Raw genomic sequence first — 71,623 nt, 5'->3', positions numbered from 1 at the left:
GTCATTTTCTTGTTCGTACAAATCACTATAGCCTCAAGTTCCTGCTAGACCAACGTCTCTTAACTATACCCCAACACCAGTGGATCAGCAAGTTGTTTGGCTTCGATTTTGCTATGGAGTATCGCCCTGGCCGCCTGAACATCGTGGCGGATGCGTTGTCCCACCACAACATGGAGGAGGGTATAGTTCCTGGACCTACTGCTCATGCCCTCTTTGGGCCAACGTTCGCCCTCTTTGATGACATTCGCCGGGCTACAACAGCAGCTGCGAACGCCCAGCAGCTCCTCCATCGCTTGCAGGCTGGTGAACTGTCGGCACCATGGCACTTCAACAACGGTCTCCTTCTCCATGGGTCTCGCATCTTCGTCCCTAACCATGAGGACCTGCGCCACCAAGTCCTCCTCTTGGCTCATTCGGCGGGCCATGAGGGAGTCCAGAAGACTCTATACCACCTTCGCTCCGACTTCTACATTCCAGGAGACCGCGCCCATGTTCAGGATTGGGTGCGGGCATGCAGCATGTGCCAACGGAACAAGACGGGGTCACTACAGCCCGTCGGCCTGCTATAGCCCCTCGAAGTACCGTCCCAGGTGTGGGCGGATATCTCCATGGACTTCATCGAGGGGCTGCCCAAGGTCAGCGGCAAATCCGTCATTCTCACGGTGGTTGACCGCTTCTCCAAGTATGCGCATTTCATCGCCCTGGGTCACCCCTACACCGCCGCCTCCGTCGCCCGTGCTTTCTTCGACGGCATCTTTCGACTGCATGGGTTCCCTTCTTCCATCATCAGCGACAGGGACCCCGTGTTCACCGGTCACGTGTGGCGCGACCTCTTCAAGATGGCAGGCGTCACCTTGCGCATGAGCACGGCCTTCCACCCTCAGACGGACGGCCAGTCTAAGGTGGTCAACAAGGTGATTGCGATGTATTTACGTTGTGTTACAGGTGATCGGCCGCGAACGTGGGTGGACTGGTTGCCATGGGCGGAGTATTGCTACAACACCTCCTTTCATACTGCCTTGTGTGCCACCCCGTTCGAAGTGGTCTACGGCCGGCCTCCTCCGCTGATACTCCCATACAAGCCGGGGTCGGTGCGGACTGACACGGCTGACGCCTTACTCCGCAGCCGCGATGAGGTGCTGGCTGAGGTCCGGCAGCGCCTCCTTCAGGCCCAGCAGCTATAGGGGCTAAGAGCCCATATTATTATTACTAGCTATTTATGGTATTTGTTCCTTAATTATAGGATCCTAGAGAGGATAAAGACTCTGTAAACAATTGAGATTAGAATTAAGCAGAAGCAACCTAATTGTTGTCGGCTTCCCTTGGGAGTTCTAGCCGCACCTTCTCTTCTTCCTTGCGCTGTGATCACCATAGCGCCAACCCGCCACCGCTGCCCTAAGCCTCGCCCGCCGCTCTTCCATCCCTACAACCTTCGCAGCAACTTCGGTAGGGCATCTAGTCCTATCAATATCATATTGTCATTTCAGTCTGTTCGCCTTCCCTTCGTTAGCTAAATACTTTCACGACTAGTCCTTACTCCAAGATCAGATGAATGTTTGAGGGAACCGACCATTGATCACCTCCTGATTACTGAAAACGGCACAGTAAGGACCTGTTCCTGGTTCTCACCATGGTTGTGACTTGCAAATTCAAAGGTATTCTGTTATTCTGTATGAACAAGAAAGATTTCAGTCCTAATGACCATTTTTTATTTGTGGGTAAAAAGATTCTTTCTGGTTTGTTTGTTTGTTTTCTTTCTTTTTCTGAAGTGAAAACAATCACTCTGTTTATCTGACCAATGTTAATGTGTTGTTGGGTTGACAGGATGGCAGAAAGTGGCATATGTTCAACTCTCAAAGAAGCAGTGAAGTGGCCGTCAAGTAGATATACTAATAATTACATCCAAATGCTCACCTGGACTGCAGAAAGCCCAAAAAAAAAATCTTACCATCTTTTCAATCTATGGCCTTTCCTTTGTTAGTGAACCAATCAATATTCAGTAAAGCCTAAAAGTAGAGCTAAGCATTTTCACGATTAGTGCTTTCTGAAAGATCAACTGGATGTTTTTTTGACTTGTTCATGTTTCCCTGTACACAACTGAATGTTCAACCTATTGTGCTTGCCTGCTTGGTAACTTTTGTCCATTTGGGCCCCTCTTTTACAAAAGCTAACCATTTTCACGACTAGTGCTTGCTGAAAGATCAACTGCATGTTTTTTGACTTGTTCATGTTTCCCTGTACACAACTGAATGTTTAACCTATTGTGCTCGCCTGCTTGGTAACTTTTGGTCCATTTGGGGCCCCTCTTTTACAAAATTGACGACACAGCTTTGACAAAAAAACGTCAACTGGATGTTCCTTCCTTATTTCCTCAATTCTCCCCATGGTTGTGACTTGAAAATTCAAAGGCATTCTCTTTGAACATGGATTGGTTTAGTGAACTGCCTATTTCTTTGTTTATGCAATGACATTTAATTGTCGTGTGTTTGAGGAAAAAATCGGTTCATTTATTTTCGTTTTTTCCTCCTTTCCCCCAAAAAGGAAGCAGACGTTGCTCCCTCTTTGTGGAAAAAAAAACAAAATGTTCAGCTCTGAAAAATGCAGTTAAACGACCATCGAGTTGATATACTAGTTATTAGATCCAACAATGCAAATACTCAATAGGACTATAGAAAAGCTTAAAATATTCTACAAATGACTTATTTTCTCTTTCAGATGGCAAATGGCTTACTCTTACAAGTTAACACTGCATCTGGGATGAGATTACTTACAGGATGTGCAGTATAAGATGAGATTACACTGCATCAGGCACAGAGAATACACAATCCAATTTAGCAAAATGGAGGCACTAGCGCCCGCAGCGCGTTCGGGCGCAACTCCAAGTCCCAGCGAACCAAACCGTGGCCCAGCTCCCAGGCCTACCATAGCCCGCTCCCCATCCGCCTTCGCCCCGCCCCACGCGCGCACTCCGCCCCCGCCTCTGCACCCGCCAGTCGCCCGTGACCCCCTCCTCTCTCTCTGCATGGGCGGCACCAAGGAACCGGGAGGAGCAGTTGAGGATAAGCACGCCCCCAACATGCCCCGACCGCAGCAACCCCGTCCGCCGGCCCGCAGCGCCCCCGCACGCTAGCCCCCGGCGCGCCACGTGCCCCGTCCGCCGGCCCCCAGCTCACCCCCCGCCGAACCACATAAAACATTTGTAACATGAATGCAACATAAGACTAAAAACAGGTGAAACATTTGGAAACATGCTTTTGCAACATGTGTGTGAAACACATGAAACATACAAAATAAAACACTTGCAACTTGGAACATGAAACCACTTGCTGCAACATAAGACTGAAACAACTAAAATATTTGGAACATATGGAACATCCAGATGAAAAACGATTGCAACATACGTCTGGATTTATATGAAACATTTTGAACAAACACTTGCAACATGCCTCTGAAACACTTGCAACATGTGCAACATCCCCTCGATCTACTGTTACAACATCAAGATGAAACAATTACAACACACGTCTGAAACACTGGAAACATACATATGCAACATAGGGGAGGGGAAAGTCGAGCTGGTCGATTCCGCCCATCGAGGTCGGAGCCGGCAGGCGCGAGCACCACCAGCACCACCCGCGCCCGTGGGTGCCCTTGGCTCGGCCGGGGAAGACCTGAGGCGCCACGGCACATGCGCCCTAGCGGCAGTGGACGAGCGCGCGGCGGGGGAAGGGGCGCGGACAATGAACGGCCACGCTGCTTCTGGGCCTTGTGGATAAGCACGAGGGAGTGGGGGATTTTGTGTTTTGTTTGGGGCTCGTTCCTGGGGAGCCGCGTCCGGACGGGAGTCACAGACAAACGCCTGAGTTGGATAATTTCCGTTAGTAAAAAAATGTGTATGGCGTAAAAGATGATTTGTGAACCTTTCAAATCTACAGAATTATTGTCAGTTTCAGTCTCTACATCCACCCTTTGTTAGAATTGTCAGTGGACTAATCATGGTATAACAATATTCAGTAAAAGATCATTTTTCAGAATGCCAGTGACCAACCCCGGTGCATCCTGCACAGTAAACAGGAGTACTGGACTTCTCATGTGCTACTTTAATAGTACTTTTCAACGAACCAACAGTATTTTTCTCTCACAGCATTTTAGCATAAGCATCAGCATAAGCCAAATTTCACCGAAATGAACAGAGCCATAATGTTTTAACACTTTTAATCATCTCTTTTTAAGATAACCGAACAAAGTTCGAGTTTTACATCAACGTTTTAAGGGTCTAGCCCAGCTGAGGCCACAAAACAGCGCACATTTGCATAAAGTCTGAATGCGAAATGATCAGCAGCCTCCCGCTCATTTTGGCTGAAACGATCGTGGATTATTACTGCTGGCTGGTTTGATATGAGAGAAAAATATTATTCTGACTTATAATCCACGATCGTTTACAGCCAAACGGATAGGTGGGGGATTCTCTCACCTCCACGCCACGTTGACACTTCTGCACATAGGAGTAGTACTGCCACAGAAGCACGCATGTGTTCAGTCCCTTTGGGCAATTATTTTAGCTTCTAATTCCGAAGTGGAAACAGTCCGCTTCATGTGAGGAAGAGCAATATCTCTTGTTTGGGTGATAATAAAGTCGAGGGATAATTGTCTATTGGACATTCAAAGTGATGGTTCTTTGCTGGCAGATATCCACTTTGGAGCATTTTACCAGAAGACACTCTGGTTCGGTGAAATTAGGCCATAGGACACCGCGGACCGGTTGCAATCGGTTGAGGAGAGGGAAATTTTTGTTTTGGACATCCGGTGCCCCTGAGCCACAGTTCGGTCCGCCCCTCTCACTCTCACTGACGCGCGGGCCCCACCTGTCATCTTCTTCCTCCTCATCTTCTCTTCTTCCATTGGTTGAGCTCCCCTCCCCACTTGTCGTGCTAATGCCGCCCCCACTTCTCTCAATGTGCCAGGACCACCACTGTCAAGCTCCCATCGCCTGTGCCATCACGGCCCGCTGCCGGTACGCCCTGCGGACCCACGTGCCACCGCAGCCTGTTGCCGCCCGCACCCTGCTGCCTCACGCGCCGTCGTAGCCTCCTCATGCCCCGCAGTCGCCGCGACCTGCGGCCCCACAACACAGCCGAAGCGTGCTTGCGCCTTGGTCGCTTGCCGTGCGCGCACAGCCCCGCCCGCACGCCCGGCTCGGGTCCTCCAGGGCTGCCGACTCTCGCAGCGGGGGCCGCGCGGGCCGACTTTGGCGCGGTCGTGACTACCAAGCTGTGCGCCCGGGCCTCCTACCTTCAGCGTCGTGTCTCCATTGCTGCGTGCGCTGCTGCTGCTCACAGGCCAGGCACCGGCGAGCTCCAAGCTCGCGGCCCATGGCGGGGCTTGGCCTGAGTACGGCGACGACATGTGGGCGTGCAAAGCGGGCACTCGACCTGTGCGCGGACGAACGCGACCTGCCGCTGCGGACGCGAGCGACCTGCAGACCGGTGGGGGCGGCTGCGGACCTGCGCACGACCTGCGGGCGGACACAGGCGGCTGCAGACCGAGGCCGGAGGCAGACGCAGGAGGCGCAAGGCGTCGCCACCGGCAAGCTTCGAGCTCTGAACTCGCGGCCATGGTAGGGGCACCGGCGAGAAAGAATAGAAAGAGCCGGGGAAGAAGAAGAAAAGGGCGGGTGCGGGAGGCGGAGAGGGTGGCGGGGACAGAGAAAGGGAGAGAGGAAGAAGAAGCGGCAGGGGCAAGAATGTTATTTCACCGTTGTTCTCTTTCCTCAACCGGCTGCGACCGGTCCGCGGTGTCCTGTGGCCTAATTTCACCGAACCAGAATGTCATCTGGCAAAATGCTCCAAATTGAGTGTCCACCAATAAAGAACCATCACTTTGATCTCCGCAAAACCATTGTCCCTAAAATCAAAGATGTATTTCTCCTTTACAAGTTACTGGTACGACAAAACAGTTCTTACTAGTAGGCTAGTAGCTCAACGTTCTCACCAGAAATCCTCCCTGAAGATCAACGGTACATCCAAGAACTGGTCGCCTGTTGTTTTCTTTCTTGCCGAAAATGCAGCAAGGCGAAACTTGAAGCATGGTTCTGTTCTTGTGACGAACGTGATGTGTTGTTCCAGTGAAAGAAAAGGAGTAGCTGAAGCGGCAATTTGAGTGGATTTGTTTGTACTAGTGATCAATGTAAAACAAATTGATTAAACCAATGATACATTTATTGTTCTTTCTTACTAGTATGACACAGATCGATTCCAAAACTGTTCAAATTCTATGCAATCTTAACTTCTATACGCTGATCGTTACTACCGCCCGACCATCGAAGATCCGGAGGTGCCATAATCGGAGGGATCCCAGTCCAGCGTGGAGTTGTACACCGCCGAGAGCGAGACGAAGACCTCGTCCATGGCCGGCCGCGCGCGGGGCTCCGTCGCCACGCACCGCAGCGCCAGCGCAGCCATGGCGAGCGCGAGGGTCCATCGGGAAGTCCCCGTGCAGGCGCGGGTCCATGAACGCGCGCACCTTGGCGCGGTCCACGTCCTCGCCGCCGTCCGCCACCAGCGCCTCCTCCGCGGTCTCCCACAGCAGCGTCTCCTCGCCCGTGCCGGCATCCGCGAACGCGGCCTCCTTCCCGGACAGCAGCTCGAGCAGGACGACCCCCGAAGGCGAACACGTCGAGCTTGGGCGTGATGAGGCCGTGCTCGAGGTACTCGGGGGCGAGGTATCCCTGCGTGCCACGACGTGGCGCGTGAGCTGCGCGCCGCCGTCGGCCCGCGGTGACCGCGCGCGCCAGCCCGAAGCTCGACACCTTGGCAAGGAGGTCGGCGTCGAGGAGGACGTTGCTGCTCTTGAGGTTCTTGTGCACGCACGGCGGGTTCGTGTAGTTGTGGAGGTAGTTGAGCCCGTCGGCGACGTCGAACGCCACCTGCACGCGCTGCCTCCACCGGAGGGTGCTGCCGCCGACGCCGCCGTGGATCCAGTCGCTAGCGCCCCGTTCTCCGCGAACTCGAAGACGAGGTAGGTGTCGCCGCGGTGGACGCAGAGGCCGGAGAGGCGGACGAGGCAGGAGTGGTTGACGCGCATCAGGATGCCGACCTGGCCGCTCACGTCGCCGGCCACCCGCTTCACCGCCGCCGCGTCGCCGTTGATGACAGCCCGGTACACCGACGTGCCAGGCACCTGCCGCTCCTCCGCGAACCCCGCGGTGGCCTTCTCCAGCTCCGGGTATTTGTACACCGTCAGCGACTCCACGGCCCCGCGCACGTCGCTGGCCACCAGCGACCTCGTCCCGGAGGACGTCGAGGACGTGGTGGTATTAGTGGTCTGCTTCCCCGACGCCAGCGCGCCGTACTCCGCCGACGAGGACACGTCGATGACCACCTTGCTGCGTTGACGGACACTTTCCCCATCCGCGAGCCGCCGCCGCCGCCGCCGCCTGGCCCGTAAGCAGAGCAGGCCCAGAATTCCTGCCAACACAAGCGCGCCGCAGCCGAGGCCGACGCCAACGCCGACCCATTTCCCGCTCCCCGACCCGCCCGACGGCGCCGGCGTGGGCTGCGGCGGGGTCGGGGGCCGGCGGCGGAACCGGGGAAGCGAGCATGTCCGGCGTGGGCGCGGCCTTGAGCGGGATGAGCAGCGTGGTGAAGGGGAATATGGTGTCGTCAGCGGTGGAGGTTGTTGGCGTCGAGCACGTCCTGCGGGTCGGCGCGGAACCTGGCGGCGATGGAGGTCACGCCGTTCGCCCCACATGACGAGGTAGGAGAGCAGGTACCTGAACCCCTTGGCGGCCTGCGCGGGCGAGGGGCACGCGCAGCGGAGCGGCAACGGTGAGGCTGTTCCCGGCGACGAGGCCGCGGCTGTCGTGGAGCGGGTTCTGATCGATGAGCGCCTGGCAGGTGGTGAGGCCCTGGTAGGTGATATTGGCGATGATGAAGTAGGTCTCGCCGAGGGACTGGATGGTGTAGGAGGCGTTGTGCTGGTAGTAGCCGCCGGGTGTGCAGGCGCAGGGGACGGGGACCAGGACGAGCTGGAGGCCGCGAGCGGGGACACCGTCGGGACGGCGTTGACGGAGGCCGTGGCGGAGACGGAGGAGTTGAGGAGGTAGGAGATGGAGACCGGCGTGTCGTAGTAGGCCGGGGAGGAGCGGAAGATGAGGTAGGAGTCGCAGGCCGGAGTGGAGGCGGTGGTGGCGTTGCAGGTGTAACCGAGGACGGAGCTGGCGTTGGTGGCGTAGCAGGCGTTCTGCTTGTTGGCCTCGTACTCCTGCTGCGCGCGCGCCGGCACCGCTACCGCGGCGGCGAGGAGGAGGACGAGGAGCGCGAGCGCTGCCGCGGGGAGCACCGGCTGAGGCGGGGGAGCCATCGTCTGTTTGGGAAACGCGGCGACTCAGCGGCGGATTGGGTGGGTATGTGACGAGCGCGGCGGAGGGGCAGAGTCAACTGGTCTAAGGTTGCGGTTGCGTTGCGTGGCTGCTCTGTTTGGGTTCCGGCGCCTGAAGGCACTGGACTGGACTCCACCCAATGGAGGGCCCAGGCAAGTCAACACGGCACACAGAGTCAACCCTGTCGTGCTCCATTTGTGCTTCTTTAATGACTACTCATTCACTCGGGCAATGAATGGTTGTAGCTAACAGATGTTGACAAACAATTGTCTAGGGATGACGAGGTAATCGTCGTGTTCGCTGGTTGGTTTTCTAGGCTGGTTGGTGCTGGTTTGTTGTGAGAGGAAAACACTGTTGGCTGATTGAATAAGCCTGACTAAAACCAACAAGCGAATAGGGTAAATGAAAGGCATCATATTGGTGGATAGGAGTACTTGGCAAATCTATGACTATTTCAACTCCTAAAAACAAGCATATCTTGAATCATAAATAATTTGTTTTTAAAATTTCAAAACTAGGGCCTATTACTCTAACTCGGCCTCCTTCTGTACATCTTCCTTCGACCATTGCCGATCAATTGGCAAGTGGAACCTGCACCGATCAGCACCGTGTTAGCATCCACAGGTGCTAAAGCTTGGACCTAGGATTGAACTCTACCACTCATCGAGCGGCACATCTTTGTTCAACTATAGCCAATCAGATGCCAAAGTAGACTCTACCACTCACCGAGCGAAAGAGAAGGGGGGAGTGGTCACTGGGCATGCGATGGTGAAGTGAGTGGATGTCGAAAAGGATCAAAGGGACCCTAGAGGAGGTGAATAGGTCAAATCTGAATTAACAACACAAACTTACAGTGAAATGAGTACTGACTAGATGTCTAGTATTGCTCTGATAGAAATTGGATGCCCGATCTAAGAATGAAACTTCCTACACGATCTACAAATTTTACCAGCCAAATTTGAGTTGATTTGTTACCACAGCCTATAGAAATATGCTTAGAGAAGTTCTCATGAGATTCATGCACTCAAAGATACTTAGCAAAGATCCGGCAAATAAGGCACAAACAATAAGAACATGATGAACACAAGAAACACGAGATTTAACCCGAGGTTCTGTCAAACCACAAAGAAATGCCTCATTGTTGAGGAAACCACAAAGGCTTTGGTCTTTTTTCAACCCTACCCTTTTATCAAGCTAACCACAAATGTCAAGCTCGAGAGATCGCACTGGAATCAATGAGGTAATACAGACTTTCTAGAGCACACCAATGAATAGATGCTACACATACAACTCTTTGTCGGCTAGGATTCCTTGAATCCAAGAGTAGGGTCGGGTACTTGGACTTGTGCAAATCCTTGATAACATTTTGTGTACTCATTCTTATAAAAGCACTCTGGCTCCTTGAAATGAACTGATTTAGGCAGGCAGCAAGTCTGTTGGACAAAATCTTGAAAATTAGCTTGGCAACGTTGTGTTTCAGATTAATCGACCGGTAGTCATTTACTACTTTTGCGTCTGTCTTTTTTGGTATCAGGAGGCCTGCAACTTCTTCAGATGGTAAATCTTAAGATAGCGATGTGTATCTCTTCCTCTCTATAATTAATCTCCCCCTCTAGATGGGTCATAAGATTATAATTTTACACGTTAATGAGCTCCCAGCTTAACTGACAAGCGACGTATCCGTTGATAATGAGATGGATTTATTCTACTTCGTACGATTTAACGATGTTGCTTTTTTTAATGAGATCTACGTTTATAGACGGGAGCGTTGTACGAGACTACGCTAACAGTAAACCGATCCTGGAGGCAAGAGATCGCGACCCTGAACGGTACGTGCGGGTCATCGGTCAAATGCGACAAGGCTACGGCCCAAGCCTTTCTTTCGCCCCGTGACGCGGAATTACGCGACCGACCACCAATGTTTGTTCGCTACGAGCGACAGGAGTAGGGTCCAGTTGTGTCCGCTTGGCCTGGTTGGCCCGGTCAACTTCGGTCAGTTTAAACAATTGACCCATCCACCGCCTTGTTGTTCGGTTAGTTGGCTTAGCTGCCCCCGTGTTCTCTTGGGCATAGCTGCCAGGTGGGATCGATCGTTCAGCAAAATCATGTCTTAGCGAATTTTCGTAGGTTGACTTAGTGGCAGATCAGCTAACGTGCTCCTTGCTCTCTTTTGTTCGTAGGATCTCAAAAACCTGAGTTGATAGATCTTGGTTTTTAGATAAAAAAAGGTGTGACTACACGTACATCGATGTTGTCTCCTTCACAATTTGTACCTAAAATAAGTTTTAGAAAAATAGGAGCACATATTGCAAAGAACTTAAACTCGGATCTTAACGACGGACGTACTAAACTATATACTCAATTCATGTGCTTTCTGGTTTTAAGTCATTGTTGCTGACAATTTATAAAATTATAGAGCATCTTCGTCTATAAAGCACAACATTTTGCAACAGACGTAAAAGGTTGATTAGGGCTCCGAGCTCGGCATAGATAAAATTGTGTGCTGCTAAAAAGCTGATACCTAGGATTTTAAGGCTTTTAATTTTTTATGAAGATGCTAATTAGTGTGAGAGATGACTAGCTTACTTGGTTATGTTATTTTTGGTAGAACCTACCTTATCCAATTAAAGTCACAGGTTTGGCACATGTGTTTGTATTTTTTCCTTGTCCAGAAACTTGTTATGTTGTTCATCATTTAGTGTAAGAGATGTGCTAGATGAAAAAGTAACTCAACGCAACGGTGACATCAGTAATCTCAAAATATAACTACAATCTCCCAATGGGGCTCAACACCACATCTTCATTCACAAACTAGGAGCTAAAAATAATTATAAACATAAGTGATGAGCCATTTCACTAAAGTTTACTCAAAACCCAAACATTTGTGCATGTACATTGTTTAAAAAAACATGAGAGAAAATCCAGCTCGACTAGCGCCCGGATGTCCGGAAAGACGCTCGCCTCCGGACTCCCACGGCTGCTTTGTTTCCTGTGCTTAGCGAGTGGATGGCACAGACCTAGCTTGCTACGAGGCCACCACACGAGCATTGCGCCTGCCATCGGCCCACCGGGGGCCACCATCTCCACGCGCTCGTCGGGCACCACATCCGCGGGCATCACGCTCGTCGGGCATTTGCGTCATCGCGCTCGCCGAGCTCGAACTGTTGCGTCAAGATGGAGGTAAGCGAGGGGAGGGAGAGGAGAGGAGAGGGCGAGGTGCACCGCACAACAAAGGAGTCGAAGCCCTACGATAGGCCGCTGTCCACCAACCACCAACGTCATTGCAACATGTGCAACACCCGATCTACTTTTGAAACATCCAGATGCAACATTTGTAACATACGTTTGAAGACAGATGAAACACTTGAAAATGCACCTGAAACACTTGAAAAAAAACTGAAAACACTTGAAAAGCCATTACAAAAACATATGCAACATCCAGATAAAACACTTGCAACATATGTGTGAAACATACGCAACATCCAGATAAACACACTTGCAACATACGTTCTGGAAAAACAAATGAAACATTTGGAACAGACGCTTGCAACATACGTGTACAGCCATTGTAACACGTGCAACATCCCGATCTACTTTTGCAACATCCATATGAAACACTTTCAACATACCTCTGAAACATCTGAAACGCTTGAAATATACACTTGCAACATAGCAGACGGATGGGTGGGCAGAGCATTCGACGCTAGATCATGGTAGAGAAGGAGGATGGAGTCGCGGCACCACGGAGAAAGTGGGGCCCGGGACAAAGATGGCGAGGAGAGCGCTCAGGGCCTACCATGCGGGCGCGGGAGGAAGGAGGCATGGTGGGAGGAGAAGACGTTGTTCGTGCCGACACCCGGAGAGACAGCCGCAGCCGGAGAAGAAGACGCCACGGGTAAGGCCGATATCGAGGAAGGGGTGTTGTCATGCTGTGCGCCGCGAGCTTCTTCTAGGGGCTGCTGCTTAGCGGCAGTGTGACGATGCTGACGCCGTCGTCGAACGCGTCTTCAGGTCGCGGCTCCAGGATCCCTCTGTTCTCAGATGGCTGTGACTAGTGTGGCATGTAACTAACTAACTAATGAGTATGCACCAGGGAGCGAACCTTAAGGGCAGTTTGGAAACTCAAATCCGCTTAGAATCTAAGACTTTTTTCAGGTGGAAAATCCTTGGGATATTATTTGAATATTCTATTTAGTTATTTATGGAGGGTTTTTCATCTCTGGGTGTGTCTTCCCCTTCTTCCAAATTAGCCCTAAGAGTTTTAGATGGACCCTGGTCCGCAGGTCTATGGAGACGCATCCGAGCATATAGACACCCACACCGTATCATTATCAAAAATACAATGGGGAAACTAGGGAAGGGAGAACTCAGAGGGTGTTTGGATGCCGGCCACAGATTGCCTTGCCGCAGTTGTGGCACGCCACAGTTAATCTTGCTGCTGTTTGGTTCAGACTTAAGTGAAGGCCGCCACGAGGAGCACTACCCTCATTTGCCGCCACAGATTGTGGCGAAGTATTTGGCCGCCTAAGCTGCGGCGGCGCCGCACCTCGCGTCCTCGCCGCAGCATGTCCCGGAACCAAACATCCTCTCAATCCAACCGACCAACCCAGTCAGACTCAGCTTAAACAGGCTACAAGGCCCAGAGCATCATTGGAGCCCAACCTGTCCAATACTGTTGGGCCACAACCGTGTAATCCAGCCCAGCGACTCGCCGTCCACCCGTTCCTCGCCCGTCGCCCGCATCAAAGCTACCGACCAACCAAATCCCGCCGCTTCCTGAATCCTATCACGCCGGACGCACCGCAGCCGCGAAACCACATCCTCGCACGCCTCGCAACCCAACCCAAGCAGATAGCATTGCGTCGAACACATTATCGTCTGCAGCTGCAATGGCCACCACCACCACCACGGCGGCAGCGTCCCTCACCACCCTGTCCCCCGCCGCCGGCAAGCGGTTCGGCCTCTCGTACCCGTCCCTCTCATTCTCCTCTCACCGCCTGGCCACCACCACCCTCCGCACCGGCGCGTCGTCGAGGACGGCGAGGAGACGGGCGGCGACGGCGTCCCCGGTGGTGGCGACCATCGCGGTGGGCGACAAGCTCCCCGACGCGACGCTGTCCTACTTCGACCCGGCCGACGGGGAGCTGAAGACGGTGACGGTGGCGGAGCTGACGGCGGGCAAGAAGGCGATCCTGTTCGCGGTGCCCGGCGCGTTCACGCCCACGTGCTCGCAGAAGCACCTGCCGGGGTTCGTGGAGAAGGCGGGCGAGCTGAAGGCGAAGGGCGTGGCGACCGTGGCGTGCGTGTCGGTGAACGACGCGTTCGTGATGAAGGCGTGGAAGGAGTCGCTGGGGCTCGGCGACGACGTGCTGCTGCTGTCGGACGGCAACCTGGAGCTGACGCGGGCGCTGGGCGTGGAGATGGACCTCTCCGACAAGCCCGTCGGGCTCGGCGTGCGGTCCAGGAGGTACGCGCTCCTGGCCGAGGACGGCGTCGTCAAGGTGCTTAACCTTGAGGAGGGCGGCGCCTTCACTACCAGCAGCGCCGAGGAGATGCTCAAGGTGCTCGGCTGAGCAGCTTTGAGCAATTGATCTGCCTGCCTGCCGCGTCGTCTGCTCATTGCAGTTGTGCCGTCGCTGCAGCAGCAGCAGTAGTGAGTGAATAATAGTCGCGGGAGCCGTGCTGCGTTCTCCTGCGACACGAACCTATCGTGCCATGCCCGTGTAGCCATGTGATCGATGGAAATGTGAAATCCGAGTCGAGACTTGAGCTGAGTGCCTGTGTTTCCGTGGAAATGTGGAATGCAATTGCATACTGTATCTGTATGTGCCATTGCACAGCTTGAGAAAGGTATCCACCGAACATTTGGGGCGGCAACACTGTAACGAAGTAGTAGCGAGCAGGGGAGTATGCGGCCCAAGCTGACAAGCTGTGGTAGGCCTCGTTGGGAGGAATCGGGCCCGAGTACAGCCCAACGTCTAGTAGTCGATTTGGATGCTTACAGAATGCACCATCACTGAATACAGAATATGCCCCCTCCATGTCCTGTCAGTGGTCCAGGCGTGTGTTGGCTTAACTCAACGGTCAGATCGGGATACCATGGGGATGCGCCCCACGAGCACAATGGTTAAGTACAGACACGAGCTCTCAGGTCCTGGCACACGTGATTAGGCGAAGATGACACACCGGACAAGCATGTTTACGCTAGCTAATGCGGCGACGTGTGGCTCTTCCATTAGCGGCGTCGGCGTCGGCGTCGGCGGCGTATCGGCAACGCCGTATCGGCACATGTCCCCGGCCCGGTTAAATGCATGGCCGGCCAATCATCTACGGGCCCCGCCGCTGATCACGGACTCGGATCGGTGATTAAGCCCGAGCACCCGAGAGATCATGTGCTACAAAGCAGCAGGGGGCGCTCGCGCAGTCACAGGCGCGGCGCGGCGGGACGGGGACGGGGTAGAGGAGAGAGGCGGAGCGAGGCACATGAGAAGCTGATAAGTCATGGCTAAAAGTATTGTTGACTAATTTGTTATGAGAGAAAAATACTATCCGTTAGCTAAAAATATATGGCTTATAAGCCAAGCGAACAGGCGAAAATATGTGAGATGAGACGAGGCGAGACGAGCAATCTGCTCGAGAGCCGTGTAAAGAAAAGGGGGCAGACAGAGTTGCACAGCTTGTCCTCCTTTTCGGATGCCCTAGTGGCTTGTCACGGAAGGGAACACTTGTCATTTTGTCTAACAGCTAGTAGTACCCCTACTGGTGTAACTGGTGCACTCATGAGAAATTCCGAAGATTTGGGCCTGTTCGTAACAGCCACGCCCGGCTGCAGTTGCAGCTGCACGGTGAAGTGAACGGAGCTTTGCACCGGGTACTGGTCTAAGTGTAGTGGTATGATTCCTTTGTTTCGAGGTGAAACATAACTCTTTTCATCATTAAAGAAAAGAAGGGAGTAGTAATGCAAATAAATTTTTAAGGGTGCTTAACTCCACCAAATATGGTATCTTCTTCTTTTTATCCCTAAACATTTGCAATATAACAGATGCGCAAACCGTTCTAACTGGTCCATTAAATCCCTCATTCTCTCTCTTAAATATAGCTTCTCTCCACCGTCTCCTTCATGTCTTCATAGCCACCGCCATCAGTAGTCGTGCTGCCGGCCCGTCCATAGCTAAGTTGTCGTGGCACCACCGGTTGACCTATTGTCGCTCCAATGCCTAAGGTTGCATTTTGTTTAAGGACAATGAGGGACAAGATAAGATAGACCCATTCCAATTTTCAGGGACATGACCATTCCATGTCTGTGTTTGCTTGAGCGGACAAGGATGTCCTTGTTTTATGATTGGTACAAGGGATGGGAAGGAAGATGATAGACATAGACAATTGTTCGAGATCTGTTAAGAAACCGTCGAGTACGTGGAACCCATGCATCAGCCTCTGTGACCATCTTCGTTTCTCTCGAACGCCCAGATCTGCGTTCGACACCCCAGTCTCCGCTTGCTGCTTCCACCCTCGCCCGATGCCTCGGCCCCACACTCTCACCAACATCCCTGGACTCGTCCTTGACTACCATGGCCACCCCTGCTCTCACCCGCCATGGCTCCAACCCTGTCCACGACCGCACCCACTCCTGGCCTCGGGCCCGCATACCATGGTCGCCACTACCCCACCTACCATGGCTCTAGCACTGTCCTCTCCTAGCCTTGACTTCGCTCGCCATGGACTACTGCAACTCAAAGAAGAGGAGCAACAAACGGTTGGCACACAGCGCCGAAGAGAGACAGGGTAGTTTGCTCAAAATTTGGGGATGACATAGACCCAGTCATATAAAATATTTCTCTGAGGACGTCACTACTACACAAAATCTTTCGCGAGGCGTTTCCAAAATGGCCTCGGAGGCGGGCGGGCCGGCTGCTCACCTCGGTTATTCGTGGCAGGGCAGCCGGCCCAGCAACCGCCTCGGTTAATGTTTAATCGAGGCGGGCATTATAATATAACCGCCTTGGTTAATGCCTATTAACCGAGATGGGCATTATAACGTAACCGCCTCGGTAATTCATTAACCGAGGCGGGCATTATAACGCAACCACCACGGTAAATCAGGCCTAGCCCGCTAGCCCACTATCATCTCCAATATATAAACGAAACCCTAAAATCACTCCCTCCCTCATCCCTCCCCTCAGCCGCAGCCCACTCTCTCCCCGCGCTCCCTCAGCCGCAGCGCACTCTTCCCCGCGCTCCTCCCTCTCCCCGACTCGACCGCAACCCTCCCCTCTCCCCCACGCGACCGTGTCCCTCCCCTCATTCTCGGTAGCGCGTGCGGGGGCGGCGAGCACGGAGCCGCCCTACGGTGGCGCAGGGCGGGGCGCCTCCCAATGGACGATGCGGTGGCGGCGAGCTTAGGGCCGCCCGACAAAGGCGTGGGTCCTCCGTGTTGCGGATCTAGGCGGTGGGGGCTAGAGCTCGTGGATCTAGGGTGCCCCACCGCTCTCCCTCGTCCTCCACCTCCAGATACAGCGGTTGTGGTGGCGGGTGGCTGGATCTAGGCGGTGGGCCGCTTTCCCTCCCCCTTCAACTCCGACGGTGGCATGGAGGCTGGATCTAGTGACGTGGAGGCTGGATCCGTCCTTCCCATGGCGGCGCTCCCCCCTCCACCTCTACGTCAACTCCAGTGGCGTCGTGGGCCTCCCCGTGGCGGCGCTCCAACTCCGGCATCAGCTCCCTGGCGGCGGATCCAGCAAGCGACGGCTGCGGCGGCACGTGGATAGGCTCGGCGGGGCCGTGGATGTGCTCGCCGGGCTTATCCATGGGGTTTCTTATTTTTTTGTTTTTTTATTTGATTGACCGAGGCGGATGACAAACTATCTCGGTTCACGATTAACCGTGACCTATCGACCAAGGCGATTGGCTTACCCACCTCGATTAAATTTTGTGCAGTAGTGCGTTCTCGTCCCCCATTGTAACACCCTCGATGCTACACCCTAAATCATTTACTAAAACATGTCATGAGCATCCTATTTATATGTTAATGCATGTGATAGAATGTGTAGATAAATTTTTTGTAACTTAAAATGATCAATAAAAATATTAAATAAAAGTTGATTCAATAGCTCATGTATATCAAGTATGGTTGAAAACCAATTTTTATTAAACAAAAATACTATAGAAAATGTGTGTGATACTTAAATAAAGTTTAAAGTACAAACTTTGTAGATGACAGTGAAATACTTGTTGAAAAATGATATTTCTACTAGCCTAGAAATTACAAATTGAAATCAAGTTCAGCTCAAAACTTAGCAAAATTTTTAAGTTTGTCAACAGCTAGACATTGCTTTGTTTAGCAAATTTTTCTAAGAGATTGGATTAAGGGGTGGTGTAGTGTTATAGCTTGATTTGGTAGTCTCATATGCCATCTTGAGTATGGTGAAGATGGTTTAGGTCCAGAAGCAACCGTTTAGTTTTTATAGGCGCTTTAAAATTTGTGCACGACACGGTTTCAGGCTGGTGGGCCACGTGGGCGCAGTCACCACGCTCGGGCGTTCGGTGTCGCCATGCTGGCTGTCCCATGCGCACGCATGCTGCCGTGCGTGGCCGGCCACGGCTGCTCTGTCCTGGCTGCGGCCTGGCCGTCGCTGGCTCCTAGCGCGCGGAGCCGCCGCCGCTGCTTGCGTAGCCAGGCGGTGTTGCCGCCGGCCTAGCCGCGTTGCCGCACTACAACCCGCCCTGCGCTGCAACGCAGCCGCTGCTGGTGCCGTCGCCTCGCCATCATGTTCGTGTCCCACTATGCATCTCTGCGTCGCTGTTGGCCTAGTGTGTTGTCGCCTCCGCCGCGCGCACGTGGCTGGGCTCGCCATCGCCTTGTCATTGATGGCGCTACGGCGCGCGGGCCACGCCGGTCACGAATGCGCACGCCTGTTTGCTAGCGCCTGTGCGTGGGCCTCCACGATCACGCCGACCTTATCCTGCCAAGGCAAGGCCGAGCCGAGCCCACCTGCCGCGCCTCGTCTCCCTCTTTCTCTCTTTCTCCCTCTGCTGCCGTCGTCGAGCCGCGCCATCAAATTACCTAGCGAGCGATCACCTCCATTCAATTCATCACATCCATGGCTTCACCATCATGTCCTCCTGCTGCCCGACCCCATCCAGCCTTGATGCGTGCATGGCCAAGCTCCAATTTTGGAGTTCCCCCGCCGTACCGATAAGGCCGCATCCGGCCGTTGATGTGGGCAGCCCTCCTATCATCCCTCCTGAACTAATCACATGCACCACTAGCTTCGCCTTGTCTCCCTCTCCACCTTGCGTAGGTTAGTGGAACCGCTACTGCCTCCTCCTCGTCGCTAACATGACCGTGCCGCCTCGGTGCGCCGCCACACGGCTCGGCCGCACATGGCTAGCCCTCCTCCATCATCGTCCACCCCAACCATCACCTTGGCTAGGTCCACGGTAGTCTACTGATGCTCCCTCGCTAGCCAGTTAGGTTCTTAGATGCTCTAGATTATCGAGGCAGCTGTGCCGCCGTCACGGACGGTCGCGCATCGCTGCAGCTCGCTCCAGCGCGTCCCGCCACTCCTAGCCACCGCTTAGCGTAGCCACCAAGATCGGAGATGGTGATCGACCCATTTGGTGGGCCCGCGTAAGTCCCAGGTGGCCGACGTAGGCGCTCAGTGCCACCGCTCACTGCGCCGTCGTGCACTGATTTACCGGGGGTACGCACGGGGGAATTCTAGAAAAGTTAGGGGGTTAAGTGAGAAGATTTGAGAGAGGGGGGGGGGAAGTAGCGTTAAGACTTAGTTGTAATTCGGGAGAAGTGCGATGTCTATTTTGCAAAAACATCAGTGCGCGCAGGATTCCCCCGCCGCGGGCCGTCTCGCGCTGCAGGTGGGCCGTGCATGTGGGCCACACGGGAGATTTCGTTTTTCTTTTCCTAAAGAATTAGAAATAGTTTTTTAATTTAATTTTTGAGCTGATCTTTGGTAAATCATATAAAATCTTGTAGGTGTCCAAAAATTGTGAAACAAATTTTGTTATGTTTGTAAAATTATGCTCTATCTGTTAGTATATTTAGTTCATATATATACATGTTGATACCAGGAGCTATTAAATCATTTGTGAGTGCTTAATATTGTTAGGTTAAATATTGTAGGAATTTTTTTGGTAAATTGGTGATAGCTTTAGTCCTAAAATTTTTATGGTCGCTTCGTTGCATTATTCTGTGCTCACTGTAATTTTTGTAGCTTTAGAATAGACTAATCATTAGGGTAGTTAAATGCTCGTTGTTTCAAATATGCATTAAATCATTAGTAGAAATAAAGATATATCCTTCATTTGTAAAGCTAGGTGTTTGTTAGTTGAGCCCAATACTTTGCTTGGTAAAGATGATAGTTAGCTTAGTACCTTAGTCACTAGAGCTAGCTTAGTAGCTTAGTATGCGTATTCTTAGTTTAGGAGTTGCTACTGCCTAAATGCAAGTGTTGCATCATCATCGCATGCATGTAGAGAACGAGTTGGCGGAGATTGTGACCATCGACGATCACGAGTTTGAGGAGATCGTCGAGGAGTATGAGGAGGAGATTCTCGTGTAGGAGGAGGTCCCAGAGCCGCCACTGACTGACTCAGCTGACAACGCGCCTGCCCAAAGCAAGCCCCGATGCATAACCCCTTATTTTGGATAATCACTGTTTATATATGTTATGTGCATTTACATTACAGAAATTTTATAAAAACCACATGCAAAGATATACCTGTCCTAAGAGTCTTACTGGTGTAAGTTCGATTAGCTGCTATGCTTAGGTTTCGGTAGCGTGAGTAACCTGTCGTTACTCACAATATGAGATTATTATTACTCTCATAAAAAATGATGAAAGGAAAAATGAAGATAGGGCAGGGATATGGTATGAATATTGGTGGGTGTAATAGGTTGTGTCCCGCGGCCAACGGGGCTTAGCTTGGTTACACTATTTTTCCTGTTTATGTCGATTAATGACTATCCGTTGCTGTGGATGGTAGTCAGGTCACAGACTTATTATCTTGAGCACATACTTACTTATGGAAGCGGGAAGACTCATTACGCTCCTGTCGTGGGTTTCGGCTCTTTCTGAACCGACTGATTGGAGGCGAGAAAAGGTGGAGGTCTAAGTACCATACTGAGACTGGGTCTCAAGTGTGGGGGCTTGGAGTCCAAGTTTGAACGGGGACCTAGACCCCGTGATAGGAGTAGAATGGGTTGGTCTTGTTTGTGCCTAGGGTATAAACGGGGCGTGTGTTTCGGGGTACCCAGCTGGGATACATTGGTTCGCGAATCGTCGTTTTCCGTGAGATGGTACCACTTTGGCTATGGTCAAGCACCGTAGTAAGAACTGGAACATGAAAGATGGTGAAACGGTTCTGATTGCTTAACCCTTGCTTGAAAGTAGAACATGCGCTTATCTAGAATGGTTAGCTAATGAAGTAATCATGACTGCTAATAAAACTTGACTGTAAGGATGAACTATTAGTAATGTTTTTCGCAAACAAAAAGAAAACAACAAACCCATATTGCCTATCATACTTCTTGGAGTTGAAAAACTATTCACACTAGTCAGGTAAGTCTTACGAGTACATTATGTACTCAGGGTTTATTTTACCCCTGTTGTAGGTGCAGCTTGAGGAGTAGCTCTTCTATAGAGGATTCTTCTGGTGGGCACAGACGGATCCTTGTATCGTTTCCGCTAGATGTTTATTTTCATTCCTCTGTTTAATTATCGCACTCTAAACTCTGATACTGTAATAAATAATTTTCAAGAATTCTTGTTGTATGAAATGAACTAAGTATTGTAAGCTCGTGCTCATTATTGGATTCTTGGTGTAAAACGTGGATTGTTTTGAGTTCTCCCTTAGGGTGTGCTCGACGGAACTGTCCGATGTAGCTCATTTTTGAGGTGCTTAATGTCTAGTAGAAGACGAGCGCCTCCGAAAACGTGTTATTTCAGACGATTCTGCCACACCCATATCTCTAACCAAACACTGGAACGAAGTGGATATATCTCATCTCCTTGCCTTCTCGTGCCGGCATGAAACGCCTGCTCAGTACTCACCCTGCGGGTGTCTACAGAGGAGCATCGCTCATGTGCTGCGCCTGTGCATATGGCCATGGAGGAGTGAGAGGAAGCAGGTGAGTGGTGGAGGAGAGGAGGAAAAAATGAACTTAACTATGACATGTGGCACCACATGTCACGACAGATAGAAGGGATGAACTTTGAGTAATTTACTGTAACACAATTTATATATATTTTTTGTTAATTGCTTTTGACCGATCCGTTATATACTGCTTACATGGGAAAGGGGATACGATGTGTGGAGTTGCTGAGTACTACGTCACTCAGAGTAGCAAATTGGCAATGTGAGTAGTACAAAAGGGTATGTTAAGCTTTGAGTGTCGGTGGGGTAACTCGTCATCGGACTCCAAGGTGGTTGCAGCTCAAAAGAGCATGGGAGCTAGCTGTCGTAACCGTCAGAACCGTCACCTGCAATAGATCCTTCTCTTTTTGCCCTTCAGACTACAAGGTAGATGATGGATGGTCCTCTTCAGTTGTGATTGCTCTGTGCGTAGCCTCGGCGACACCAAAAAGATCCGGAAGTGAACTGAACTAGAACCCGAGACAGCGCATTAACTGACTCCCGATGCACAGCCGAGACATGTCTCACCGCATCGCTCTTGTAAACTGCATAGATTGCTCAATTGCGATGCGTGTCGTTATCAAGTGATAAACTGATAACCCAGCTGCGAAGTGGTGGTAGGAGTACTTCCAAATCCTACCGAGATCAGCAGCGCCCAACACGTACGGATGCATGCATGGTGACTGGTGACTGGTGAGGGTGGTGCTTTGTGGGCCAGCTAGCCGACCTGTTGACGAAAATGCTGGCACTGTGGCACAGACTGCGAGAAACAAGGCCTCTGCAGCAGGTGCACAATACCAGTGGTACTACAATTGGCATGGTAGCCAGTAACCACTTGCATCTTCTCCTGTGGATGTTACAGCCTCATGCTGAATCGGGAACAAGCTTCATGTGCTCCTCTCCCTCCAATCAGTGTCTATGTAGGCAGCTCTCCGAAGCAAACAGTTTACTGGGCAGCCTTTCTTGTGATTTTGCCCCTATTTTTTTTTGACTTTGTAAATTTACTCCTACTGTGCCATTCACGAAGCACCAGTTTGCCCTTCTCTGTCATCCACCCCTAACGGTGTTAAACTTTGTACAAAAGACATGAATGCCCATGCGATTTTGCCCCTTGTTTTTATGCCTAATTATGATTTTGCCCCTGTCTGGCCGAGGCTCGGTTGCGCACGGCGAGGGGCCGACCGTCCAGCCATGGCGCCGCCACCGGAGATGCGGTGCTGGGGCCTAGCCGCTGGGGCGCAGGGTCATCATCAGGCCTGGGCCTCCAGCTCCCGTTCGCCGATGAAGGTGCCGTGGAAGCCGTAGGGGACACGGGACAGTGGACGTCGTAGCTGAGCGCGAACAGCTCGTCGGACGCCGGGTCCAGCTTCGGGTGCGCGATCATGGACGCGCACCCGGCGAGCTGCCCGTCGAAGTCGTACCGCCCCACGATGCGGAGGTCGCCGTCGGCGGTGACGCGCACCTGGTACGGGAGGTCGTCCTCGGACATGGCGAGGAGTCGGCCGTTGAAGTAGACGAGCCCCGCGTTGGCCGTGCCATGGGACGGGTCGACAAGGCCGCAGAGTTCGTGCGCGTAGAAGAGCGCCAGGCGCGAGATGCCGGAGTGGCCGTGCAGCTCGCCGATGGCCTTGGGGAAGACGGCCCTTCCCAGGGCGCGCTCCTGCCGGAGCCGCGCCGTCTCGGTGAACCGGCAGGCGTAGGACTCCGCGGCGCCGTTCCGGATGGGGACCGCGTGCACCATGCTGTCTCTCTCGCCATCCAGGGAGCGCCGGCATGCCGCCCGCACGCGCCGCTGGGTGCTCCGTCTCCATGACAGCGGGAGCCCGCGCCGACAGCTTTGTGCTGCGGACTGCGAAAGCGGAAGCGGAAGCTTCGTCGTTGGGTGCGTCCGTCCGTGCGATCCGATCCAGCGGAGCACAGCGTTCGGCGCTTCCTGCCACCTTCCCGTCGCCTGGCCCCGTGCCACCCGCCGATCCAGACTCCTGACGCCCAGGACGCTAGCTGTCCTGTCCGGCGCAGCCCTTCACGGACGGCAGAGCGTGCGCGCCGCGGCCACGTCGTGCAGTGCGGGGGATGGGAGCGATAGCCTGCCTGCTCCCGCCATTATAAAAGGCCTCGAGGTAGAACGGACTAGGACGCGTCGATCGCAGCAGCAGTCGCAGTCTCACTCTCACACATCACGAGCTATCTCGAGCTCCAATTACTCTGCCAGCCAAGCTACGTGTTCCCACCCTTGTCTTTGCTGCTTGAGATGGAAGCGTACGTGGCACTGGCGTCGCCGCCGCCCACGAAAGCCGCCATGGGTGGCGTGGACAAGCTCAGCTACGAGATCTTCTCCCTGCTCGAGAGCAAGTTCCTCTTTGGCGCCGGCACGCCGGCGCGGGCGCTTCTGGACGGCGGGTGCGTGCGGGTGCTGGTGATCGACGGCTGCGGCGGCACGGGCGCCGAGGACGCACTCCTGGCCGCCGCCGCGCGACCACAAGGGCGACATCGACGCTCGCGTGGCCGACTTCTTCGACCTCTCGGCGGGCGCCGGCGCGGGCGGAGTGCTCGCGGCGATGCTGTTCCTGAGGGGCGCCGACGGCCGGCCGCGGTACACGGCCGACGAGGCGCTCGCGTTCGTGGCCGGGAGCGTCTGCGGCGGGAAGAAAGGCGGCTGGGGAGGCCGGCGCGGGCCTCGATGGGCGAAGCCGGCGAGAACGAGTGGATAAGAATAAAGAGGAAGGGGCATTCCAGTCATTTCACATTTGATTTTATGTATTTTATTTTTTTAAATTATTTAATCAGCCTCTAAATAACGGACATCTAAACCAGGGGCAAACGGCTCCTTCGTTTCAAAATAACAGGGGTAAAATCACAAAGTTGAAAAAACAGGGGTAAAATCACAATTGAACCTCTGGACAGGGGCAAAAACACTGTTTTCCCTTCTTGTTTCTACGTCTGTCACAACAAATCAGCAAGGGTTAGGGGTGCTGGGATGCAGGGACTAAAGTTTAAGAGGTGTCTCATCGGATGTCACACGGGGTGTCGTATGTGATGTTCGGATACTAATAAAAAAACAAATTATAAAATCCGTTAGTAATCCGAGAGACGAATTTATTAAGCCTAACTAATCCATCATCAGCACATGTTTACTGTAGCACAACATTGTCAAAATTATGGACTAATTAGACTTAAAAAATTGTCTCGCAAATTAGTCTCAATCTATGTATTTAGTTTCGTAATTAGTCTATGTTTAATACTCCATGTATGTGTCAAACATCCGATGGAACAACGACTAAAGTTTGGAAGACGGAACCATTCATCCTATACAAGATAAATTACCAATACTACTGGACGGCAGAGTCATCTGGATTCTGAATTCACTAGTTGCAGCCCTAACCCGTTTATTTCCAGGGAAATCATGACAAGCAAACTTCTGATCAGCAGCTAGTTCCCATGTAAGGTATGCATCAGGATCATATTTCCCATCAAAAGATGGCATGAACTTAATTTTATCCAAAGAATCATCATTGTCACGTATCTCTCGGCGTGGCAGCCTAGCGCCCATTCCACGGCGATTAGGGTGCAGTTGACGACAGGGTTGAGCATCCACCTCATCATCATGCTCGGTGTCTCCTACATAGACATCATCATTCTCGGCTGAAACACTGCCCACACTACCATCATTGCGGTGGTGTTGATGTGCACGGTTACAAGATAAATTACCAATACAACTGGACGGCAGCGGCATCCTGTGGTGCTTCTTGGCACATCCTTTTCCTTTCCCTTGACCAGTCGATTGCACCATGTCCTGTCCTCTTCTGTTAGCGTAATCAGTGCCTCGTGAGGATCCAATCTCTCTCGGAGAAACAGTCCGTTAGCTGAACGTCCATGTCCTAAGGTGATAAGGTCATCAGACAAGTCCATCGCTCTCAAGTTCACATGGTGCTCCAGCCAGCTCCACTGCTGCCGATGGTACCATGCATGCAGGCTGGTCACCGAGGCCCAAGTACTGACAGAGAAGTGAGTGCAGTAAGATAAATGGCCCCTGCCTGCAAGGCTGCAAGTCTCCTCGCCCCCCAGCGGATGCAATCCTTGATCCACGTACAAACCCCCGCGCCAAATCCAGGTATCAGACAGATTTGTAACGCTGCCTGCGCCCCGCGCGCGCGTCCTTGTCAAGTGCCGACCGACGCGCGCCCATCCGCCCGCGGACGCAGGCAGGGATCCCGATAGCACGGCATGCACACATGGCTCGCTCGCTCGGCGACGCCGCTTGGCTCTCTGCGTCCTGCCTGCCATCCTCGTTCTTCCCAGCTTCTCTCTCACAGTCTCACTCCAGGGCTGGCACCAGGGGCACAGCCGTTTTCGTGAAAGTCCCGTGATCCCGTCCCTTGCAGTGATATGATAGATAGAAAGAAAGGGTGAAATTACCAGACGCGAGGACTGGAGCTCGGCCCGGTCCATTTGGGGCCGCCGTTACCCGGGTCAGGCCGGGCCGGCTCGGGCTTAGCCGCGGGCGGCAGCAACGTGTGGGCAGGCTCGAAGGCACATGTTACATGCCGATGCTGCTGATCTGACCTGTGGGGGCGCCCGTTTCTCCAGTCTACCACGCCACGCCACCCTCCATTCGGCAACAGCAACAGGGCGCCGACGGCAGTGTGGTGTTGGTGGTGGGGTCAGCGGCCGCCGATCTCTCAGTCTCGCGTTGAACGCCCTGCCATCGCCCATCGCGCCTTTCGGCACAAGCGGCGAGCCTTGAGGCTTGTTTTTTTAGTGATTTGTCCGGGGGAGACGCCGGTTACGCTGCGCGTGTTGTGGCGCGGCAAGAGGGGAGAGGGGAGCCGAAACCATGTGGATCAGTGGACGTGGCCGCGCCGGGAGGAAACACGGCCCCCGTCTTCATGCCCTGTCTTGTGGACGCTGCGGTTTGTGCTCGCCCGTGGGAAAGCCAAACAAGCCCAAGCCAAGTGGGTGTGGCCTGTGGGGGCGCTCCGCTTTCTTTCTTCGCTCCGCTTTCTTTCTTTCTGTGTACGCTGAAAAAGATCAAAAGCGGGTCCGGCCATTTGCATGGCTAAACCTAGACAATAAACACTCGACAGGGAGGGGTTTGCCAATGTGATTTTCTGGCTGTTTTTTGGCCTGTGATTCAGGCAAATCATTTCTGCGAAAAATCAGGGGGGGAAAGCTTTTCCACTGCGGGCACCTGCATTACATAGGAACTTGACTCGCCTAATCACCCTTTTTTAATCCTTGCTTTCGCCACCCTTTTGTGCCTAATTGAAGCGGATCCGAAGAACCCAAAAGTGCGCTCTGTCTGCTGCACTCTATCATCGCTCCACTCTCATCAAACGAGTAAAAACTGATTGCTGATTCCCTTCCAGCCAACCAACCAACTAGGCAGAGGCAAGCCCATCTTGAGCTAGACGGCAGGAACCGGCACAACTGACGCCCCATGACATGAGCTCGTGCTGCTTCCAGACAGCAGTACAAGTGCTGTGCGGCAAGCGTCACACCCTCTTCATCCATCTCCAGCTGCGCCACCGACACCCCTTGCAGGGCCCATTTACCCCACCCCGTCCGCCCCCACCGCGACAATGATGGCCTAATCGTCTCCATCCGTCATCGCTTTTTACTGTTTTTAACCCCCGCTCTGTCTGATCGTCCATGTTACGTTTACCGTCGCCTTCTCATCACGCCAATCATGCAGCTGTTCTTCTTAATTTCCACAGCACGTCTGTCTGTGCAGGCGGACCTTGGATCCCAGATCACCTCCTCAGCTTATACAGTTATACTTCCACAGGTCAAACAGTGCAGAGATGGTGCGTGACGTCACACGCTAGTAAAAAGAAAAAATTGTGCCGAGCTGGAGCAGCGCTAGCTGTCGCTGTGAGTGCAGTGAGCGAATATGCTCGATGACGATCGATGGGGTTCGTCGGTGCCGTGGTTTCCTAATAAAACTCTAATCGCTGCTGTGTGTGTTCCTCGCGGTAGACTCGGATCAATCAATGAAGGATGGCCAACGCTCCCGCCATTTTCTTTTCTGCATCTTTGGCGCCAGTTGCTACTGACACACACAGAGAGTCCACGCTAAAATAATATTCGTACCAGTAGCTCGCAGTAAAAAAAAGATCTTCTGGAAATACTTATATGCTTTTTTTAGAAGGAAAAAATTAATTATTAGGCTATTATTAGGGTGTACAGAAGAGTGCATGTACAAAACCCTACGGCTCCTGATGCCGCGCTGCGGCTAAGCACGTGGGTGGCCTCTATAACCCCCCTTGGCACCCCGCACTCCCACTCCAGCCCGCCCGCGCCCCAACACAGAGCCGAGCCCCGCACCCGCAGCCCCGGCCCCGGCAGATACCCAGGCAGGCAGGCGGAGCCAGCCACCACCCTGCCGGCGGCCACATTGCGCGCTGCTGCCTAGCTCTCCGAGGCGATGGACGCGGCGGCGGCGCTGCCGGAGGCGTGGTCGCAGGTGCGCGCGCCGCTGATCGTGCCGCTGCTGCGGCTGGCGGTGGCGGTCTGCCTCACCATGTCGGTGCTGCTGTTCCTGGAGCGGATGTACATGGCCGTCGTCATCTCCGGGGTGCGCCTCCTCCGGTTCCGCCCCGACCGCCGGTACCGCTGCGACCCTTTGCCGGAGGACGACCCGGAGCTCGGCTCCGCCGCGTTCCCCGTCGTGCTCGTCCAGATCCCCATGTTCAACGAGCGCGAGGTACGGACGGCCCACCGACCACCGCATTGCTAGCTTGCTGCAACCGTTTACTCGCTCGCTCCGCCGCATTGCGCGCGCGCGTCTCTGACCGACCGCCATTGCCGGCCGGCCAAGCGCTCGCTAGTCGCTTTTAACGGCGCGAGCGGTTTGTTAGTTTGTTTCGAATAATCCGGATTTTTTGGGTCATTAATCTGCTGCTGCTGCGGCGGTGACGGCGTGCGTGATGCAGGTGTACCAGCTGTCCATCGGCGCCGTGTGCGGGCTGTCGTGGCCGGCGGACCGGCTGGTGGTGCAGGTGCTCGACGACTCCACGGACGAAATGGTTAAGGTATGTATCGCTTGCGCCAGAGATTCACTACGGCTAATCATATACTACTATTAGCATTACCATCATCAGCAGCGTTATTCTTCTTCTGCCTGTCGGTGGGTGGCCATTGATATGGAGGGGGCGACTGGCGAGGGTACAATAGGGATAGTTAAAAAAAAAGGCCTGGCTCTGGCTTTTTTTTTTTTACTTTTCTTTGTGTCCCCAGCCGAATTGAAGGAGGCCGCAACGCCCGGGCATCCTGCCAGGCCTGGCCCCGACCACCCTTGTCCTCTTTACTCACGCTACAGGCCGCACAGCATCATGCTACGCTACGCCGCCCCCGGCTGGGTCTGTGTGGCCTCTGGCTAAGGTTACTGGATCTGCGCTTGTGTAGTTGTGTGCACTGGAAAAAGTGAAAAAAACTCACATGTCTCTTCACGTCCCTCCTCCTCACATGTCACGGCATCAGCTTCACAGTTCTAGAATTTTATCAGGAAAAAAAAAACATTGCAGACAGGCTAGCTACCCCACCCATTTTCACTATTTTTTGGCGGGAACGGGGAACCATGCATGGCTCTGCCTTGGTGTGTCTTCTGAGTCATTAGGATTCATTACGTATTATTTGTCGGTGGGCGTATTAACTTTTGTAGCGCGTGAAAATATCTCCTCCTCCGGCAGTAAAAGTGCCGCAATAAAAAAGGGGAAATCTCACGGCACGATGGATTCGTCGTCCCCGGCATTACGGGCCATTGCGCGCTGCCACTCCTATACCTATACCTAGAGCATTGATTGCTTGGGGGACGTGTAACGTGCATGTGTAGCAATAAATGGCCCGCTAATTAAGCACTATCCGGGTAGTGATTAGGCGAGCTTCTGCGCCTGATCCTCCTCCTCCTCCTTGCAAACAAAAAGATCCTCCTAGGCACGTGCAAAAGCCGTGCCGAGAGTGTTGACCACCCTCCCTCTCACAGTCACATTGGATCCGGTTACCCTCCCCCCATTCTTTAGGCTTTACACATACACATGAACAGAGGATGATGGGTTAATTGCGTGCGCTATACGTTTAATTCTGGCGACGACGACACTAGTATACTACTAGTAGGTAAATTTTTTTTGGGATTAATAATTACTACGGAGTACGTACTGTAATTGGCAGCCAAAATAGAAGTAATTGGATGTGAACGTGATGCAGGAAATGGTGCGGCTGGAGTGCGAGCGGTGGGGTCGGAAGGGGATCAACATAACGTACCAGATCCGGGAGGACCGGAAGGGGTACAAGGCCGGCGCGCTGAGGGCGGGCATGAAGCACGCGTACGTGAGGGAGTGCGAGTACGTGGTGATCTTCGACGCCGACTTCCAGCCGGACCCGGACTTCCTCAAGCGCACCATCCCCTACCTCGTCCACAACCCGGAGATCGCCCTCGTCCAGGCGCGATGGAGATTCGGTCAGTCTTTACTCTCCTATTAGTTACTTTTATTTATCGACCTGCATTTTTGTTCATCATTACTACTCCCGGCCTACTAGCTAGTAGTGGTATTTACCGTGTTCTTTGTTGTCGGCGGTAAGTTGGTTAGCTAGGCGCCTTGGCCTAGGAATTATGTTACATTAAAAAAAAATGCATGCTTGGGTTGCGTCTAGGTCAAGGTTAAGTGAATCACCATGCATCATTTCACTTGTCTGGTTATTTTTTAAGCTAAAACCGGGGGTGCGCAATTGACTTTTGCGGCCTAGGGCACGTGTCAAATGGCCTTGACTTTCGGGCCTAGAGCCCCGACCGCTGCTGGATTATTGTAGGTATACGCAAGTCCCAGATCAGACGCCAACGCCACCGACGGTCCTTGCAGTGCACCCGGCACCCAGATCGCATCTCAGCCGTCGGTGGTTGGTCAAGCGGTCGTGAGGTGCCGGGCTCGGACCCGGCTGCCTCTTGCGCCCGTCCTGCTCTGCTCCTGGACGTGCCGCGCGCTGCTCTCGCCTGACAGCCGCACCGCATCCGCGTGGGATCCCCCCCTCCCTCGTGGGGCTGTCGCGTGGCCCTGCGTATATGTGCGCGTCACCGGGCGTACCAGGTACCTGGATCTCCTGCCGTTGGGATTCTACGGTCTTCCTCCGCCGGGATGGGACCGCGCGGCTGCTCCGGCCGAGCCGGACCACCAACGTTCGTACGCGCGCCGCTCAGACCGTCGGTTTGCTCGCCACCGGCACAGCACGGCCGATCCCCACAGATAGCGCGCGGGACGCCCGTTGTTGCCCCTCGCCCTGACCCCTGACGCCGTCGGTCGTCGGTGATACGTAACGCTGCGGCTACAGTTATCTGGGGTTTACTGCGCTGCCGATCCATCTGCACTTCTGCAGGGCGTTTACTACTATTGGGGCCTGTCAGGGGCTCCGGATTAGCATATTCGCGCGTGCCGCGCAGAGGCAGAGGAGCTGATCGTGGAGGTGGTAGTTATGGCGCGCAGATTCTTCACCGAACTGTGCCACGTGGGAGTCTTGAGTGATGATGCATGCGTTGTTGCCCAGCCCAGAATCCACAGACATTTGTCATTTGTGAGTGGAACATCTCCACAACCCCAACCCCAAAGGAGCACGGCAAAAAGCTCCAGTGAAGCTGCTTCACTCGCCCTGCTGACCCTGCCACCCACTCCATCCATCTCCCATTCTCTATACGCACACAACGCAGAGGGTCAGACGCATCTGGCACCTCTCTCTCTCTATCCTTCATCAGTCATCCCTGTATGGCTGTGTCAAGTCCCTATCCAGAACTCTACATGAACTGTGTCTGTGTGTACGTGTCCCGGCTCCACCACGGCACGGCACTGACCAACAGTAGGCCTAGGCCCGTAGGCCGGTCCCGTCCGTCGCGGCCGGACAGGTTTTCTGCATCCATGTGGCGCGGTCCGGCGGAACATGACGGGCGAGGCCGGCAGGCTGGCCGTCGGTGATCCCGGCAGGCGGGCGTGGGCGCGGGCGCGCATAATTGACCGCGACCAGGACCCGCTGTCTCTGCTTTTACCATGTTCGTTTCGGCTGATAAGATCGTGCATTATAAGCTATAATAGTATTTTTTCTCGTACCAAATCAGCCGACAGTACTTCTGGCTTATAATCCACGATCATTTCGAAGCAGTGTTCGGCTGGCCGATTGGCTACAGTTTCCAGCCGGTAGTGTTTTTCTCTCCCAAAATTACATTATAAACAGTATTTAAATTTAAGGGCAGCCGAACACTGTATCAGCCGAAACGAACAGGCTGTGCTGCAGTGCTGCAGCCACGCTCCTGTGTGCGGTGTGCCCTACCCTTCTTGGCCTCTCTCTCTCTCTCGATTCAGCATACTGCATGTACTCGAATAAAGAACACGGTTATCAAGCTGCCATTAGTATTGCTGCCCAGATGATATGGAGACCCATCCAGATCCAGACAAACATGCTCAATTTTTAAAGGGAGCTGTTATTATTATAGTAGAATTTCCATTCATGGGCTAAAATGTAAGGTAAGGAGGAGTTCTTCTTGTCCTTGGTCCACGGGAGCCTGCATGTAATCTGGACTCGGTAACCATGAACTGCCACGCAATTTTGACTCGGTTACGGTAACGGTGCAATACCACTATGTTTTTCTTCTCTTCTCGGTTCGATTTGTGATTGAGCCGACTATGTTTTTCTTCTCTTCTCGGTTCGATTTGTGATTGAGCCGGATTAGTGCCACTCCTTTTGTTAATCTCTTTTTGAAAAATTAGCAGAATCACTGCTATGTCATGTCATAAGAGACAAGAGCACGCCGAGTTTACATCGAATTTTTAGCCTTTTCCTTTTGGTTGGAATTGCAACTTGTAGCCTGACCACAAGTATGAGCCAGTACGATTACTGGATTCCTTTCTAGCCTGACCACAAGGCACAAGCACGTTGCTTGGTCTGCTGGTCCATTGGGTCGCGGACCAACCCAGAAGCAGAAGTGACAGAACAAAGTGAACTGGGGAAAAAATGGGAGTACAAATGCACGTGTCCCCACGGCAGTGCTGGCCCGATGCAGTAGTAAATTATTTGTCTGGTCAGCTGAACTATATATATATATATATATATATATATATATATATATATATATATATATATATATATATATATATATATATATATATATATATATATAGAACTACTATCCTGTAGCTGGCTATAGAATAACTTATTCTGTAGCCACTTTGAGTTATGATAATTACTATGTTAATTTATGAGATTATAGTAACTCCTTACTAAGTGGTTTAATATAACGTTATGGTAAATATCCCCATGTGTTATAGTAACCCAACTATCGTAAATATGTATTGACATTATGGTAAATTAGTATATAAAATTATAGTAAATGGAGGTGGCTACAGAATAACTTATTTTGTAGCCGGCTACTGAATAGCCTCTCCCTATATATATATATATATATATATATATATATATATATATATATATATATATATATATATATATATGGAGAGTGTATTCAGTAGCAAGCTATAAAATAAGTTATTTTATAGCTGCCTTCATTTACGATAATTTTATATACTAATTTACGATAATGTTAATACATATTTACGATACTTGGGTTACTATAACACATAGGGATATTTATCGTAACGTTATAGTAAACCACTTAGTAAGGAGTTACTATAAGGGATATTTATCGTAACGTTATAGTAAACCACTTAGTAAGGGGTTACTATAATCTCGTAAATTAACATAGTAATTATCGTAAATTAAAGTGGCTGCAGAATAAGTTATTTTGTAGTCAGCTACATGGTATATATATGTGTGCGTGTGCCCGTTCGTTGGTTGGTTTCTGGGCTAATGAGTCCAGCTGGTGCTAGTTTATCGTGAGAGAGAAATACTGTACCATTGCTGATAAGTCCTGGCTGAAACCAACACGCGAACATGCTAGCACTGATGATTTCTACTTGCACAATTTTACTGTCACTTGGTTTCGTCATTATTTTGAGGATGACCATGAACCCACGGGGGCGAAGATGATGATGAGCAATTGATGGTCATATCTGATATTCCGTTTGCTGTCTCTCCTTGTGGTGATCAGTGAACGCGGACGAGTGCCTGATGACGAGGATGCAGGAGATGTCCCTGGACTACCACTTCACCGTGGAACAGGAAGTGAGCTCCTCCGTCTGCGCCTTCTTTGGGTTCAACGGTAAACCGAGCTCACAACCACTGCTCTCTCCATCCACTTCTAATCTGCGTACCACACTTTTGCATTTCGTTCATAGCATCTGATCAGTTTTGGCAACCAGGTACCGCCGGCGTGTGGCGTATCTCTGCGATAAACGAGGCCGGAGGGTGGAAGGACCGGACCACGGTGGAGGACATGGATCTTGCCATCCGGGCCAGCCTCAAGGGGTGGAAGTTTGTCTACCTCGGTGATGTTCAGGTACAGTTCATACCAATCATGGCATCCTACAATTTCAGATAGAATCCAATGCGCCTTTCTAGCATGGCTATCATTGAACTGAAGACATCTTCTTCTTTTGAGACAATAATGAATTCATATTGCACAAAGAGGAAAGTGAGATTTACCCATGATGTGCCCAATTTGATTTCAGGTGAAAAGTGAGCTGCCGAGTACCTTCAAGGCTTTTCGCTTCCAGCAGCACAGGTGGTCGTGCGGCCCGGCAAACCTGTTCAGGAAAATGCTCATGGAGATTGTGACAAACAAGGTCTGTCCAAACACGAATGCTCAAGAATTTAAACTCTCTAAGCACAGTACATCTGATTGAATTTGGAAATTTTGGCCAAGCAGAACATGCTGCTAACTCCCATGCTATTGACTGTGATGCAGAAAGTGACGATCTGGAAGAAGATCCATGTCATCTACAACTTTTTCTTGATACGCAAGATCATTGCACATATTATCACCTTTTCTTTCTACTGCCTCATCATCCCAGCAACGATCTTTGTCCCCGAGGTCCGCATACCGAAGTGGGGCTGTGTCTACATTCCCTCAGCCATTACCCTTATGAACTCTGTTGGCACTCCCAGGTGAAAATCTTTTAGACAACCTCACAAAGCCAATGAAGCATAGTCATCCATCAATGATTCTAGGTGATCAAACCACATAATTACCTAACCTGATGACATCAATTTTGCAGGTCATTTCACTTGCTTTTCTTCTGGGTCGCCTTTGAGAACGTCATGTCCCTGCACAGAACAAAAGCCACATTGATCGGCTTGTTAGAGGCTGGCAGGGCGAATGAATGGGTTGTGACAGCGAAGCTCGGCAGCGCTATGAAGATGAAAGCAGCTAATAAAGCGGGACTCAGGAAACAGTTCATAAGGATATGGGAGAGGTATGGAGCAATTAAATCTACTATTTCCCTGGTGTTCTCTTAAATCCTGCAACTAATTTCCAGTAACATAATTCAGGCTGCACGTTACGGAGCTTGGTGTGGCAGCCTTCCTCTTCTCCTGCGGATGGTATGATTTTGCGTATGGGAGGGACCATTTTTTCATCTACCTCTTCTTCCAGTCCATAGCATTTTTCATTGTCGGTATCGGCTACGTCGGCACAATCGTCCCGCAATCGTAACAGAAGCATGTTCAGATCATCCGCCTCTGGTTTTTGCATTGTCTTCAGCAAGTTTCGTAGTGGATAACCAGTTTGAAGTAAAGATCATGCGGTCCTCTCTTCCATCGTCTTTTTGGGGGACCAAACCCATGTGCAGTGCTACTGTAAAATAGGAAAGCAGTGTTGCAAGGTCACTGCAGGAAAATTTAGAGATTGGTGCCATATGGGGCAGGAAATGTCGTGATGTTTTTGCTTATATATTATAGCAACTATGTGCTGTGTTTTAAGGGGGTGCAGGATGGCTGCTTCCAATGTACTAGTAACATACAGAAAAACAGGTTCAGACATGTGTTGAGAAAAACAAAAAATCAAGTGTTCATCCTTCTCTTGTACGATGCTACATTTTACATGTGTTCTCCTGTTCTGTGGGTGTATTACTATGAAGCAGTGGCCTCTATTGAGTCTCCTAGAGGCAGTATGAAGTGAAATAATCCCACGTTTTGATAAATGTATTTTCATTAGAAAAAAACATACAAAATAAATTTTGACTATTTATTGCTCTTACAATTACAATATACTCCCAACTTCTGTTCCAAATTGAAATTTGTTTTAGCTTTGCCCTAAGTCAAGCTTCTCTAGTTTTGACCAAGTTTATAGAAAAATACATAAACCTATAAACAACAAACGATATTCATTAGATAAACCATGAAATATATTTTAATACTGCATTTATTTGATATTGTGGATGTTAATATATTTTTTATAAATTTGATCAAAGTTAGACAAGTTTAACTTAGAACAAAACTATTATTGTCATTTGCTAATAAAGAATCAATATCACCTTAGAAGTACTATGAATACAAATCTATTTACGCAAGTTTATGTCCTAAATCCTAAACGTATATAATTTGATGAGCTGTTAGTCAAAGTTTGTAAAATTTGACTCTTTCGTCTAAAAATAAGCTTATTATTTTGGACAGAGGGACTAGTGTGTTAGACCACATGAGAAATTAGATATCTCTTGGGCATGAAACTCAAGTCCTGTTTCAAACCGGTTGTTACCTTTGAGAGTAGCCTCAGTGTGAAAATTGTGCATAATACATTCAAAGTTTTAAGAGTCAATATCCAAAGAAATCACAACAATTTGTGCATTTTCGAAAATCACGTTCCTCGAATTTTTTTTGGATAACCTACCAGACTTCCTAAAGGAAGAAAATAGCAAAATCTTTTTTTTCCTGAAAATGCTGCAAATCACCTTGAAAGGCCAGCTTCAACGGGACGTAGGTCCAAAACCTGGTCCGACTGGACGCAGGCCGCAATCTACGTATTTGTGGCCGGGCGGACATCCGCGGCAGGCTGACCCGCGAGACCATGGGCCAAAGCCAGCCCTGAAAGCAATCTTAGAGCCCAAATATCCAAATCACCTGATTACATTTGAGATTACACGGCAGGGACTAACAGAATTCCTTAGTACTCCCTTCGTTTCAAATTATCAGCCATTTTAGCTACTTCCTCTATCCAAATTATAAGACGTTTTGGCATTTCTAGATTCATAGATTTTACTACGTATCTAGACATAATATATATCTAGGTGCTTAGCAAAAGCTATGGATCAAGAAAAACCAAAACGTCTTATAATTTAGAACAGAGGGAGTACATAGCTTATGTGATGTATATCTAAGTGCATAGTTATATATTTTAAAAAATCAAAATGACTTATAATTTAGATTATGAATTCTTTTAGTTGACATTCAGACTTAATATAACATAAAATAATTATTAAAAATAATGGGTAGAATTACAAGCAACAAAACACTAGAAAAAAGTATATATTAATAAGGCAAAGATAATGGTCGGCAAATTATCACTTAGAAAATGTTTGGATTGTAGGCTAAGGTTGCCACAACTGAGGCAACCACAATTTTCTTAGATAGTACCACCCTGTGTCCTAAATTATAGATCATTTTAGTTTTTCTAGGTACATAGCTTTTGCTATGAATCTAGATACATGATATGTCTAGATACATAATAAATCTAGATATATGATATGCCTGGATACGCAATAAAAGTTATGTATCTATAAATACGAAAACGGCCTATAAATTAGAACGAATGGAGTATTAGGTTGCTACCACAATTTAGCTAATATAACCTAGTCAATCAGCCACGGGGCATAGACTCACCATTTTTGCCTAACTCTTGCTAAGATTAAGTGATGGATTTTCTTGCTACAAAAGTGTGGCAATATTAACCTTAGTAGACTTAGGTAAAAAAATCCGTGGCAAGTATAGTTGCAACCAAAACATGCCCTTCGACTTTAGTCATCTCTTATGTAGTTCTATATAGGGAGAAGTCCATTTTTGGCATGAAACTACTGTCCGAGTTTATTTTCAGTCACACAACTTTTTACCAGGGATATTTGTTGACCAGTGAACTATCAATATTGAAAAAAATTGGCTATCTAGATGGTTTTAACATGTTTGTAGGGGACAGTGACGCCTAAAGGAGAGGGGGGGGGGGGGTAAATTAGGCAACTTAAAATTCTAACTCTAAACTATGACTCTTTTTTCTAACCTTAGCAAAACCTATACAAAAGATAAACTATCTAAATATGCAACTACGGTTTTGCTAGTGTGTTGCTATCTCTACCGCAAAAGTAGTAATACAATCAAGTAAATGCGGAAGCTAAAGAGCAAGGTAGAGATATGCAAACTTCCGTCGACGACTCTGGTATTTTTACTGAGGTATCGAGAAGCGCGCAAGCTTCCCCCTAGTCCTCGTTGGAGCCCCTCGTAAGGTATCCCTCGCAAGGGCCAAGCTCCCAGTCGGGTAACTCCGTGGATAGCCTCGGACCTTCCCCACGCGCAAGTTGGTCTCCGACGTGCCTTCTGGCAAGCCTCTCCCGGATGCTCCCCGCCGTCTTCACTATCAAGCTTCCGGCCGAAACGTCACGGGCCTTGTTCCCTCCAGTACACGGTGGCGGCCACACCACAATCGCGGTTGGTGTGATCTCGCAAGACTAAAAGCCCCTCCGATGTACAACAATGGTGCGCGCAAGCACCGAGTGGTAAGAAGTATGCAAACCTCACTAAACACTAGGCCTAAAACTAGAGCAAGCGCATAAGCGATGGTCTAATCAACCTAAGTAATTCGCAAAGCACCTACGCTAATCACCTAATGAATCACTAAGCATTATACAAGTGGAGATCATTAAAATGGTATATCAACACCCTTGATATGTTCCCTCAACTCCACATACTTCAAATGGACGATTGGGGGGTCTATTTATAAGTCCCACTAAAAAAGTAGCCGTTGGGGACAAAAATTCACTTTTCTGCTACTGACCGGACGCTGATCATGTCCTGACTAGACGCGTCCGGTCGTCCCGACCGTTAGAGCTGTGATCAACTGATCGGATGTAGCTAGTATCCGGTCACATGCCACCGGACGCGTCCAGTTGTAATTTCGCCGCTCCGGAACCTTTCTGTACTCGATCGAATGCTGTAGTTCTGCGTCCGGTCGTTTTGCCGCTAGCATCCGGTCCAGTATTCGGTCGCTGCTGCTGACGCTTGTTTGCCGAGCCTCTTGATCAGAGCGTCCGGTCACTTTCTGCCAGCGTCCAGTCCAGTGTCCGGTCACCTCTGTGAGCTCGTTTCTTTGTGATCTTGAGTACGGCTTGGTTCCTATCTTCGTGCTTGGACTTTGCTTGATATCTTAAGTCTTCTATTGTGCTTCTAAGGTCTTGATTATAGTGTTGATCATCGGATCATCACGTCGCCTTCGTCCAAGTCACGTCTTGCACCCTATTGAATTACAAAACAACCACTTGCAAATTCATTAGTCTAATTTTGTTATGTTGGTCATCAAACACCAAAATCCAAAGTAAATGGGTCTAGGGTCCATTTTCCTTACAATCTCTCCCCTTTTGGTGATTGATGATAACACATACCAAAGCAAGCAAATAATAAAAATTTGTAATTTAAAAGCTATCTACTTGCTAGGATGCAATGCAAGGGGCAAGGTTATATGATGCTAAAAGATACTACTTGTAAGACTAAAAGATACTACATAAAAACTTATCTTGCCCTTGCAGATGTCCCTATGTGGCATTATGAATTTAAGCCTTACTTCCTATAAATTCTCCCCATTACATAGGCAATTCATAATCCACTATCCTCCTTTTTTCGAACCATTACCAGTTATAGACACCACTTGTAGACCATTACCACTTATAAATTATTATGATCTAGCTTTTGGTTCTACAAATTAATGCTTGCTTTTGGTCCTCTAAATTCTCCCCCTTTTGAATCAAACACCGAAAAGGAAGACATTAGTAGCACAAGGGAGGGTCAAACTTTGTGATCCTTGTGTGTAGAGTGGAATAGGTCACAAAATTTGACTCTCACATTATATAGACTAAGCTCCCCCTAAATATATGCATACATATAATAGAAGACGAAGCATATGCATAATTGGTAAATTATTGCTCAAGAGAATTTAATCTATATAATGTATGGAGAAAGCATATGAATATCAAAATGAAATCAACATGATGATATCGGTTTAGAAATACCACATGTGGAAACCAATTTAATTTCTACCACTTGCAATAGATGGTGGATATTTGCAAGTATGATGCTTAACTCCGGGGACTCCATTTTCCTTGCAATGAGACTACTACACACATGATAAGCTTGAAAATGTATTAGTCTCGAGGCATTCCAACTTGTAGAGTAACATCCCCCTAAATTTGTGCACACAAGTAGTGGAATACTTGTAGAAGACATGCACATTGATTTTAGAATCAATAATACCACTTGAAAGATGACATCACATGAATGTGAGTCATTTTCGAAGACGATATTCAGGGAGAAATTATCTACTAATTTAGGACTTTGGCACATATTAGATGAACAATTGTAAGACAAGCTATGTGTCGTGCTCCTAAACAATTTTAAATCATGTAGGTTTGCTCAAGGGTTAAGAGTGAAACCTGAGCAAGCCTACCATAAAATATACCTAGTGTATGCATAACAAAAGATATAAGCATGCAAATGCAAATATAGGCATAAAGAGTAACTAGATGCTTAAAGATACCAATTTGTAAGAAATACCACTTGTAGGAAATGCAAATTGATACTACTCGAAGGAAATTGAATCTAGTTACCTAACATGGAAAGGAGAATTTGGGTCCATAGTATTCACTAAACCACTTGTCAATGATTTTGTTCACCATGATGCATCCCATGAAATGCACCCATACTTTGTCAAGTCTCCAAATTCTTCGAAGTTCATTGGGCTTCTCACTTTCCTTTTAGGATCTAAAGCTTCTTGGTGCTCTTCATATTAGAAATGATCTCCTTTGGCACCCAAAAGCGTTTGACCCCATTGTTGGCTTGCTTGTTCACCTTGATGGCCACCACCTTGTTATTTTTCTTCTTCTTCAGGAGATAAGGTGTGGAGGCCTTTTTGTCCACCTTGTTGGTGTAGGTGTTGGAGAGCTTGCTTGTTTGCTTTTTCTTTTTTTTCTTTGCTCCTCCCCCATTCTTCACCTTGCACTCATAGGACTTGTGACCTTTCTTGTTGCATACGTAGCAAACTACGATTTATCCTTCATCAAGCTTCTTCACTCTCTTGATGGTGTTATCTTGATGAAGTTGGGCTTGCTTCGCCTTGCCTTTCACTTGAGTCAAGTCCTTGGTGAGGCGAGCTACTTCTTGCTTGAGTTGCTTATTCTCCTTTGTAACTTTTTATGTGCATGTATCTACAACAACTTTCTCAACATAAACTTGGTTGCACAAAGATGAGTCTAAACATAAATCATTACAAGAAGTAGAGGCATCCTTTTTAGACATGTTAAAGATAGAACATTTCTTTTTAGATGCCTTGGTGGAGGTTGTACTAACGGCTTCAAGATTAGCAACTTTATTAGTTAGCTCATCACAATGTTTACACATGGTTTCCATTTTAGCAAGCAAACTTATATAAGCATCTTGTGAGCTAGCTAACTTTTCTTTTAATTTTTCATTTTTCTTTGTAAGTTGCTCATCATTGATTATGCATGCATTTGTTGTTGCACTAGCCTCAAGTTGCTCAATTTTAGTAGATAGTTCAACATTAAGATTAGCAAAGTTCTCATATTGTTTAAGTAAAGTTTCGTATGCTTCTTATAAACTAACTAGCTTTTCTTTTAATTTTTCGAGCTTCTTTTGTTGACTAGTGCAAACTTTAGCATAATTAAAATTTTGTTGCACAATTTCATCATAAGAAGGTATTTCATCATCAATATTACTCTCGCTAGAGGATGAGCTTTCGTTACCTCATGCCATAAGGCACATACGAGAAGAGCTTGATGATGAGTGCTTGTGCCCTCAGCCTCTTGTGATGGTGCTCTTCTTCACTTGAAGAATCATCCAATGACCTTATTGATGTGAGGGCTTGGTTCTTGCATGCCTTTTTCTTTGTCTTGGGTGTGGGCTTGTTTGGACAAACTTCTACAAAGTGCTCCCAACTCGCCGTATCCATAACATCCTCTCTTTCTTTGCTCATTTCTTTGATTAGTGAAGATGATATCTTGAATTTGAATGGGCACACCCTTGACATTGAGCCTTTGGATCGTCTTCTCTACCTTGTTGATAAGTTTGATTGATTCTTCATCAAGGTCAGAGGTGGAGGAGGAAGATTCATCATCATCACTTGAATCTTCATCATCATCATCCTCATCCTCATCTTCTTCTTCATCTTCACTTGAGGAGCTTGAGCTTGAGTTTGTCTCAACTTGCTTGCCCTTCATCTTCTTTTTCTCGCTACATACGAGAGCTTTGCCTTTGCTTGATGAAGAGACTTCTTCTTGACCTATCTTGCGTGACATTTCAAATGCCACTATCTTGCCAATGACTATGGCCGGGGTCATGGTGCTCAAGTCCTCCAAGTTGTGAAGGATGGTGATGATACTTGCATATTTCTTTTGTGGTAGCACGGAGATGATCTTCCTCACGATGTCCGCATCATCTAGCTTTGTTAGTCCTATTGAATGGATCTCATTGATAATTAGATTCAAACAAGGAATACATATCACGAACAAGCTCATCAACATTCATTGTAAAGGAATCATAATTTTGTTTAGCTAGACAATGTTTTTGCTCACGGACATTAGATGTGCCGTCATGGAGCTCTTGGAGTTTTAACCAAATTTCTTGTGCTGTATTTAAAGTGAACACTTAGTTAAACACATCTATGCTAAAAGATTCAAACAAGCAATTCTTAGCTGTAGCATTGAAATGTATTTCCTTTTTTCACTCTCTGTGGGTTTATCGGGATTCTTAATAGGGTTTCATCCCATCACGAGTGACTCTCCAAACTCCCAAATTAATCACCTCAAGGTAGCAAGCCATTCTAGCTTTATAATAGGGGAAGTTAGTGCCGTTAAAGTGCGGAGGCCTAGAGGTATCCATCCCAACCACTCTAAATAGTATCGGCTCAATGGCGATTAAGCCAAAGGTCCAAATTGAACCAACCGGCTCTGATACCACTTGTAGGGGACCGTGACGCCTAAAAGGGGGAGAGGGGTGAATTAGGTAACTTAAAATTCTAACTCTAAACTATGGCCTCTTTTTCTAACCTTAACAAAACATATGCAAAAGATAAACTATCTAAATACGCAACTACGATTTTGCTAGTGTATTGCTATCTCTACCGCAAAAGGAGTAATACAATCAAGTAAATGTGAAAGCTAAAGAGCAAGGTAGAGATATGTAAACTCCCGTTGACGACTCTGGTATTTTTACTAAGGTATTGAAAAGCGTGCAGGCTTCCCCCTAATCCTCGTTGGAGCCCCTCGCTAGGTATCCCTCGCAAGGGCCAAGCTCCCGATCGAGTAACTCCGTAGATAGCCTCGGGCCTTCCCCACGCGCAAGTGGGTCTCCGACATGCCTTTCGGCAAGCCTCTCCCGGATGCTCCCCGCCGTCTTCACTATCAAGCTTCTAGCTGAAACGCCACGAGCCTTGGTCCCTTCGGTACACGGTGGTGGCCACACCACAATCACGGTTGGTGTGATCTCGTAAGACTATAAACCCCTCCGATGTACAACAATGGTGCGCGCAAGCACCGAGTGGTAAGAGGTATGCAAACCTCACTAAACACTAGGCCTAAATCTAGAGCAAACGCATAAGCGGTGGTCTAATCAACCTAAGCACTTCGTAAAAGCACATACGCGAATCACCTAATGAATCAATAAGCACTATACAAGTGGAGATCACTAAAATGGTGTATCAACACCCTTGATATATTCCCTCGGCTCTACACACTTCAAATGGCTGGTTGGGGGTCTATTTATAAGCCCCACTGAGAAAGTAGCCGTTGAGGATGAAATTCCGTTTTCTGCTACTGACCAGACGCTAATCACATCCTGACCGAACGTGTCCAGTCGTCCCGACCGTTAGAGCTGCGATCAAGTGATCGGACGCAACTAGCGTACGGTCACATGCCACTGGACGCGTCTGGTTGCAATTTCATCGCTCTGGAACCTTTTTGTACTCGATCGAACGCTGTAGTTCTGCGTCTGCTCATTTTGCCCCAGCGTTCGGTCCAGCGTCCGGTCGCTGCTGCTGACGCCTGTTTGTCGAGCCTCTTGATCGGAGCGTCCGGTCACTTTCTGTCAGCATCCGGTCCAGCGTCCGGTCATCTCTATGAGCTCGTTTCTTTATGATCTTGTGTATGGCTTGGTTTCTATCTTCGTGTTTGGACTTTGCTTGATATCTTAAGTCTTCTCTTGTGCTTCTAAGGTCTTGATTATAGTGCTGATCATCGGATCATCACGTCGCCTTCGTCCAAGTCATGTCTTGCACCCTATTGAATTACAAAAACAATCACTTGCAAATTCATTAGTCTAATTTGGTTGTGTTGGTCGTCAAACACCAAAATCTAAAGTAAATGGACCTAGGGTCCATTTTCCTTACAATCTCCTCCTTTTAGGTGATTAATGACAACACGACCAAAGTAAGCAAATAATAAAAATTTGCAATTTAAAAGCTATCTACTTGCTAGGATGCAATGCAAGGGGCAAGGTTATATGATGCTAAAAGATACTACTTGTAAAAGTAAAAGATACTACATAAAAACTTATCTTGCTCTTGTAGATGTCCCCATGTGGTATTATGAATTTAAGCCTTACTTCCTATAAATTCTCCCCATTACATAGGGAACCCATAATCCATTATCCTCCCTTTCTCGGACCATTACCACCTGTAGACACACCTTGTAGACACACCTTGTAGACCATTACCACTTGTAAATTATTATGATCTAGTTTTTGGTCCTACAAATTAATGCTTGCTCCGGACGCGTCCGGTTGCAATTTCGCCGCTCTGGAACCTTTATGTACTCGATCGGACGTTGTAGTTCTACGTCCGGTCGTTTTGCCGCCAGCGTTCGGTCGCTACTGCTGACGCCTGTTTGCCGAGCCTCTTGATCGGAGCGTCCGGTCACTTTCCGCCAGCGTCAGGTCACCTCAGTGAGCTCGTTTCTTTGTGATCTTACGTACGGCTTGGTTCCTATATTCGTGCTTGGACTTTGCTTGATATCTTGAGTTTTCTCTTGTGCTTCTAAGGTCTTGATTATAGTGTTGATCATCGGATCATCACGTCGCCTTTGTCCAAATCACGTCTTGCACCCTATTGAATTACAAAACAATCACTTGCAAATTCATTAGTCCAATTTGGTTGTGTTGGTCATCAAACACCAAAATCCAAAGTAAATTGGCCTAGGGTCCATTTTCCTTACAATGTTTTTGTATTTTTTGAAATCAATAAAAAACTACTTTATTGCATAAAAATATGCAAGTAATTCATTTTGAACTCGAAAAAAATATCGATCTAGTACCCTTTTTTCAAAATTATACCTAGGATTGCCAAGAGATCAATAGCAAACTACAAGTAAACAATAGATTTGGAAGATGACACAAACGTCGCACGTGTCATGCTACACCATACATAGATCATATTTAGTCACTAGCCAATGCGCGTGTGTTGCTACCGGTGAAAAACTATGTTAATTTAGTTTGTTGCTCCAATAAAAAGGGTTTTCGAAATGACGTTGATGCCAATAGTGAAGTTATTAAAGCGACATATGATCTATTAATTTGCATCACTGGTATAAGTGGAAATGAAATATTAATCAAACTATATAAGGCATGTATGATGTATATCAACAAAATGCAGCATTGTCGAAATGCCCGTGCATTGCAACGGGTGTTATCTCCAGAGCAGTGAGTTCCTCCAATCCTGGTAATGCTCAACCCTAAAATGGATGCTGCATACCACAAAAAATGAGCATATGCAACTAACTGCATATCTAATATAATCCTTTCTCGAATCTAGAAACTTGAATGGAATTATGTACTTGTTCAAATGCCAATATCGGGACTAACATAATATTTACATATTAGTGATTTATACACAATAACTTATGTTTTCAGAACTTATACATAGTGTGGATACAGAACCATTTATAGTGCACCATTACTGGGGTCGTTGGCATGCAAGGAACCAGAATTCGCCGAGCGACTTGAATGTAGGTCAGTTTCAGACAAAATCTTGTGATAAGAGTTTCCTTGGAATGGAAGACTGCCCGTCAGTAGAACACGCAGAAGCACCACAACAGCCCCTATATATCTATACCTTTTGCGAGTAATTTCCTAGTAGAACCTCAGGTGCCACATATGCAATACTGCCAGAAACACCAATCAATTTCTGACCTGCTCAAGGTGAGGAACATATTAGTGAGCATCAAACCTGCAGCTGGTGGAGTCAAAGAGATGATTCAAGAGCATCATCTAGTATTGACCTAGATGCAACTCTAGCCAGAGAACACCATCTCAAGTAAATACATTTCAATAAAGATCTATAGATATTAACATAGCAGCCAGCACGTCATATCACAGAATCTAAATGGCAGATAGACTAAAATATCGAAAGGCGAAAGGTCTATTTTGTGCGACACTACAAAATCTCAGTAACAATAGCCATGGTTATTGCTCAGAAAATTAATGATAAAACAATTTGACAATATTGTAAAATTCTAGAAAGAAAAATCATAATTGTCATATGCAAGGAATTGTGTTTCAACATATTGCTTGTACAACGATATGTGCATTGAAAAAAACGCTAAGGTTCGACAATATAATCACATCATGGTTTCATAGTTTTACATGAAAACAAAGACATGTTAGTGTTAGTGTTAGTCTAATCACATACACAAGAAAACTACTAATACTTGACAAAATAATAGACATTTTACCACTTCTTGATAGGCAATTTATTACTGGCCTTAAAACCAGTTAGGCCTCTATATCTAGCGCACACAAATGGCTTAAAACCACATGACCGATGTAGCAGTAACCATGCCCTGACTACCTGACCATCAGTTCAATTACCAGCAGAGCAGCAACAAATGTGCCCTGTTTTTTTTTCATAGAGAGAGGATCCAGGGCCCATTAATTTCTTCATCGAACAGGAAGATATTATCAATGCGCTAGACTGTATGGCATGAATTTTTTATAAATATATTAGCCATGTGATGGTGTCGGTGAAAAGCATTTTGTAATTGCTATTTAAATCCTGCACAGTGCTACTTAAATAAATTAGCATCACGTCTGAACCATTAGTGTAGTCTGACCTTAGAATCAACTATCCAATGACTGAACCATATCTAGCATCACAAAACAAAGAATGACGCCCTAATGACAGCATCATTGAAAAAGCCAGCATGTTTACCCTTAGAATCAACCATCCAACGACGATTGCAGAATAGTTGGATAGGAAAGGAAATTGATATCTTGTCACTTTGTCATAACAATATAACTCCCTACCAAAGTGGGATATACAACCTGAAAAATGGTAATTTACAAAGTATAAGTGAAAGTTCAATCAACTGAAAGTCACGGGGTGATGTTAGCAGAGAAAACAAGACTAAAACCTCACTTTGAGTTTTAAAATCACTATCAGCACCAATCAATTAAGCAAAGGCAACCACCTCTGAAATGCCAAAGTAACTATTCCTATGTCCTTGACACTAAATGACAAAATAACAGCCCCCTTATGCAAGGGAAAACTTCTCTTATCATTTGCATTGATTAAAAAGAAGTTGACTGCTCCTTCCATTGGAGCAGATATGGTGGATGTGAGTTCTGTCAGGACTAATAACAGACAGCATGTACCAACAGGTGTTACATGCAATAAAGGGCGTACCCAGTGCAGAGAGCTCCCGCTCTGTACGGGGTCTGGGGAAGGGTGTTAGTGGCAAGCCTTACCTTCGCTTGTGCAATGCGAGGAGACCGCGAGGAGACCGCGACTCGAACCCGGAACCTTCCGGTCACAGGCAGTAAGACTCTACCGCTTGCACCAGGCTCGCCCTTCAGGTGTTACATGCAATGGGCGTACCCAGTGCAGAGAGCTCCCGCTCAGTGCGGGGTCTGGGGAAGGGTGTTAGTGGCAAGCCTTACCCTCGCCTGTGCAATGCGAGGAGACCGCGACTCGAACCCAGGACCTTCCGGTCACAGGCGGTAAGACTCTACCGCTTGCACCAATGATCAAAATAAATATTTTTCTGATATTTTGTATATTTAAAATAAAAAAGACTATTTTTCTGCCAGTGCAAACCTGTTTGAGAGATTTTGTAGTTAACTATCTAGGCACATCATAAACAGTGTAACTATCTGTGCTCAGTGAACTGTGTTCAGTGAACACAATGCCTCAGTGATCAGTTTATCTATTTTTTTTAGACCAAAGGCTTATAGCCCAGCTTATATTAAAAGCTTAAGGATAGTTCAATTGTTTTCTTAATTGACATCAGCTTTCATCCTGAGTATTCAATATATCTGACTTTCTGATTTCTGAGTAACTGAAAATTTAGTAAATCATCTATCCTTTGTTGTGGGAGTCAGAGAGGGAGACAATGCTAGGGAGAGCAACACACTGCTATAGAGTTGTGGGGCTTGTCTTGACTAACTATGAGGATCTGATTTTCCTTCCTCACATGCAGGAGAAATATCAGTGTATCCAATTAGCCTGCCGATGCATAAAGTTTGATTCCAGTAGGTCGATTTATGAATTTGTGATGAACGAATGGAATTTTGGTATAAGATAGATGACAAAAGCTCTTTTTTAATAGTAGGTGAACCCAAATTGCTGCACTAAAGCATTTGCATCTCCAAAGAAAAGCAAGTTGCAGATCTGAACAGGTATTCATCTTTACAAATAAAAATCATCAATGCATATACTCACACTGGCTTTGTCGCTATACCACCAGGTTAGTTAAATATAAGTAAAGCCTTCTAAAACAGGTAGTACTCCCAAAGCTTTGAAGCTAACAGAGAAAAACTTGCCCAGAAGAACAGAAATGCAAGCACTAATGTGCTGAATGACATGTCAATGCTGCCCAACGTTACAAATGATCCAAGCAAGCCACCAGTTGCAGATAATGCAAACAATATGTAACCTATAAGTGTTTTCACTTAATCCTTGCCAATTTGTATTCAATGTAATAATTTGTTGCCACCTGAATTATGAATTCACAACTTCGAATCTGCTGTGTTTCTTTTCAATGCTCTAATTAGCTGTAAACCTAACAACACCTTGATAACTGATCTGCCGCATGAACAAGTACTGATTTTCTCTTTTTTCTGTGACGTAAGGAAATTTAAAACTTCTACATTCTTTATCTGGGATTGTCAGCATCCCTCGACATGGGACATTTCTGCCCTGTGTTTGAAAGATCTAGACATGAAGTCTTTTGCTCACACATTTCATCAAACGCCTCAAGGGCAAACCAGAAAAAGGGAAAAGCACACTGCATCAGGAATAAATGGACCTCGACGAGCTTACCACAGGCGCCTGCGAAGCGGAGGCGGCGGAGAGGCGGGCGCCGGCGGGTCATTCCTCCTCGCGTCCGCAGCGGCGGCGGGGCCAAACCGGACGGCGATGGAGCAGGCGAGGAGGAAGCGTCGCAAACAGAAGGGCGAGCAGGCGAGGAGGAGGAGAGGCGGGCAACCGCGCGTCGTCGCTCCTGGCGTCCGCAGTGGCTGCGGGGCGAGACTTGAGGGCGATGGAGCAGGCGAGGGAGGCAGCGCCGGCACGTCCTCTCTCCTCGCGGCTGCGGCGCTCGGCGGCTGCGGCGAAGGGTGCGGGGCTCGCGTTTTCATTTTGAGAGGAGGATGAGCTAGGGAGTCTTGAGATCTAGGCTTAATATAGCATAAAATAATGATTTAAACAAATAATAGGCATGATTACAAGCAATAAAAGGCTAGGAACAAGTACATCTAAGATCCAAATAGCTCAAAATAAACTAGCATCAATAGACGATTATCTTTTTTGAAAAATGGTACTTGTTTCTTATTTAAATGAATTAGATATGGATTTTTAGGAAATAACCCACTTTTTATTTATTTTAAGAAAATATAACATGACCTTTGATATCAACTATATGGCAAAACTTGTTCAGAATTTGATATTTTGGTGATTAAAAGTTCCTAGTTCTATAAGAGCTACATGGACAAACTCAAGCAATAGTTGGATACACAAAAATGATCTTCTCATTTCTGAAATTTCAAGAAGAAACTGTTTTGGTTGGAATTGTTTTTTTTTTGGTGCACAGAAAACTTCTTTTCATAGGTCAGATCAGTTATGAATAAGTCAATATTTCTCAACCATCTAAGAAAGGCTAAATATATATGCAGAAAGAAGGTGCTCCCACCTGTCTTTTTCAGAAAATTTGTTCCTGTGTTTTGCTTGGCATGCAATTATTGCACATAAGCCAATCATACTATCTGCTACTATGCCCCTCCCGCCACCGAAAAGCCAAACGGCTCTTTATCTTCCATGCCCGTGTTCCCATATTCCGTAGTCTAGGTCCATACACCAGCGTGACACTACTGTTACGTTAGACGCTTCATGCTTGTGTGTTTTGATCCGCTTGACTGATCAATCGCTGAAAGACAACTTTTCACTCTAAATTTCAGCACACTAACCGAGTAACCTGTAAAATCTTTCAAGGAGTAAACCTATAAATTGTTGGCGACTGGCATTCTTGTTATCCCTCGATCCTAAAGGAGTGCACATCTCGTATTTCGAAAAATCAATCAATATCAAGTTTGGTCAAATATATATACAAAAAATATACTAATATTTATGACTCTAGATAAGTATCAATAGATTAATATGTAATTATAGTAAATCTATTTAGAGATATAGACGCTGATCTTATTTTGTATAGATATAGTTTAAGTTAAAAATCAATTGACTTTTCAAAAATTGAGAAGTACTCTTTCTTTTCGGAAGGATGTATACAGTAGTCGATCATATCATACTAGCCGGATGCAAGAATTCCTTGTGTTGGTGTATGTAGACCAGGCCTAGTGAAACTGAGATCATCTGCGGGTGTGTCCACTTGAGAAGAAAACATATAATAACCACCTCCTCTGCTCTCATCTCCCCTCGGTTGGTCCACCTCCTCCTCTGGCCTCTGTGCGGTGCCTCCTCCCGCTCCCGAGTCCCGGCCATGTCGTCGCCGCTGGAGGATGTCACCGTGGGCATGGAGGAGGAGGAGGAGCAGCGGCCCCTGAACCGGGCCCTGCTCCACCGGAGCGCCACCAACAACACCTCCCAGGTGGCCATGGTCGGCTCCAATCCCTGCCCTATCGAGAGCCTCGACTACGAGTAAGCAAAGCAAACGCCTCTGCTCCCTCCCTCCCAGTCCCATCGATCCCTCCCTGACACTGCTCCTCCGTCCATGATCCTTCCTTCCATCCACGGCCTGGTTGTTAGTGAGGTCCTGACCCTGTTGCTGCGGTCCAACCTTGCATTGCTCGATCCACTTGGCAATACATATTTGGCATTGTAACGTAGGCTGATCTTGCTGCTGAAACTGACATGCCGATTGACCTGCGTTTCTTGCTCGAGTTGTCAGTCACTCGAACAAAACTTCATATGTTTCTATACCAGTCTGCAATATCTGTCCGATCGATGGATCCCTTGTTTGGTGTGTGACTGCTGGATTGGATGGCGTACAGGATGATAGAGAACGAGCTGTTCGACCAGAACTGGAGGACGAGGTCCAAGGGCGACCAGGTGCGGTACGTGGTGCTCAAGTGGGCCTTCTGCTTCGCCATCGGCATCCTCACCGGGATCGTCGGCTTTCGTCATCAACCTCGCCGTCGAGAACGTCGCCGGCTTCAAGCACCAGGCCGTCTCCGCCCTCATGGACTCCACCAGGTGCGTCCGAGTGCTTTTTGCCCTTTCTTCCTCCTACCAAAAAGGCAAAAAGTGGATCGATTTAGAAGGCAACAAATGGTCCTTGAGTTTTTGTCTCTACGTACTTTGTCCACGTAGGAGTATATATGCCGCCCTTTCTTTGTAGCTTTTCATCAGATCTATCCGATCATGCATATATCGCTGCTTTTAGTAAATTTTCTTGTGCTGCATTGCATTTGCAATTTGCATGCACACAGCTACTGGACGGCGTTCTGGGTGTTCGCCGGCGGCAACCTGGCGCTGCTGCTGCTGGCGTCGTCCATCACGGCGTTCGTGTCGCCGGCGGCCGGCGGGTCGGGGATCCCGGAGGTCAAGGCCTACCTCAACGGCGTCGACGCGCCCAACATCTTCTCGCTGCGGACCCTCGCTGTCAAGGTGCGTCGTCGACGTGCGTGTTCCTAATTCCTATCCTATCCTGCCAGGCATCGCCGTCGCTTTCTTGCTGCCGGCACATGGCCCCCTCGCCGCTTCCAGCTCAGCTGTGCACCTGGATTGTTCACACTAAGGACTGACACCAATTCCTCCAAGTGCATGATCCACGAGAAAGCGAGCAATCTGCCAAAAAACAAAAAACAAAGAAAAGATCGATGCATTGCACGGGGACAGAGTAGGCTTTTCTGCGGAGAGTTTACTACAACAGTTTTCCCCTTATCAAATCTGGGAGCATGTATCATGTTCTTACCGCAAATACTTTTTCTATGATTGTTTTGTTGTCTCGGGCCCCACCAATAATGGAGGGCTAGGCATTTTCTATTTATGTTGTCTGGATCATCACGCCAGCCATCTGCTACATGTTTGCTAAGGACGTCATAGGATTTGGACTTCATAATATAGTGTATTCTCGCAAAAATATACTCATTATATATCCATAGTTTTTTTTTTCATTTTAGCAATAGCGTGAACCATCAAGATAAAAATTCTAAACTTCCGTAGCAGTCACAATACAACATTTATAGAATTTTTTGATAATTTGCAGAATAAAATTAGAGACGATTTTTGAGCTCTAACAGATCATAAACAACGGTGGACCTCAGCCTCAGGTCTCCCATATAGGATACTCAATATCACGAATACAGCAAAGTTTAGTAGTCCCAGCAGCGCAGCCAAGTTTAAATGTTGGCTGCAAACTTTGCAAAACAGTGAGATCTGACCTTGTGTTGAAAAAAAAATGTCGGATCCAGACAATGCAAGTTCAGATGTGTCTCCTGCATGCAGTACTCAAACGTGTGGCACTGTACGTATATGATGATGTGCAGGTAGTGGGGAACATCGCGGCCGTATCGTCGTCGCTGCACGTCGGCAAGGCGGGGCCGATGGTCCACACCGGGGCGTGCATCGCCGCCATCTTCGGTCAGGGAGGCTCCCGCAAGTACGGCCTCACCTGCCGCTGGCTGCGCTACTTCAAGAACGACCGCGACCGGCGCGACCTGGTGACCATCGGCGCCGGCGCGGGCGTGGCGGCGGCGTTCCGCGCGCCTGTCGGCGGCGTGCTGTTCGCGCTCGAGTCCCTCTCCTCGTGGTGGCGCAGCGCGCTCATCTGGCGCTCCTTCTTCACGACGGCCGTGGTGGCGGTGGTGCTCCGCCTCTTCATCGAGCTGTGCGGGTCCGGGCGGTGCGGCATGTTCGGCCGCGGCGGGCTCATCATGTACGACGTGAGCACCGTGTTCGACGACCTCATGACCTACCACCTCAAGGACATCCCCACCGTCATCCTCATCGGCGTCACCGGCGCCCTCCTCGGCGGACTCTACAACTTCCTCATGATGAAGGTTCTCCGAGTCTACAATGCCATCAACGAGTATGCATGCATGCAAAAGTCCTAAACATTCGACATTCGAGTCCTTTGATCCTTTGATTAATTTGTTGGTCGATCGACTTTCGATAAACTAATGTAGGGGTAATTTGATTTGCAGGAGAGGTGGAGCGCACAAGCTGCTGTTAGCGGCGACCGTCTCCATCGTGACGTCGTGCTGCGTGTTCGGCCTGCCATGGTTGGCGCCGTGCCGGCCGTGCCCCACGACGGGGCCGCTTTCGTCGCCGGACGGGACGTGCCACGCGCTGAACCGTTTCCGGCGGTTCCACTGCCCGGCGGGGCATTACAACGACCTCGCCAGCCTGTTCCTCAACATCAACGACGACGCCATCCGCAACCTCTACTCCACGGGCACCAACGACGTGTACCACCCGGCGTCCATGATCATCTTCTTCGTGGCGTCCTACGCGCTCGGCGTGCTGAGCTACGGCGTGGTGGCGCCGTCGGGGCTTTTCGTCCCCATCATCCTCACGGGCGCCACCTACGGCCGCCTCGTCGCCATGCTGCTGGGCGGGCGGTCTGGCCTCGACCACGGCCTCGTCGCCATCCTCGGCTCCGCGTCCTTCCTCGGCGGGACGCTCCGGATGACAGTGTCCATGTGCGTCATCATCCTGGAGCTCACCAACAACCTGCTCCTGCTCCCGCTCGTCATGCTCGTGCTGCTCATCTCCAAGACGGTCGCTGACTCCTTCAACGCCAGTATCTACGACCTCATCCTGCGCCTCAAGGGCCTGCCCCACCTCGACAGCCACGCGGAGCCGTACATGCGGCAGCTGACCGTCGGTGACGTCGTGACCGGCCCGCTGCGGAGCTTCGGCGGCGTCGAGAAGGTCGGCAATGTCGTGCACACGCTCCGCACCACGGGGCACCACGCGTTCCCTGTCGTCGACGAGCCGCCCTTCTCGCCGGGGCCGCCGGTGCTCTACGGCCTGGTGCTGCGCGCGCACTTGCTGGTGCTGCTCAAGAAGAGGGAGTTCCTGGCGGCGCCGCAGCGGTGCCACAAGGAGTACGTGGCCGGGAGGTTCCAGGCGGAGGACTTCGACAAGCGCGGGTCCGGGAAGCAGGACACCATCGCCGACGTGGTGCTGTCGCCGGAGGAGATGGAGATGTACGTCGACCTGCACCCCTTCACCAACACGTCGCCGTACACGGTGGTCGAGACCATGTCGCTGGCCAAGGCGCTCGTGCTCTTCCGGGAGGTCGGCCTGCGCCACCTCCTCGTCGTGCCCAAGGCCTGCGACGTAAGTGCAGTTCAATTAGTACCAAGCAAGATTTCACTTCATTTTATGATATATATTATGTATGTGTCCTCCTGATGATAGACATTTTGCAGAGGTCGCCGGTGGTCGGCATCTTGACGAGGCATGACTTCATGCCGGAGCACATCCTGGGGCTGCACCCTGTGCTTCTGAGGAGCAGGTGGAAGAGGCTCCGGTGGCAGAGGGGCGCCGTCGCCAAGTACTTCCGCTCGCTCGTCGAGTGGGTCGCCAACAGCGGCTGAAGGTGATACATTGCTGGCAGGATGCTGCTGGCTTGTGCAGATTAAAGGGGTCATTGTGTATTTGTGAAATAACAGCACCTGCTGATAGCTTCATATACACATGCAAACTATGTTCATTCAAAATTTTGTCTTCCCTTCTTCATTTATGTTTATATATATATATTTTTTTTTTCTTGTGTGGAAGAAGATGAGTTTGCCATATTGTTTTATGTCTTCTACATTTATTGAGTTTGATGTATAGTTTTCTTGGTGCACACTTCCAAAGAGAGGTCGAGGGTCCATTACCATTACTGAAGTAAGAATTATTTTTTTTCGAATTTTATAGGGCGTGGTGTTGCCCAAGCTCTGTTTACTTTTTAAAAAAAAAACGAATCATCAAGCAGGGCTGCCGGTTATATTGATAAAGAAGAAATGCTAGACTGGGTATTAACAGAATAATGACAACAATAGTCGTAACAATTACAAACGACTATGACAACTCTACCAACAACAACTTTGGTGACAAAAACAAACAACTAAGATAACTCTGCCAACAACAACCCACTTGCAACATGAGCAAACAAACAAGCCGCAGTGAAGACAAACACCTAAAGAAAGGACAAAGAAATCTCTACCACCATGCCGCTCTCTGTTTAGCTTATAATGTGTATTTTCATAACTTTTCTACCTTAATACAAAGAAGCAAGTGCAGATCTCCTATGTTTTTAAGAAACAAAAAATTACAGGTCAGTTTCAGGATTAGTAGAATGGCCTAGCAGAGATGCTCTGTCACCAGGAGATCAAGATCGAAAAATATAATTATCCTTTCCTTTGTGGAGGCTTTGCTGAAGAGTTTTGTTCTCACCACCCGCCACCCCTAGTGGTTGTTGCTCAGTGGGCAGGGTGGCTTAGGTTGCTGGCAGGGACGAAGCTAGGAAAAAAATTAGGAGGGGCTAAATAACGGCAATTAGCAAGAGAAGAGGTTCAGCAAATCTCAGCCTCTCCTACCTGTACATCTACAGCTGAAATTTCAGACGGCGGCTCTACGGGGCTTCGCTTGCTCGCGAGCGGTAGGGGGGCTGGAGCCCCCCTAGCCCCACCGCTGGCTCCATGCCTGGTTGCTGGTATAGAGCAATGACGGACCTAAACATGGCAGCAGCTGAGGTCGAGCACGGGTGGGGTCTGGTCAGGCGTGGGCGAGGAAACGATGAAAAATACTATCTTCATTTCGAATTATAAGTCATTGTGTATTTCTGGAATAACAACACCTGATGATAGCTTCATATACACATGCATATATGTTCATTCAAAATTTTGTCTTCGCTTTTTCATTTTATGTTTATATTTTTCTTCAGTGAAAGAAGAAGAGTTCCCCATATTTGTTTTATGTGTTATATATTTGTTGAGTTTGATGTATAGTTTTTTTGGTGCACATTTCCATAGAGAGAGCGAGGGGCATTACAATTCTTCAAATTCAAATGCTCTGTTTGCAATTAATCGTTAAAAGATATTATTTTAAAAAAAATCCCTAGTCAATGCGGTGCAAAGCAGTGTTGCTGTGAAAATTTGATTCACACATTCTTTCGTAACGACGAGCGACTAATTTTCAGGACAAACTAGCAAAAGGGTTCCTCGCTTTCGCGGAGGAGAGCTGTCTGTTTTTCAGCGGAAAATGGCAAAGGTTACCAACCCCTAATGGAGATTAGGGTTCGGTATGTACTACTGTCCTAAGATAGAAGAAAACATAATATTATATTAGAAAAATAATAGATTAATAATGTTGATTGGTTAGAGGATAACAATTGGCCATATACCCGAGTATTTATACATGGGTATGCCTAGGTCTTCGGCAAACACAGAGAATTCGTTTACGCACAAATTGAATATAATATCGTTCTAATTCCTAATTAGTTTGGCCACACGTCCACACCTACACCTATTATTAAGTCCAGCACCACCACGGGTATGTTTTGTTGGATGGCTAAACCCAATCAGGCTTCAGCAAACCAATTTCGCTGTTTGTTGTCCGTAAACAGCTTGAAGCTAGGCCAACTAAGCCGCTTTGGAGCCTTAGCCTGGCTCCAGAAAAATGAGACGATGATCCGTTTTTTCTTGGCAGGCCCTGGCCAGCCATCGATGGATTCGCATCACCACCCGCTGCTCCCGTTCTCTTCCGCACCGCACCGCCGCACCTCCCGCAGCCGGTCGTCGTCGTCTTCCTTGTGGAGCACCGCTCCGCAGCGCACACTACCCTGTCCCAGATATGGGCGGATGCAGCCGGTGGCGAAAGATGGTAACCGGCACCGGCGTCAACAGCTGCATCTCCTCCGCCCGCGCAGCATGGTCACAGGCCCCGGCGTCCGCGCCCAAGCCCGATCCCGAGCGTCCCCGGCGTCCGCGCTCGACTGCGGCTCCTTCCAGATCTCCGGCGGCCACTTTCGACCGAGCCCGAGCTCCCCAGCGTCCGCGCCCAAACCTGAGGCCGAGCGTCCCCGGCGTCCGCGCTCAACTGCGGCTCCCCGGCGTCCGCGCTCAACCGCGCCCAAGCCTGAGGCAGCGCTGACCGGCTCTTGGTGGAGAGCGAGGTCCTCGGCAGAGAGATCAACGCGGCGCTGGCGCTGGCGCTGTCGCCTCGGCCGCTCAGCGCGTTCGCGGTATCGCAGGTGCGGCTGCTGCTGCTATCGCTGCTGTTGCCGAGGAGGCGCGCGGCTGCTGCTGCTGCTACCCGTCTTGATGCAGGCGCGGCTGCTGCTGCTGTCGCCGAGGAGGCGCGCGGCGCGTGCTTCCTTGTCTGGCAGACCCGGAATGTCAGTCTCTTCTTGGCAATAGATCGTCAAACGGCCAGTGCTAAGGGCACCTCCAGCGTCGTGGTCGAACCAACGTCTGACACAAGCGAACCAAAAATTGAGTTCGGTTGCTCCAGTGTGAGTACCGATTTGTGAGATCCATGTACAATTAAAAATCTGTTTTTTGCATCTTTATTGCCGTGGCAACATAGGAAGGCAAGTCCATGGGCCAGCTAGCGTCTGAAGCAGCCTGTTCGTTTTTGTTGTAAACCATCGTGAATTATTTACGGCTGGCTGATTTGGTGTGAGAGAAAAATACTATTTCAGCTTATAATCCACGATCGTATACGAGCAACAGGCCAAAACTCTGACAAGTAAAGTTCGATGGCTGCAGTGTCTACGGTTCGGTTCCAGCTGCCCATGGTTACTGACCACACTGGAGCTGCTCTAACTATTGAACCTTGCCATGCGTTGTGTGTGACTGTGTGCCCTTCATCATTCATGGGCTTCGATCTCTTGCCATTGTTGAAGGAAGCGCCAGACTGTGCAGACTGCAGAGGCGGGGTTATCTTGTCGTTGCTGTAGCTTCGAGATTGATCATTGCTGAATTCGTCTACTTTGATGCCAGGGGACTGATCAATGATGGATTGGTGTTCATCCATGGATCCAGCGTCCAGAGAGGTCTGAGAATGTTGGCATTCTTTTGTCTGGTGACCTATGGCTATGACTCTATGAGCACGCCAGCACGGCATCACTGCCCTACTATCTGGGAAATAGTCTTGACACAGAGGAAAATTGCTTTATGCAAATTGCAATTGCAAATTGCAAAAGCTGCAGAAAGCCAAACCAGCAAGGGAGCCCAAACTCGCGGTGAACTCGCCATCATGCAACGAACTCGCGGTGAACTCGTTTGGCAGTGTGCTCACGACGCCGGCGGCGAGGTTGTCCTGCTGCTGTCGTGCTCTCCGAGGATGCCCACTAGAAGAAGGGGGTAAACTTACCAAGTCTAAGGAGAGGTGACTCTATGCAAAACAAGCCAGGCAACCAAACTTTATTTACTAGCCAGGCTTAGATAACATAGACAACCAAACAACTAGAGGTTGGCTTGGTAGGAGCAAGCTAAGGCTACCCAGACTAGGATTCTAGCCAGTCTAGAATTGACCACGAAACCAAACACACTCTACGTCTCCTATTCTTGCTTGTCCTGAGCCAAACCATTTACTGATATGCAAATATCTTCTCCTTCGACGGTCCAAACAGATTAATCATGCGCCTTAGATCCAGCTAACATCTCCGTTTGCGCATGCTTGATACTGGCTCCTCAATAATCACTAGTGGAGCCTCCATCCATGAAATTATTTATTGAAGATCTTCTCCACACTATGTAAAAAAGTCACATATCCACCACGCCCTCTACAGATGTCAAACACACGTTCCCAACACGCGTCTGTAATAAGTCACCGACTGGAATCACCGATCCAATGGGTCAACATGTGTCTGTAATAAGACCCACTAGACGCGCGCGCGTCTGTAGTTGCAGTTAGGACGTGTCTATAACATGACTCGCTTAAGTACACACGCGGCCAACCAATGCGCGTCACAGCCTCACAGGTGCAAACCCACGGACCCGAAAATTTTATTCATTTCAGCAGAGCAGCCGTCTGCCCCAAGCCCGCGAGCCCTCTCCTCTTTCCCATCCGCTCCCGTCTCCTCTCCATTCCCCTCCGCAACTCCTCCCCTCGGAAGTCGGCGGCGCCTCCCTCCTCAACTCCTCTCCCTTCCCCTCCACAGCTCCTCCCCTGGAAGACGGCGCCGGCTCCCCGTACAAGACTGGATGGCGCCGCCTCCCTCCTCTAGATCCGGCCGGCGGTGCCTCCCTCCTCCCCTCCCTTCACCCAGATCCAGCCAGCGCCGCCTCTCTCCTCCAGCCGTCGTCGCCTCCCTCCACCCAGATCCAGCCGGCGCGCCTCCCTCCTCAGATCTGCCACAACCAACGTGTCCTCTCCGCTACCCCCTCACCGACCAGATCGCGACGAGATGCCGCGCTATCCGACCCAGGCCGACGCCGACGACCCCTCTCGCCGCCGGCGGCCATGGAGGGCTACGGGGTGCGGTCCTCCTCCTGGCGGCCATGGAGAGCTATAGCGACAATGGGTTACCGGCGCGTGCGGCCCTCCTCCCTGGTGCCCCGTGCTTGCTCATGGGTAATCCTAGCCAGTGCCGGTCCTAGGATTTTGAGGGCCCTCTAGCGAACTTGTCGCGACGGCCCCTCTCGACAAATGTTTCTCAGGTAACATTCTAAAATTCTAACACCTGACCTAAATTATAAGAAAAACATAACTATATTAGTACAAAGTACTAGATAAAAATTGAACAAGGAAAAAAACCTAGGACACAGACAATTTGGATATGAACTTATTCAGAACCAAGATTCACAAATCACAAAAAGGGCAGAAGGCAATAACCAAGATCAGATGTCGTCGTCTTCGTCGAGCCCTGCTTCAGCTGCCTGGTCGCCGTCGTCGTCTAGCTTCTGGAAGACTAGAACTCGAGCATCGGTGTCTCGGTGATCTGCGCTGGTGATCGCGTGGTGAACTGGTGATCGGCGTTGTGTCTCTCGCAGTCTCCCGTCTCGCCAGAAGTTCGGAAGTCGCGACTCGCGATCGCTATGTGCGGGTGTTGGCGGCTTGGCTCCTTGCCTCTCGGAAAGAAAAAGGCCGACGACTCCTTTTGCTGATGGGCCGCTGCATCTTCTCATTAATCTTAAATCCTAATAGACTATAGCTAAAAGGTATGGAGTATTATATACTTAGGTTTGGGCCCCCATCCCGCGAGGGCCCTCGGCCGTCGCACCTCCTGCCCACCCCTTAGGGCCGGCACTGATCCTAGCCCCTTCGCTCCTCAAACCCATCGCTCCCGCAGTGCTGCTTCCTGACGAGATCCATGTGAATCCCCTCTTTCCCTTCCTCGTGCTATCTCTCTGTGTTGAGATTTGAGACCTTGGATTCCATTTTGTTTCGAGCTGATGGCACCTAGGATGAGGTTGTGGTAACCTGTACTAGTACGGGTACAGGCACAGGACGTCTGAGGCTATACTAATTCCTAGAGTCGTTGTATTAGTTAATTATGCACACTAGTCTATCTTATCAGATTGCTCAATTCCTTTATAGTTTCAGTTATTTTCATTGGTCTATCATTGTTGAGATTCATTGGTATATCATTGTTGAGTTTCAGTTCCATTGTTAATTTCCCTGTTACTAAGTTACACTGTCAGTTTTGGCTTAATTTTATTGTTAATTTCCCTTGTTACTTACTTACTTATTCTTTTATCAAAAACTACTGTCGTGCTGCTATTGGTTAGTGCTCTAGTTAATTGGTCACTGCATATGTTCAGTTTGCTCATCTCTGCTGAAGTAGTGCTCATCTCTGCAATATTTTTCAGGTTGCCAATCTCACCTCATACGTTGGAGACGCTGGTTCATCAGCATGTCTTTTGCTAGGATCTCCTCTGCCGCGCGCTTACCTCGATTATCTTCGCCGGCCATGAGGAATGATTGGATCTACGGAAGAAAGGAAGAAAACCGCTGTAGGGTTTTGGCAGGCGGAAGAGAGCGAAGGAACAATTGCGAATAGAGATGTGTTTGAGGCCGAAGCCCTCGGCTGGTATTTGAAGACATGAAGCGAAGAGGCGGATGCCTCGGGATACGCAAAAGGCAACCGCAATTAATAGAAGGCAAAACGCCACTTCACCAATGTCGAAGAGAATGCGGCGCCAGATGACTAAGGATGGAAGATCGAAGGGCTCTCTTAATAAAGGCTGAGTTTTCAGACCTAGATAGAATTAAAACCGAGAGTCTGGAATCGGCTATTTTCAAAATCGGTTCTTCAGCCGGAACAAAGGACCTGATCTTCAAAAATGGAAAAGGGAGACAAAACTATGGAGAAGGTTAGGAATAGATTGCCCTTGATGACCAAGAGTAAAGGAGCTGATCGTCTTATGAACTTGTGCATAGACACGATGCAGTCTTTCCTTGGGAAGTTCAAACTGGATCAAGGCGTATTATGTTGCAGAGTGATTTATCTGCCGAAGACTTGAGTTGACTTCAGTTGCATGCTCTTGAAAAACATTGAAGCCAATAAACCGAGGGTTATAAAATATAAAAGGTTGCGATTAAGCAATTCTCTGAAGGAGACTTGGTCTGGAAAGTGAAATTGCCGATCAGGTCAAAAGGCAGTAAATCCGGCAAATGGTCACCTAACTAGGAAGAACCTCATCGGATCAAGCGATGTGCGCCGGGTAATACTTATATTTTAGAAACACTGAGAGAAAAGAAAAGATTCGATGGAGCAATCAAATGGGGAATATTTAAAGGAATATTACCCTAACATTTGGATTAATATTTGACGACCAATTTGCTCGGTTGTCAGCTCTAATAGCCGATACCAGAAGGGTATCGCTTCTAGTGCAAACATAAACCCAAAAGGGTAAAAAGCCAGTATAATGTGTATCGCCCACAGGAGTAAAGCAGACATGGACAAAGTGATGCATGTAGTATGTAGTACAAAACAAAAGGGAAAATCACTCAAGACGGAGAAATTGTTTGCTAATATCACATATTACAAACTACGAGCCAAAAAACACTTTGGCTACTATATCATCGGCCTAGGAGATAAAGGCTACAGAGTTAGCAGCACTAAAGAAGTCCTCAATCAAACGTTCATAATCCCCAGGGTGTGCCGCAGCTGGAAAGCCGTGGGGAAGGAACCAAAGCTCGTGGCCAGAATGGACTTGCGCAGAAGCCAATGCCATGACAGCACCATGGCGAACGCCATGCAAAGTGACCTCTCTAATACGGTTCGGGATGTCGTGCAGGCGAACCACTAGGACGACACCTCTGGCGTTGACAAATCCCATTGCGTGCTCCGTAGCCAATCGGAGGCTCTCTAGTTGAGCAGACAAATCTAAAAGATTCAAAGGAAAGATGATCAGAGTCTTGAAGATGAAACTAGAAGGAAGCAAAGGATATAACAGAAATCTCACCCATAATTCTGGCCTCGGCCTTAGCCAGTCTACCCTCCACAGAATCGGCCTCGGGAGGTGATCGACATCGAACCATGGCCAGAGCCGATTCTGCGAGGGAGAGACATTCGTCGAGACTCTGGCCATGCCGGTCAATGGAGGCAAGCAGATCGTCATTATCAATCCACCTCCTTTGATAACAAGGGAGCTGGTGACGAGCTGTTAACAAAGAGGACCCTAAAGGCCAAACATAGTCGATCTTATTCCCCGAGGCAGTGGGGGCACCATGAGTTGTAACCTCCTGACGATGAAGGCGCTGACGCGATGATGCAGGTCCGTTGAGGGCCTCCTCAGCAAACTTCTTGCTGTTCTCCATGATCTCAAACCTACGGAAAAATAGGAACTATACTAAGGACACGGAAGGTTTGAGGTGAGGCGAGTTGTTTCTTGATCCCCAGCCGTGGTCTGTATATATAGCCCAGGAAGGCAGAGAGATAGATTTCGCCAGTGGTGTGAAATTGAGATCAGATATGGAAAAGGATTGACATCCCAAGAATTCAAGAAATAGATAACGAAGAGATAACAGATTCGGACTTATTGCTCTCCCAAGTTACAGAATTCCATAGGATAATGCAAAAAAAATTACATTGACCGGCAATTAGCCCACCAAATCCTCTTTGGATTGAAGGACTCTTTGGATTGAAGGAAGTTTGAATCCCTACAGGGCCGAAAGTCATCATAAACCAAGTCACATCGGCCCGTTAATTACGGCAGGGAAGGAAAAGGCTGCCTGTCTAACAAATGCCCAGCTGATTTCTCAAAGCCGCTGGAAAGAAGCTTGTGGCTTTCCCCAATGGGCATTTGGTTGAACAAACAAGGGGAAAGTGTCCACGCATTTTAGCCGTTGCAAATACTAGAACAGCTCTACGAGCATGGAGAGAAGACTCAGGCGATATCACAAGGATTCTTCTAACTATAGTAGCTGATTCTCTTGCTCGACAAGGTGCTAAGATGGGAGACACAATCACCCTATGCACAAGAATTCTTCTAACCGCTTGAGACTTTCATAGCAAAAGGATAGACCATGGAGGGTTCGGTGGAGTCGGGAGCATTCAAGGAGGCAGATAGAAGAGAAATATGGCTAAATTGTTGAGTTGCTCCCGCCAGGTTTGGATAAGCATTTTATAGCCGGCCCGAAAAGATGAGTCCAAGTGCCTATGAAGCAATGATGCTCTCATAAAAGTTTTAAAGCATGGGCTCGCGAGCAGACATAGACGAGGACAAACAGTAGACCCCAGATCGAGATTCTTTACCAGTGACTGCGGACCTATCGGGGGCGTTGGAGTGATAATTTTGGAATAAAATTACTTTTATCCCAAAATTGGGGGGCATGTGTTTACACCAAATTTGGAAGAAGAGTCACAGGGACTCGAAAGCTCCCAAGATCATGTCAGTAGGGAATAAATTGCGTGCGGATTAGGATCAGCTGATTCGAATGCAGTACTGGAATCGGCTTTCTTCAGGCAGCGCTGGCAGATAATGACAAAGGCTACGATCGGCGCTAGGACAAAACATCATGGACTCTATAAAAGGGGAAAGATTAGAGTCCAAGTTATCTTAAATTAGGAATGTTTTCTCTAGGGTCAAAAATTGTGATGAGTTATGCTTAGACAAGAGTTATGCATAGGTCCCATGTATAAATACCGAACCCCGGCTATTGTAAGACAACAATTAATCCAATATACAAGTCATTTACTTTTTCGGCTCCGGCCACCCCTTAGGAGTAGGAGTAGAGTAGATCTCGGTGAGTTCTTCAGCAAGTACGGTTGCATCGATCTGGTTGACCTCCACTGCTTGTTGTAAGTACCGTCATGGATTATACCTCTATTTGTACGGCTGCATCAATCCGGTCGACCTCCACTGCGACTCTGGTATAAGTTAGTTATCGATTCTTGCCTAGTTTAAGTATGGCTGCATCGATCTAGTCGACCCCCACTGCATGAACTAGATCAAGGTCAAGTTATTGGCTCTACCTTAGAATGGCAGTCTTTGGTAGATTCATTAAGTTACCGATATTGCTTATTGCTTTCATTATTTATCTAAATTACAGCAATATCACTCTGCCCGATTGGGATTGATCTGGATCGGCCTTATATCCTGTTTAGCCCATTGTTTGTTAATCTAGAACTGATCTAATCTATACATTAAACGATGAGTTACGTTTTATCGGCTGTTTTACATCAATCTTGATCGTGCATAGCGTGCAGTTAAAGCATGTTGCGTCTTGAGTAGATTTATTGGCTAGCGAAAACCGTTCCATGGCCTGTTATCATGGCCTGTGTGATTCTGCCTCACACCCCACTGTTAGCACCGTGGAGTGGGGATCATTTTCGGTAGGTCTATTCCAGATAAGGCATGATTTTAACTATACGCTATGCCTGAATCTGCTGTTTTAGCCGATATCGAGTGCTTTCATGAGCAGTTCGCGTCACGAGACCGTTGAAGTAAAGATAGGTTGAAAGGTGTGTTAGCCCCATGATCTTATTATTGTATTACGGCCTGCATGATTCTGCCTCATGCCCCATTGATATTAGTAATGAGTTAGGGTTGTTGAGTCTATTGTTATTTCTACGACCTGCATGATTCTGCCTCATGCCCCATTGGTCTAGGGTTGAGATGGCGGACTAGAGGGGGATGAATAGTCCTTTCTAAAATTAATCATGTTGGCTTACCGAAACAAATGTGGAATTAAAATTATCGGTCTAGCCAAGACTACACCCCTCTATCTATGTTCTCTAGCACCTTGCAAAGATCCTAATTAAGCAATTAAGGTGTCGGGATAGCTAGAGCTCACCTAATCAATTCTAGGAGCAAGGTCACACAAACCTATGCCACTAGTACTTCAAGCAATGAGGTAGCTCCTACACATGCTAGTAAGCAAAAGCACAAAGCTAACTAAGCTCACTAGCAATGCTCAATAACAAGGCAACCAATGCCAAATTAGAGAGCGCAAATACTTAGCTACACAAACTAAGCAATGTGACTAACAAGGTTACACAAACCAAATGAGCTACGTAAGGGAGCTACTTCTATGCTACACAAGCAAGAAGGTAACTAGTGAGCTACACAAGCTAACTAATTACAAGAGCAACTACACAAACACAATGTATATAAAAGTGATCACAAGCTTGTGTAAAGGGATTGCAAACCAATGGGAAGAACAAGGTTGACACGGTGATTTACTCCCGAGGTTCACGTGCTTGCCAACACGCTACGTCCCCGTTGTGTCGACCACTCACTTGGTGGTTCAGCGGCTAATTGGCATCACCCGCCAAGCCCGCACGTCGGGCACCGCAAGAACCTACCCCGAAAGTGAGGGTAGCTCAATGCCACGCTTAACTAGAGTTGCTCTTCACGGCTCCCACGGAGCGACCACAATGCCCCTCACAAAGCTCTTCTCCGGAGCACCGCACAAGCTTCTTGCGGGCTTCGATGGAGACCACCACCAAGCCATCTAGGAGGTGGCAATCTCTAAGAGTAACAAGCACCACCGGCTTGTAACTCGATCACCTAGTGTCACTCGATGCAACCTCACGATGCAATTGCACTAGAATCGCTCTCTCACATAATCGGATGATCACTATCAAGCATATGTGAGATGGAGGGCTCTCAAGCACTCTCAAGCATGAACACAAAGTCCCCTGAGGTGCTCAGCACTAGCCATGGCCAAGACCACCTTCTATTTATAGCCCTATGGGCTAAACTAGCCGTTACCCCTTCACTGGGCAAATTTCGGGGTGACCGGACGCGCCGATCAAATCGACCGGACGCAGGACCTCAACGTCCGGTCAACGGATGCTCGCCACGTGTCACCTCTGTTCAAACACAGTCACTCGATCTTAACGGTCGAGTGATGACCGGACGTAGCTGCTCAAAATGACCGGAGCTCCAACACCAGCGTCCGGTTGTTTCCAGTAAGGTTCCAGTCACGACCAGATGCATCCGGTCGGTCGTGATCGGACGAAGCATCAACGTCTGGTCTTTCTCCAACTTCTCTATGTCGCCTATGTCACCATACGTCAGCCTAACCAGATGCACCCTGCCAGTGTCCGATCACTTTCAGAGTCAGCGTCTGGTCGAAGACTGATGCCCGCGCGCACTCTGCTGCCACTGACCGGACACAGGACCCCAGCGTCCGATCACTATGTGACCAGTGTCCGATCACTATGTGACCAACGTCCGGTCCACTCTGTGAGACCCTATCTTTTCTGTATAGGGTGCCGATGACACTCCACTGGTGAAGTTTCGAACCCTTGCCTCCGTTCCTTCACCGAGTTGATCCACATCAACTCCAACTTCATCTCCTTTGTAAATGTGCCAACACCATTGTCGGGGACCTAATACCAGGGTACCCCACAAGGTGGAGCCGATAACCACCGAACGCGAAAAACTTCTGGATGCATAAGGGCTCCATGTCATCCTTGTACGAGTGACAGGAGTTCGGTTCCGCCTCGCCCGACACCTTTGGGACGGGCTCGGTCTCGCCCGAGGGCCGAGGGATAAACTCCGTCTCGCCCGACCCCGGAGGGGCGGGGTTAGCCTCACCCGACGCCTTTGTGGGATAACCCTGCCTCACCCCAAAAGCTCAAGGCTAATCTCCGTCTCGCCCGACGCCTATAGGGCGGACTCGGTCTTGCCCGAAGGCAAAGGGATGGATTCCGCCTCGCCCGATCCCAGAGGGATAGGGTTAGTCTCGCCCAAGAGATAGGGATTGATCTCCGCCTCACCCGACGGCCCAGAACGAGCCTCGCCCTGATCGATATCTATCCCACGTAATGATGGGTACAGGACGAGACAAGACGTTCGGGTCAACCATGGCTCCAACGACCATACCCTGCGCCCTGGCAGGAAAAGGACTGTCAGGGAGCAACAGGACTGATGCTTTAGACCCTTCCGGGCGCCGCTGAGCCCAAAAGGTTTTACAGGTGCGTGCATCTCACTCTGTAGAGTTGTAGGCGCCGCCTTCAGCTCTGGGACACGGAACCCAACGAAGATATACGACAACCGCTACGCTCCAAGAACGGATTTGCTATCTCCACGAACGACGGATACTCCATCACCGCGCTGTAGACCCGAGGGAGTGGGGCCCTCTTCCAGACCCCTCAGGTCCTCCCAGTCAGAGGGCCTTGGCCACGGCGCAACACCGGACCCCGACCCCGAATTCTCCCAACCAGAATCATGGGAACCAAAAGGCGTATGGAGCAAGGCTAGGAGGAGGCTCCTAAGTCAAAACCACTGTACTACAGCCCATACCCTGGGGGCAGCATGCTGTGACTAATCTGACATCCTACGGAGATATCGGCAACATCGTAAGCACTTATCTTCCTACGCACTCATCAGAATGGGGGACCTGACTAGGTAGACATGAGCCACAAGACTAAGTAGAGTACGCATCCTGGAGCCTTCACCCTTGTAAAGCCAGCCCCTTCATCTATAAAAGGGGATGCGCTTCCTCCATCAAAGACAGAAAAAATAGGACCAAACAATAGAACGCACTCACACACATTCAAGCAGCTACGAAGCTCTTGACCACCTTTCAATCCTTCGATCAGAGACTTGGGACCAGTCCCTCTCTCGGCAGTTTGTATCCCTTACTACAGATCGTTTACGGTGCTAATAACACAAGCAGCAACAAACTGGACGTAGGGACGTTCCACCCGAACCAGTATAAATCCTGTGTCCTTTAGCGCACCATCCGAGCCTAACGCGCGTTACTATAAATTTACTTGCCGGTGCTTGTACGAAACACCGACAGTTGGCGCGCCAGGTAGGGTCTTTGCGCGTTCCAAATCAGGTCTCGGATGGCCACCCACGCAATCACCTGGGCCCCAGGCGCACACGTGCGTTTCGGCGGCCTGGATTTCATCATCACACTAGGAGGAGAGCTGGCGCTGACTCACTCAGCCACCCCATCTCCCCCTTCGATCAACTTCAGCCGTCTCAGGCTTAAGGGCCCACCGGGCAGCTCCCAGGGAGTCCCGTCACCCAAGGAGACCTCTCACAACGCCACCATGTGTCCGGAAGGGTCCGTATGGAGCGCCCCGACAGCATTTCCGTTCGGTCTCCGCAACGTTGCGGCAACCGCTGGCCTCCTTCTGGCGCTACGTGTGGTTCAACCACCGACGGACATCGAGTTCGTGGGGGCAATTGAGCGGGATACGGAGACCCTCTACGAGCTTCTCAACGAGGGACCTGTATTGCTCTCCAGCTCAGATTCTAGTAGGGGGAGCCACCACCCTTCCCGGGAATGCTACATGACGCAGACCTCCGAGGGTCACGTCGAAAGCGTCTCCAAGGAAGAGGCCACCCCTACAAACAATCCTGACAGCAGATCCGGGGAAGAAGGGACAGCCCCATCTCGCCTGAGGATGGAGCAGCTAAGGGCTCGTCAGCAAGAGATCGATGAGGCCGGGCAAGGGCTCGCACGGGAATACGCGGACATCAATCGCGAGATTGAACGCCGCAAAGACGGGGGGCGCGCGCGCGCCACAGCCCGCACCGTACATCAAAGGATCCTCACCGACGATGGGGCGTTTCCTCACTTTGCTCGAGCCAGCCAGAACATCGCCGCAGCAACCGCCTTGCTGCATGGCCTCCTGGAGGCCGCGACGTCCGAGGATCGACGTGCTTATCGGGAGATTCGCACGTTGCTCGAGCGTGCAGCCGCGCAGCAGGCGGAAAGTTCGTTGTCTCGACGACGCGAACCCGACACCAGCCAGCGCGCACCCTCAGTGCGTCCCACCAAGGACGCATCCGTACACCAAACACCGCCAGCCGGCGGGCAGCCCTCCGTCGTCCCCGTACATCAACGCCTCGGTCGTGGCCGCGACGTACGCAGCATCATCAACGCCCGGAGACGTGCCCACGGCGACGAGGGAGAAGCAGCGCGCCGCGGCTATCATCCCCGACGTGGCGGGTGCTACGACAGCAACGAGGACCGAAGCCCGAGCCCCATCCTGCCAGGCCCTCAGGCCTTTGGCCGGCACATCCTCAACACTGCGTTCCCTCTAAGGTATCGACCACCTACGAACATTCCTAAATATTCCGGCGAAACAAATCCCAGGCTTTGGCTCGAAGACTATCAGCTTGCATGTCAGGCCGGTGGTGCGAGTGATGATAACTTCATTATTCGCAATCTCCCACTGTTCTTGGCTGACTCGGCACGAGCATGGCTGGAGCACCTACCGTCTAATACTATTTAGAGCTGGGCGGATCTGACTGAGATCTTCGTGGGTAATTTCCAGGGCACGTACAAACGCCCTGGAAACCCATGGGACCTCAAGAACTGCCGTCAGAAGGCTGATGAAACCCTCCGTGGGTACATCCGGCACTTTTCCCGACAGTGCAATGAGCTCCCGAACGTCGCCGACGCCGATGTGATAGGAGCCTTTCTGTCCGGGACGACCTACGAATCCCTGGTCCACAAGCTGGGATGCAGGGGCCCGCGAACTACCAAGGAACTCCTGGACATCGCCACCAGTCACGCCTCTGGAGAGGAGGCGGTCGGAGCCATCTTTGATCGCTCCGACGGAAAGACAAGGCGGGACGAGGACGCCAGCGAAGGCGCCTCCAACCATCCCGCCAAAGGGAAAAATAAGAAGCAACGGCGCGACAACTCACTCGCGGCCGCTGTCGACCACAAAGGTGGCCGGAAGCCCGTGGAGGGCACTCCGAACCACTTTGAGAAAATGCTCGAGGGGCCATGCCCAAACCACGCCTTCCCGGCCAAGCACCTATACAAGGAATGTGGCCTTATGCGCAAATACTTGGCTAGGGGCCTGAATAAGGAGGAGCAGGGGAAGGAGCCTGTTCCCACCACTAATGACACGGAGGAGAAGGACGACACCTTCCCAACTCCAACTGGTGCCCTCATGATCTTCAGAGGATCGACGGCCTACGACTCCAGGCGCCACCAGAAGGTCGCACATCGAGAGGTCTATACCGCTGGACCGGCTGTGCCAGCTTATCTCCGGTGGTCGGAATCCGCCATAACCTTCGACCGAACCGACCATCCGGATGGCATCCCACACCCGAGAAGGTATCCGCTTGTCGTCGACCCGATCGTCGGTCCAAAGCGGCTCACCAAGGTACTGATGGATGGGGGCAGCGGCCTCAACATCATGTACGCCAAGACGCTCGACGAGATGGGCGTCGACCGAACGCACCTCCGTCCCATTCGAGCACCTTTCCATGGCGTCGTACCTGGAAGGCAAGCCGTGCCACTGGGGCAGATTGACCTGCCCGTCACTTTTGGGTATCAATCCAATTACTGGACCGAGACCCTCACCTTCGATGTAGTGGGGTTCCCGGGGACTTTCCACGCCATTCTAGGGCGACCATGTTACGCGAAGTTCATGGCCGTACCCAATTACACATACCTGAAGCTGAAGATGCCGGGCCCCCGTGGGATCATCACCATCGGCACCTCCTTCTAGCGCGCTTACGAGTGCGAGGTCGAATGCTGCGGACACGCATCCGTGGTTATCGCATCCGAAGAGCTCGTCACCCTCAGGGAGGGTGTCATTGAGGGGACACCCGACGCAAAGAAGTCGTCCAGATCGTTCAAATCGGCAGAGGGTTCCAGGGACGTCCTCTTGGATCCCAGTAGCTCCGAGGGCAAAAAAGTCCGAATCGGGACCGCGCTCTCCTCCGCATAGGAAAGCGCGCTCGTCGACTTCCTCCGCGCCAACAAGGACATCTTTGCGTGGAAACCCTCGGATATGCTGGGCATCCCGAGGGAGGTCGTCGAGCATACTCTCCAAATCCTCCCTGGCTCCAAGCCGGTGAAACAACGCCTACGCCGCTTCGACGAGGAGAAACGCATGGCCATCAGCGAGGAGATAGCCAAACTACTGGCCGCAGGATTCATTAAGGAAGTGTACCACCCAGAGTGGTTAGCAAATCCTGTTCTTGTCCGGAAAAAGAGCGGGAAATGGAGGATGTGTGTTGATTATACTGGCCTCAATAAAGCGTGTCCAAAGGATCCATTTCCTTTGCCACGAATAGACCAAATAGTCGATTCCACCTCGGGGTGCGAAACCCTCTGTTTCCTTGACGCATACT

At 49.5% G+C, this 71,623-nt stretch overlaps 2 protein-coding genes, 1 long non-coding RNA gene and 2 pseudogenes across 3 annotated transcripts; 3 read left to right on the top strand and 2 right to left on the bottom strand.

Moving 5' to 3' along the window:
• Positions 1-6,200: 6,200 nt before the first annotated feature.
• LOC136471328 (protein LYK5-like) lies at positions 6,201-8,475 on the bottom strand (annotated as a pseudogene).
• Positions 8,476-13,157: 4,682 nt separating this feature from the next.
• LOC136471327 (peroxiredoxin-2E-2, chloroplastic-like) lies at positions 13,158-14,154 on the top strand. Its single transcript, XM_066469056.1, has one exon. The coding sequence runs from the start codon at positions 13,270-13,272 to the stop codon at positions 13,951-13,953; it is 684 nt and encodes a 227-aa protein (XP_066325153.1). The 5' UTR covers positions 13,158-13,269; the 3' UTR covers positions 13,954-14,154.
• A 13,640-nt stretch (positions 14,155-27,794) lies between these two features.
• Positions 27,795-35,482, top strand: LOC136475952 (glucomannan 4-beta-mannosyltransferase 1-like). Its single transcript, XM_066473607.1, has 9 exons — positions 27,795-28,235; positions 28,465-28,563; positions 29,735-29,987; positions 33,615-33,725; positions 33,826-33,962; positions 34,135-34,248; positions 34,371-34,570; positions 34,681-34,878; positions 34,955-35,482. Exons 1-9 carry the CDS (start codon positions 27,957-27,959, stop codon positions 35,115-35,117), a joined length of 1,554 nt encoding a protein of 517 aa, XP_066329704.1. The 5' UTR covers positions 27,795-27,956; the 3' UTR covers positions 35,118-35,482.
• A 9,984-nt stretch (positions 35,483-45,466) lies between these two features.
• Positions 45,467-49,306, bottom strand: LOC136471325 (uncharacterized). The gene is made up of 3 exons (XR_010761994.1): positions 48,978-49,306; positions 46,869-46,981; positions 45,467-45,850 (listed from the first exon to the last, which is right to left on the bottom strand). It is a non-coding gene; the product is annotated as an uncharacterized lncRNA (long non-coding RNA).
• Positions 49,307-50,590: 1,284 nt separating this feature from the next.
• Positions 50,591-54,873, top strand: LOC136475951 (putative chloride channel-like protein CLC-g; annotated as a pseudogene).
• Positions 54,874-71,623: the final 16,750 nt, after the last annotated feature.

Source organism: Miscanthus floridulus, chromosome 8 (assembly GCF_019320115.1).
Source record: "Miscanthus floridulus cultivar M001 chromosome 8, ASM1932011v1, whole genome shotgun sequence".
NCBI lineage: Eukaryota > Viridiplantae > Streptophyta > Magnoliopsida > Poales > Poaceae > Miscanthus > Miscanthus floridulus.
The sequence above is the reverse complement of the archived record's forward strand: the minus strand, read 5'-3'. Positions and strand labels throughout refer to the sequence as shown.

Excerpts from the sequence above, each read along its gene's own strand:
- LOC136471327 (XM_066469056.1), top strand. The coding sequence starts at position 13,270 with ATGGCCACCACCACCACCACGGCGGCAGCGTCCCTCACCACCCTGTCC.
- LOC136475952 (XM_066473607.1), top strand. The coding sequence starts at position 27,957 with ATGGACGCGGCGGCGGCGCTGCCGGAGGCGTGGTCGCAGGTGCGCGCG. Across the intron at positions 33,963-34,134 it reads TCTACCTCGGTGATGTTCAG|GTGAAAAGTGAGCTGCCGAG; the intron begins GTACAGTTCATA and ends ATTTGATTTCAG. Across the intron at positions 34,879-34,954 it reads TTCATAAGGATATGGGAGAG|GCTGCACGTTACGGAGCTTG; the intron begins GTATGGAGCAAT and ends AACATAATTCAG.